Here is a 72,089-nt window from a genome sequence, read left to right on the forward strand (position 1 = left end):
AAGTTACACAACTGTGAAACACCAGCAGACAAACCTGACTTCCATATTGCGACCCCAAACCGGGATTCAACACCACCTACACATGAGGAGTTACGAAACATCGTATCACATCTGATAAACAACAAAGCACCAGGGGAAGACGGTGCAATTGCCGAAATGTCCAAGATTGAACTCTTGGTTGACAGACTAAAAAATATCATTGCAAATATATGGGACAGTGGAGTCATACCAGCAGATTGGAAAACTGCTTTGATTTGACCCTCTACACAAAAAGGGCGACAAGACCGATCCCAACAACTATCGAGGCATTTCATTCCTACCAGTCGCTTTCAAAGTGCTCTCGCGTGCTCTTCTCACCAGATTAGAACAACAGACAGAACATATGATCGGTGAATATCAGGCAGGCTTCCGCCCACATCGATCCTGCGCAGAATAGGTCTGGAACCTGAAGATGATACTGCAACACCATCAGTCGAAGGGCACAGTAGTCAGCTTCGTAGATTTCAAGAAAGCATACGACTCAATTCATCGCACCAGTCTGTTCAATACACTTCGTGAATATGGTGTCGATAACAAAACCACCGGGTGATCAAAAAGTCAGTATAAATTTGAAAACTGAATAAATCACGGAATAATGTAGATAGAGAGGTACAAATTGACACACATGTTTGGAATGGCATGTGGTTTTATTAGAACGAAAAAAAAAACAAAGTTCACAAAATGTCCGACAGATGGAAATGCGTGATTCTGGTTTTGCAACTGCTACCATGACGGGTGAGAGGTATGCCGATATGTTACAGAATCTCATCATCCCCAGCCTGGCTGATAAACACCTGCTGGAGCGTACGATGTTTATGTAGGATGGCGCTCCACCTCATATTGCTAGACGCGTGAAAGATCTCTTGCGCGCGTCGTTTGGTGATGATCGTGTGTTCAGCCGCCACTTTCGTCATGCTTGGCCTTCCAGGTCCCCAGACCTCAGTCCGTGCGATTATTGGCTTTGGGGTTACCTGAAGTCACAAGTGTATCGTGATCGACCGACATCTCTAGGGATGCTGAAAGACAACACCCGACGCCAATGCCTCACCATAACTCCAGACAAGCTTTACAGTGCTGTTCACAACATTATTCCTCGACTACAGCTATTGTTGAGGAATGATGTTGGACATATTGAGCATCTCCTGTAAAGAACATCATCTTTGCTTTGTTTTACTTTGTTATGCTAATTATTGTTATTCTGATCAGATGAAGCACCATCTGTCGGACATTTTTAGAACTTTTGTATTTTTTTTGGTTCTAATAAAACCCCATGTCATTCCAAGCATGTATGTCAATTTGTACCTCTCTATTTACATTATTCCGTGATTTATTCAGTTTCCAAATTTATACTGAGTAGACTTTAATAGCACAACCTCAAAAGTAAAATTCATGGAAGAAGTTTCCGAACCTTTTCAAATTAGGACAGTAGTGAGACATGGTGATGGGTTGTCCCCACTCCTCTTTATCCTGGTACTGGACAAGATTATAAAGACGTCGGAGAAAGAAATACCTGGAATAAATATAGGAAAAAAGGACAAACGAATCAACATAAAATGCCCTGCTTTTGCTGATGACCTAGCAATAATTACGAGGACTCCCGAGGAAGCCAAACATGCCATCGAGAAACTTCATGAGGTTGCCATCAAAACCGGGCTCCAAATTTCTTACGAGAAAACACAATTCATGGACTCCGAAAGTTCAAATCTGAAACCACTTGCAACAAAATATGGTGACATCAAACAAGTTAAGTACGTCAAGTGCTTGGGTGAACTGATCAGCAACACTGGTAACGAAAAAGTAGCTCACAAAACGAGCAGAAAAATTACGTAAAGCGTGAGATCGGCGCACCGCTCTCCCGGCCGTTTTGCAGCGTTTCCAGACGGCGGAGCCGCTGCTACTCGGTGAAGTAACTCTTCAATTGGCATCACGGGGCTGAGTGAACTCTGTACCAGTCGTCCCACAAAGGAATCGAACCAAGGTCCTCACCGTCGCAGCCACCTACACCGACCACTGGAGCTGTTGTTGTTGTTGTTGTCTTCAGTCCTGAGACTGGTTTGATACAGCTCTCCATGCTACCCTATCCTGTGCAAGCTTCTTCATCTCCCAGTACTTACTGCAACCCACATCCTTCTGAATCTGCTTAGTGTATTCATCTCTTGGTCTCCCTCTACGATTTTTACCCTCCACGCTGCCCTCCAATGCTAAATTTGTGATCCCTTGATGCCTCAGAACATGTCCTACTAACCGGTCCCTTCTTTTTGTCTTCTCCCCAATTCTATTCAATACTTCATCACTAGTTATGTGATCTACCCATCTAATCTTCAGCATTCTTCTATAGCACCACATTTCGAAATCTTCTATTCTCTTCTTGTCCAAATTATTTATCGTCCATGTTTCACTTCCATACATGGCTACACTCCATACAAATACTTTCAGAAAGACTTCCTGACACTTAAATCTATACTCGATGTTAACAAATTTCTCTTCTTCAGAAACGCTTTCCTTGCCATTGCCAGTCTACATTTTATATCTTCTCTACTTCGACCATCATCAGTTATTTTGCTCCCCAAATAGCAAAACTCCTTTACTACTTTAAGTGTCTCATTTCCTAGTCTAATTCCCTCAGCATCACCCGACTTAAGTCGACCACATTCCATTATCCTCGTTTTGCTTTTGTTGATGTTCATCTTATATCCTCCTTTCAAGACACTGTCCGTTCCGCTCAACTGCTCTTCCAAGTCCTTTGCTGTCTCTGATAGAATTACAATGTTATCGGCGAACCTCAAAGTTTTTATTTCTTCTCCATGGATTTTAATACCAACTCCGAATTTTTCTTTTGTTTCCTTTACTGCTTGCTCAATATACCGATTGAATAACATCGGGGAGAGGCTACAACCCTGTCTCACTCCCTTCCCAACCACTGCTTCCCTTTCATGTCCTTCGACTCTTATAACTGCCATCTGGTTTCTGTACAAATCGTAAATAGCCTTTCGCTCCCTGTATTTTACCCCTGCCACCTTTAGAATTTGAAAGAGAGTATTCCAGTCAACATTGTCAAAAGTTTTCTCTAAGTCTACAAATGCTAGAAACGTAGGTTTGCCTTTCCTTAATCTTTCTTCTAAGATAGTCGTAGAGTCAGTATTGCCTCACGTGTTCCAACATTTCTACGGAATCCAAACTGATCTTCCCCGAGGTCGGCTTCTACCAGTTTTTCCATTCGTCTGTAAAGAATTCGCGTTAGTATTTTGCAGCTGTGAGTTATTAAACTGATAGTTCGGTAATTTTCACAACTGTCAACACCTGATTTCTTTGGGATTGGAATTATTATATTCTTCTTGAAGTCTGAGGGTATTTCGCCTGTCTCATACATCTTGCTCACCAGATGGTAGAGTTTTGTCAGGACTGGCTCTCCCAAGGCTGTCAGTAGTTCTAATGGAATGTTGTCTACTCCCGGGGCCTTGTTTCGACTCAGGTCTATCTGTGCTCTGTCAAACTCTTCACGCAATACCGTATCTCCCACTTCATCTTCATATACATCCTCTTCCATTTCCATAATATTGTCCTCAAGTATATTGCCCTTGTATAGACCCTCTATATACTCCTTCCACCTTTCTGCTTTCCCTTCTTTGCTTAGAAGTGGGTTTCCATCTGAGCTCTTGATATTCATACAAGTGGTTCTCTTTTCTCCAAAGGTCTCTTTAATTTTCCTGTAGGCAGTATCTATCTTACCCCTAGTGAGATAAACCTCTACATCCTTACACTTGTCCTCTAGCCATCCCTGCTTAGCCATTTTGCACTTCATGTCTATCTCATTTTTGAGACGTCTGTATCCCTTTCTTGCCTGCTTCATTTACTGGATTTTTATATTTTCTCCTTTCATCAATTAAATTGGAGCTACGAAGGCCAAATATGCTGAAAACGAAATTTTTGTGATCCCTTGAAGACATTAAGACAGTCAGCCTGCAACTGAGATCAGATGACCAGTTCAGCTGTTCAGTAGTATAAACGTCGTGACGTACGGCAGGATGATGTGTACTTTTATTCTGAAATCATTCGCAACTGAGAGCGAGAAGTGATGACATGCGTGGTGGCAACGCCAGGAGAGGCAGGAAAACTAGGTAATAGATCTTGAGGTAGACCGGAGTGAATGACTTCATTGTTCCAGGAATGAAAATGAATTGCAGATGGTCGGGACAAGTAGCGTGACAAATAGATTGAAGATTGGGCTCTTAAGTTCTTTACAGGATTCCTAGAGGTGAGAAAGACGAAGAAGGCGATCTGGTCTTTGGATTATAGAACTCATTAAAAAACATTTAGAAACTACGTGTATAGGAATGGTGAAAACCATAATGAATGGGAAAGAGCAGTGAATATCAAATGGCAGCTGTTGCTGATGATGATAGGGATAATGATAATGAACAGGAGTGAAACAATAAAGGGACTGTCACAGAGGCAGATTAAAGAATACCATTTATTAACATTAACGTAATTTTATCAATGACTGATAAGACTGTGCAACAATGAAAATGTAAATCGAAGGAAAATGGCCATTTCCTAAAAGTTGTAATGTGCTGATCACCAATATCACAAAGACAATTCAAAATTAGTTCTAGTTTTCATTTTGCACTGTTTTAAAAATGGTTCAAATGGCTCTGAGCACTATGGGACTTAACATCTGAGGTCATCAGTCCCATAGAACGTAGAACTACTTAAACCTAACTAACCTAAGGACATCACACACATCCATGCCCGAGGCGGGATTCGAACCTGCGACCGTAGCGGTCGCGCTGTTCCAGACTGTAGCGCCCAGAACCACTCGGCCACTCCGGCCGGCTACACTGTTTTATTACGGTGAGATAATTATATACGGATTTTTATGTTAAGTTTAAAATCAAATGTTATAATGGTTTATCAAAATCATAATCTAGTAACAATGAATTATATTATTGTCCCTGGTCTTACTTGTGTGCAATATTTTGGATATAAACATTTTGATAGCAATGTTAGTGATCTTTTTGTCTCCCTCCTCTTCAACATCAGTGACTTTATTAATAGATGTAATAATTTTTGCGCATTTGTTTCCAGATTAACCACCATTTCTTCAAGTTGACTGCTATTGAAGTGAACAAGTATGCCACGAGTTTGTGTTAACAGTGCTGACACATTTTGCTGTGTGTGGAGAAGTGACACAAAACAGCAAATAACTCCATTGATTAAAAAAGCTTACAGTTGTTATTTTGGGTGCAAAATAGGTATTCAGGATAAATCCTAGGCTCCACATGCGATCTGCAACACTTGTGCCAGCAGCCTCAGGAACTGGGGGGGAAAGGACGTTCAATGCCCTTTGCAGTGCTCATGATCTGGCGTGAACCAACTAACCATGTCGGTGACTTCTAATTTTTTATTGTTCCTCCTATCAAGCAGGGAATATCTAAGAAGAAGCGGACAGTGATCTATCCTAACATTCCATCTGCCGTACATCCAGTTCTGCAGGGGGAAGGATTGCCAATACCTCAACCACCGACAGAGTACGAGATTACTCCCGATGGGGATTCTGAATGTCCTGAAGCATGTACATCTCAAGAACCAGCGTTTCTTCGAAATATATCATCAACTGATGATACACAAAAATCGTCTCAAAATGAGTTAAGTGATCTCATTAGAGATCTGGAGCTCTCTAAAGCTAAGGCTGGGATTTTAGCATCAAGATTGCAGGAGCGCGATTTTCTGGAAAGCAATGTAAATGTTTCGTTCTACCGCAGAAGAGGGCAACAATTCACTCCTTTATTTAACATGAAAGATAGTCTTGTGGCATGTGTAGACATAAATGGTCTAATGAAGGCTCTCAGAATTAATTACAATCCTGATGAGTGGAGACTCTTTATTGATTCGTCAAAGTTGAGTTTAAAAGCAGTGGTTTTATATATTGGCAGTGAGTTTCCTTCTATTCCAGTTGGGCATAGTGTGCATATGAAAGACTCATACCAAGACATGAAAATTTTACTAGAAGCCATCGAGTATAATGACTCTCAATGGCAGATTTGTGGTGACTTGAAAGTGGTTGCACTGCTATTAGGTATGCAGTTAGGGTATACTAAACATTGCTGCTTTCTCTATGAATGGGATAGCCGAGCTCGTGCATCTCATTTCAGTAAACATGAATGGCCCACCAGAAAATCTCTTCAACCAGGTATAAAGAACATTAAGAGTGAACCTCTAGTAGACCCTAAAAAGATTCTGCTCCCGCCTTTGCACATCAAGAGAAACTTTATTAAGGGAATGAACAAAGATGGTGACGCGTTTAAGCACTTAGGGCAAAAATTCCCTTACTTAAGTGATGCCAAAGTAAAATAGGGCTTCTCTGTAGGCTCACAGATTCTAGAGCTTTTTGGAGACCATACTTTTGATGGAATCATAGGAATCATACAAGGTGATGAGAGGCATGCTCGGGAATGTTTTAAGACAATCTGTATACAGTTCTTAGGGAACAAACGAGCAATTAATTAAAAGGAGATAGTAGATAACATGTTGTCATCTTATGATAAACTTGGTTGCAACATGTCATTGAAAAAGCATTTCTTACACAGTCATCTTGACTTCTTCCCCAAAGATAGTTGTGCAGTACAAAATATGTAATTGTATACACTGTAATATGGATATTTAACATTTGCAATCCTTTATATACGTTTGCGACCAGTTAGTTTATTTATTTTCTTTTGTGTTTTGCATAGTTCTGGTACAAAGTAGACTTACAAAGCATTTTCATTCATGTAATATTATCTTCATTTTTTTTAAATATATTACTTTTGTACTTCCAGAATGACACTGAAATTTATCAGTGCATAACACACAACGTAATTCAAGTAATTATTCACTTAAAATTTTTGTGCTGAATCTTGGAACATGAATGAATATTTAACTAGTGAGTTATTTATACATAAATGTAAATTACTTTTTTTTAAAAACTGGAGCTAAATATTTATGAAGACGATGATTTTGTACCATTTTATACTGAAATAAACAAACTAACCCAAAATCAAGCAATTTACACACTTTCACTTCAAATTTGTTTTTCAGTGATAATTCGTAAATGAGTAACTGTGACGGATGTTGTCGATGGCAGTAACCGCAGTACACTGCTTCGCTCTTCTTGCTTGTGTGGCTGTTGTGATGGTCCGGTCGAGATACGTTCTCCTGAGACATTCTCGCGCTCCCAGCCGATTTGCGGCGTTGATTTACTGCACAGCGTCGAGTGCCAAACCCATCCTCTTTGGGCGAGGGTAACACGTATGACACTCTTTAACACGTGTGATATTTCAGCACCGCCATCCGACAGGAAACGCAAGAGATATTTCGATAGCAACATATCCTGGTAACGTCTGCATTTACGGAAAATGCATCTTGCCATAAATTACATGTCAAAGCAGACAGCTGTGAGAACACTTAGAGTGTAATTGGTCCCATTTATAATTTGCATCGCACCATCAATGAAATGTGGAGCTTCTGAAGACAAATGCGAAAATATGCGATACTGGTGAATGAAAATTCTACAACACTCAACGTTATCACGAAAGTTAATCTCTGTTTTCTTAACACGAGTCTGCTCATCCTGTACATTTTTCTTGTCATTGTTTTCCGCATTTTTCTTCCCTCGGCGACTCTGCGGAGGTCGTCCTGATTCCTTTCCTGGTCAGTGCATTTAATTGCCAGCCTTTTTTCTATAACACAACATCTCAGACCCTTCGAGTCTCTTCCTATACGAGTTTTCCACAATTCGGTAAATGACTCCCATACAATGCTGTGATGCGGACGTCATTCTCAGAAACTTAATCCTCAAATGAATCATCTGTTTGATACCAACAGGCCTGTTGTAGCGAGGAACGTCATCTTTTCCTGTGTTAATCTGCATCTTACACCTTCATTGCGTCGTTCGTCATGCGTCATTTTGCTTCAACGGTAGCAGAATGCCTTCAGTTCTTTTACTACGTGCTCTCCAATCTGGTGTTATGTTTATCTCTATAATCTCATTTCCGCTACTCATCGTCCAGTCCATATTTAGACTGTCTATCCAATTCAATAGGCTCTGTAATTCCTCCTGACTTTCACTGAGTGCAGCAATATCAGCGAATTTTACCATTAATATCCTTGAAATCTGAATTTTAAACCCATTCATAACCTTCATTTTAGTTTCATTATTGCTTCTTCGATAGCACGGGAGACAGACTGCAGCCTTGCTTTTCACCTTTTTTAACTAGAGGATTTCTATCTTGATCATCTAGCGTTATTGTTCACTATTGATTACTGTCGAATTTGTATGTTATCCGCCGTTTTCGTCAGCCTGTACGTATTTTTTGAAACTACTTCGCTTCATGCGCCATCCTACGTCAATGCAATAAAATTGTGAAATGCATTGGTTATAATAGTGTTAATTTATTTCACTGTTTTGTTACAGTAACTCCATCTTACAAATCTAGGACCGGTGAAAGTTGCAACGGTTACAGTAAAAGAAACAAAATATATAAAAAAATTAACGTACCATTTTGATGGTATGCGTTACTTCCTGACATGCTAAGGAGCGAAACTGTGTTTTCAGGGAGCAACTTAACGTTTCAGCAAACAACCGCTTTTTCTAGGTCGAATAAACCTATGAAGATATCCTGTTTTTTTCTCAAATCTTGCCTCCATTATCAAAAAGAACGTTAGAAATGCCACGCTGTTGCCATCACCGTTCCTGAAGTCAGCACCGAAAAATGTTTTGCACACTTCTACATATATCGTAACATGACTGGTATCCATTGCGTCAAGATCCTGTATGATATAATTACATTTATTTCACAATTTTAGAGGGCAGCACCATCTCTGGTGGCTGAAAGGTTCTCTCACAAGGAAGCTAATCCCAGAACCGCCAGTCGTTTCTGCTGAGCAGCGGCAGAAAAGTTTGTCTCGAGTTGGGTAGCAGGCCTGGATAGGCTCCCAGGGCTGCTCGCTGTGTTCTGAAGTTGCGGTTCCGGCGGCCGTTAATCCTTTACGCGTGGCCCAAGAGTGCCTCAGCCATCAAGTGCCCACTTGAAATGCGACAAATATCTATTCAGCACGGATGTCAACAAGAATGCTGCGTATCTGTTTCCATGAAGAGTTGAGAAATTTAACACTATACGAAGAGTATTTCTGTTACACTGTACACTGTGTGTGCTACGTCAACCAACAGCAAAAGAGCATTTAAATTCGGTACCAACCTTTGAAATAGTACATGCGCATTTGTACTTCATATCAGGGAAAGGATTTATCGACCTGAAAAAAGCGTTCGACAATGTAAAATGGTGTAAGGTGTTCAAAATTCTGAGAAAAACAGGGGTAAGCTAAAGGGAGAGGCGGGTAATATAAAATACGTACAAGAGCCAAGAGGGAATAATAAGAGTGGACGATCAAGAACGAAGTGTAAAACAGGGATGTAGTCTTTGGACACTACTGTTGAATCAGCACATCTAAGAATCAATGATGGACGTAAAAGAAAGGTTCATGAGTGGGATTAAAATTCAGTGAGAAAGAATATCAATGATATCATTCGATGATGACTTTGCTATCCTAAGTGAAAGAGAAGAAGAGTTACATGATCTGCTGAATGGATTGAACAGTCTAATGAGTACGGAACAAGGATTGAGAATAAATCGAAAAAAGGCGAAAGTAATGAGAAGTAGCAGAAATAAGAACAGCGAGAAACTTAACATCAGGATTGATGGTCTCGAAGTAGATGAAGTTGAGGTAGTCGACCGCGGTGGCCGAGCGGTTCTCGGCGCTGCTGTCCGGAACCGCGTGACTGCTACGGTCGCAGGTTCGAATCCTGCCTCGGGCATGGATGTGTGTCATGTCCTTAGGTTAGTTAGGTTTAAGTAGTTCTAAGTTCTAAGAGACTGATGACCTCAGATGTTAAGTCCCATATTGCTCAGACCCATTTGAACCATTTTATTTGGAGTTAAGGTATTATACTACCTAGGCAGCAAAGTAACCAATGACGGACGGAGCAAGAGGACATCAAAAGCAGACTAGCACTGGCAAAAAGGGCTTTCCTGGCCAAGAGAAGTCTACGAGCATCAAACATACGCCTTAATTTGAGGAAGAAATTTCTGAGAATGTACGTTTGGAGCATGGTAGTCAAACAGGGAGTGTGGTAAGACAATCGAAGCATTTGAGATGTGGTGCTACAGACGAATGTTGAAAATTATGTGGACTGATAACGTAAGAAATGAGGAGGTTCTTTGCAGAATGGGAGAGGAAAGGAACATGTGGAAAACACTGATTAGGAGAAGGGACAGGATAATACATCATCAGTTAAGACATCAAAGAATGAATTCCATGGTACTAGACTCAGTTGTAGAGGGAAAAAAATGTGGAAGGAGACAGAGATTGGAATACATCCAGCAAACAACTGAGGACGTAGGCTGCAAGTACTACTCTGAGATGAAGAGATTGGCACAGGAGAGGAATTCGTTGCGCGCCCCATAAAGAAAAATCTCTTTTGCGGTATTCCCCCTCTATTTTCATGCTTCGGTACAATTTAGTTCACAATGGTTAAAAGCATGTTGCCGCCCCTCCAAGAGTGTGTGGGCTGAAAAAGAGAGAATTTGGTATTCTTTTCATTCGTTTCCTGGCTGTGGCCTTGTGCTGACTGTGCAGTAAGTGTGGATGTATTAGATGTAAGTATCGCTTTTTGCTGTAGCATGCCGGCCGGACTGGCCGAGCGGTTAAAGGCGCTGCAGTCTGGAACCGCACGACCGCTACGGTCGCAGGTTCGAATCCTGCCTCGGGCATGGATGGGTGTGATGTCCTTAGGTTAGTTAGGTTTAAGTAGTTCTAAGTTCTAGGGGACTTATGACCACAGCAGTTGAGTCCCATAGTGCTCAGAGGCATTTGAACCATTTTTGCTGTAGCACGAGGTGTTACCTCAGTGTCTGTACCTTGAGCAGCTCGCTTTTATCTGCTTGTTTGTGCATCTTGGATGCGGTTTTCATTGGGTTATTTCTCTTGTTTATCTCAAAATATGAGTTGCGCAAATGAGAAACTATGATTTGTTCTTCTTTCAGTCTCCCTAAATATGCGAATCAGAGTCCCACATTATTCGCTTCAGTTTTCCATGTTAATTTTATGTATTTTTGTTTCCTGATAATGAAATTGGAGTGAGATTCCACGTGGTTTTTAAATTTGAATAAGACTTTAATAATCTCTGAAATCGACTTTCCCTTATGAACCCTACTTCCTACAATTTTTCTCATGATTAGACTATTGTTATTTTCCAAACGTAATGAAGAGTGAATTAAGATGTTGTTTCAGTGTGACTGTATATTCCTCGTGCACAGTGGAAAAATTTTTGAAGCATAGCTGCTTATTGTGTTGACGTGTTGGTAAGACTCGTAGGTTTTCATTTCGGAGCTCAAACCGATATTAATGCGGATTAGTTTCAGTATGTAGAAGCTGTATTTAGTGCAGCTTATGTGAAACCACTCTCAGGGCTCTACATAATGGTAATGATCTTTTACTAATATTGTGTAAACATTCGCATCCCGTTGCCGAAAAAAAGGAAAAAATTCCATTACGGTTTAAAGATTTGTTTACCCAAAATAGATTATCCCAGATCAAACTTGGGAAAGAAGAAGAAGAAAGAGAAGAGCTTAAATTGTTAGTCGATTTTTTACGTCATAATATGGAAGTTGACGTGTTCCGGACACGTGTATGATATACACAGTAATTACAACAGTACTAAAAGCAGCTACAATATTGATCTCTGTGGTGCACCAGTAGTGATAACTCTCCAGTTGGCAAACGCCTCTTCATTATAGATTTTATGTTGCATAAACAAAGTTCTCAACCACAAAAAATCTTTCCTGGTCATGCTGACAAAGTTGTATGAATTTATTTGTAAAAGTATAGACACTGGAAATTGAAATGTCCTGTGGTGCTTCTCCTGCTCCAAGTCGGCCCGTTTGACGTCCTACCCCCCTTAAGGCAATTAGACTATTCGATACTATACTTCAATAGTTGAAGAGGAGGAGGTGGTTAGTGTTTAACGTCCCGTCGACAACGAGGTCATAAGAGACGGAGCGCAAGCTCGGGTTATGGAAGGATTGGGAAGGAAATCGCCCGTGCCCTTTCAAAGGAACCATCCCGGCATTTGCCTGAAACGATGTAGGGAAATCACGGAAAACCTAAATCAGGATGAATAGTTGAAGATTATATCCACTTATTTCCTTGGACTTCTGTCTGTTGCTACTCAGTTTAAAAACTAGGAATACTTTGATGTGGCCACTTTACCTGGCTCTCCCCTACACCACACACATACAGCCTTACGGTCTTATCCTTGCCTATATTAAGGGTTTATTTACAACTGTATGCCTCAGCAGGACCGTTCGAGAGTCATGCAGTAGCGGGATATGTACGCGTGAGATTTATCTCCGCGCCGGCCGAAGTGGCCGTGCGGTTAAAGGCGCTGCAGTCTGGAACCGCAAGACCGCTACGGTCGCAGGTTCGAATCCTGCCTCGGGCATGGATGTTTGTGCTGTCCTTAGGTTAGTTAGGTTTAACTAGTTCTAAGTTCTAGGGGACTAATGACCTCAGCAGTTGAGTCCCATAGTGCTCAGAGCCATTTGAACCATTTATCTCCGCAACTGTGTTCTTATTTTACAGTTTACTCACGGCGTTTCGCATGAAAAGGGAAAAAGTGTCCAGCAGTCGGCGTAGGAGATGAGTGAGAGTCAATTAGCGAGGCCCGGCGAGCCCGTCTCGTCCTTGATACGGTCCGTAACACAGCCGCTGCAGCTGTTGTCTGTAAATAAACGCAGTCGGCGCGCCTATTTTTACACGGGATACGGGGAAAGAGGAGACTGTGCGGCCGCTAACACTAAGTCGCAGTATTATTCAGCGGCGAAGCCGGCCGGAGGAGAAGTCGGATAAAGTCTGCGCCACATTCGCCGGCTCATCTATTAGGCACACGTTAATTGCCAGCCGAATGGAGTCGCCGGGCCCTAATTGTCGCGCTTGAATGTGCGCATTGAGAGCTTCCGCGCGAGCAGCGGACAGTAATTCAGCTACGCCACACGTGCAACTTTCTCCGCCGTTCCAATTTAGCCGACTTAAAATATATATATTTTTTTGTTGCCACCATAAAAGGAAGTGAAGCGTTGCGCTTCTGTAAATAGGGGAAAGCGCGAGGGAGATGCCGGGATGGAGGGAGAAAGCGCTCTCAGAAATATCTAGAGTGACGGGGACCGGCTCTTGCGTAGGCGCGCCGTGCGTGTGGAATGGAAATACTCATCGCTTTCGCCAGAGTCTACAGGGAGCTGCAGGCAAATATCGAGTCGGGAGATTCGGTCCGGAGCGCGGCGGCTCTCTAGCAGATTGACGCCGCTTCTACAAACACGCGCGTGGCGCGTTCTCCCCCCACGTCTTCCGCCCGCGCCACGTCACCGGTTTATTTGCACACCTCCGCGCGCTATGCACGCCGCCGTAATTCGATTGTGCACCCCCTTTTCTGCCGAACCACTCCGGCCGCATTCTGTCGCTGCCACTACCGCAAGCGGGACCCGTTTCTCCCCCCCCCCCCCTCCCCCTCTCCCCACCAACCCTTCGCCGACACATTCTCCACATGAGCTTCCGGCGAGTCTATTTCACACGGTGGACGTACTCGCAGCCAGGTGTTCAGTACAGTGCAGAGCCCCTAGCAGGCAGTGCTGTAACTACAGATGGCGGTACTCGAGAGTACAGCGGCAGCCTTCCGTTTGCACGCTATTGCTGCACTAATATACAGTGCTTCGCGAATAGTCGGCGCAACATAAATACACTGCCGGAAAAAATTAGTACAGCCTTTTAAAGGTTTCCAGTTAACTCAAGATTTAATGATGCAACAGTGCACATGGAGTACATGAAATGATTGTAGTTACAGATCAATGGCACAAGCGGCTCTCAGCTACTACACTACTGGCCATTAAATCTGCTACACCAAGAACAAATGCAGATGATAAACGGGTATTCATTGGACAAATATATTATACTAGAACTGACATGTGTTTACATTTTCACACAATTTGGGTGCATAGATCCTAAGAAATCAGTACCCAGAACAACCACCTCCGGCCGTAATAACGGCCTTGATACGCTTGGGCATTGAGTCAGACAGAGCTTGGATGGCGTGTACGGGTACAGCTGCCCATGCAGCTTCAACACGATACCACAGTTCATCAAGAGTAGTGACTGGCGTATTGTGACGAGCCAGATGCTCGGCCACCATTGACCAGACGTTTTCAATTGGTGAGAGATCTGGAGAATGTGCTGGCCAGGGCAGCAGTCGAACATTTTCTGTATCCAGAAAGGCCCGTGCAGGACCTGCAACATGCGGTCGTGCATTATCCTGCAGAAATGTAGGGTTTCGCAGGGATCGAATGAAGGCTAGAGCCACGGGTCGTAACACATCCGAAATGTAACGTCCACTGTTCAATGTGCCGTTAATGCGAATAAGAGGTGACCGAGACGTGTAACCAATGGCACCCCCTACCATCACGCCGGGTGATACACCAGTATGGCGATGACGAATACACGCTTCAAACGTGCGTCCGCCGCGATGTCGCCAAACACGGATGCGACCATCATGATGCTGTAAACAGAACCTGGATTCATCCGAAAAAATGACGTTTTGCCATTCGTGTACCCAGGTTCGTCGTTGAGTACACCATCGCACGCGCTCCTGTCTGTGGTGCAGCGTCAAGGGAAACCGCAGCCGTGGTCTCCGAGCTGATAGTCCATGCTGCTGCAAACGTCGTCGAACTGTTCGTGCACATGGTTGTTGTCTTTCAAACGTCCCCATCTGTTGACTCAGGGAGAAGATCCCGTCGCACGAAAAGCGCCTTTCTTTTAATGATGTCCAGCCCATATTCTGTATAATTTCTGTGACACTCTCTCTGATATTTCGCGATTATACAAAACGTACTGCCTTTCTCTCAACTTTTTCGATGTATTCTGTCAGTCCTACCTGGTAAGGATCCCACACAGTGCAGCAGTATTCTAAAAGAGGACGGACAAGCGTAGTGTAGGCAGTCTCCTTAGTAGGTCTGTTTCATTTTTTAAGTGTCCTGCAAATCAAACGCAGTCTTTGGTTAGCCTTCCCCACAACATTTTCTGTGTGTTCCTTCCAATTTAAGTTGTTCGTAACTGTAATACCTAGGTATTTAGTTGAATTTAGGGCTTTTAAATTAGACTTATTTATCGTGTTACCAAAGTTTAACGAGTTCATTTTAGCACTCATGTGGATGACCTCACACTTTTCTTTATTTAGGGTCAACTGCCACTTTTCGCACCATTCAGATATCTTTTCTAATTCGTTTTGCAGTTTGTTTTGAACCTCCGAATGACTTTATTAGTCGATAAACGACAGCGTCATCTGCAAACAACCGAAGCCGGTCTCATATTCTCTCCCAAATCGTTTATATAGATAAGGAACAGCAAAGGGCTTATAACACTACCTTGGGGAACGCCAGAAATCTTTTCTGTTTTACTCGATGACTTTCCGTCAGTTACTACGAACTGTGACGTCTCTGACAGGAAATCACAAATCCAGTCACATAACTGAGCACGCAATTTCACTACGAGCCGCTTGTGTGCTACAGCGTCAAAAGCCTTCCGGAAATCCAGGAATACGGAACCGATCTGAAATCCGTTGTCAATAACACCCAGTACTTCATGTGAATAAAGAGCTAGTTGTGTTTCGCAGGAACGATGTTTTCTAAACCCATGTTGACTGTGTGTCAATAGACCGTTTTCTTCGAGGTAATTCATAATGTTTGAACACAATACATGTTCCAAAATCCTGCTGCATATCGACGTTAACGGTATGGGCCTGTAATTTGCTGGGTTACTCCTACTACCTTTCTTGAATATTGGTGTGACCTGTGCAACTTTCCAGTGTTTGGGTACGGATCTTTTGTCGAGCTGAGCACGTCGATTCTCTGGCTTGAGTGGCAGACAGGCTAAAGATGTGCATGCCCGTAATCCCACTGACAATAGCTGGTTCACAACAGTTCGGTTGACTCGTCTGGATTCATAAGCCCCCTCATCTGTGCTGTGGCAGCTGTACGATCTACCACTGCTTCCCTTACAATACGACGATCCTGATGGGCGACTGCGCTGCCTAGCGTCCAGAAACTCGTCTATATGTGTGAAAAAGTTCAAGCGACTACTTAGACTAGCATCGGTTCACAACTGAGGCAGCACGTCCAACTCATGTGCCATTTCTCCACCACTCGGAAGGCCACAATCTGGCCTGCTTAAAACTCTCTCAGTTGGCTGTAGGAAGCACGAATGCACCTCTGTGGCATGGTTCCCTGCTTATGCACCCCACTGTGCCTGATGAGCATTCCCTATTAAAGGGTAGCTAAGATGACGCTCTGGTAGCTACGCCACTACGCTGTCTGTTGGCGGGTGGTGATGAAACCGTTATCAGTAATCTACTATCTCGTAGGTGGCATATGCTGTTCAAAATGGTTCAAATGGCTCTGAGCACTACGTGACTTAACATCTGAGGTCATCAGTCCCTTAGAACTTAGAACTAATTAAACCTAACTAACCTAAGAACATCACTCAAATCCATTCCCGAGGCAGGATTCGAACCTGCGACCGTAGCAGTCGCGAGGTTCCTGACTAAAGCGCCTAGAACCGCTCGGCTACAGCGGCCGGCGCATATGCTGTCATCGGATTAAAATCGATGTTGTCTTTCGAGGTGTACTAATCGTTTTGCCGGCAGTGTACCTCGAAAATCTTGATTTGAACAGTCACGCTAGTTACAGTATGCTGGCTTTCCTACAATATCAATGAGCCACGATTGGAATCAGGTGATTCACACAATTATTTGCGTATAGCAATTTATAGGGATGATTATTTCATGGAAAGCCTCTCCAACCGCTAATTAGTATACGACCTGTTTCGGCCTTTACGTCAGGCACTTTTCATGTGAGTCTGAAACTGCCGTTGTTAATACATAATACGACGCATATTGTACTCAATATGAGACGAAAATACGAGGGAATGCCTCCGAATTTTTCATGCCTACACATTTGCAGCCTTCTAGAAGACTCCGAATTGTAGCGTGTAACATGGCGGTATGTAACGTAACTATTTCGAGGCATGAGAAACAGCGTGCCGTAATAGAGTTTCGAATCCGAAGAGTTCGTCCAGACATGGAGCAGCTTCTCCTTCATCATTATGATGCCGGACCGCACACGAGCTCTGCAACAGTCCGACTCCTTTGATTAACTCTCATCGATTATTCTCCATACAGTTCCGAATGTTGCCCATTCGATTTTTAGCTGTATGCAGAACTTAAAGAACACCGTCGAGGAATTCACTTTCATAGTGATGAAGTGGCGCAAGCATTTCTGAAGTGCGCGGCCCTTCCCGCCGGAGGTTCGAGTCCTCCCTCCGGCATGGGTGTGTGTGCTGTCTTTAGCGTAAGTTAGTTTAAATAGTGTGTCAGTCTATGGACCGACGAACTTAGCAGATTGGTCCCTTAGAAATTCACAAACATTTGAACATGGCTGAGATTGTGGTTGCGTGAACAAAGTCTCTCGTTGGGAGACGTGTATCCGTCACCAGTGTGTTTATGTTCAGAAGTAAATATGTATACCTGGAGAATAAAGATGTAGAATTTTAATAACATTAGTTTTATTTAAAAAGCCTTAAGCCTATTTTCTAGCGTCCACAGCTTCACTCGTCTCCAAAAGACACAATGACAGTATGTAAACTCAAGTAGCAACAGTGAACTAGAAATAAAAAATGACAATCAATAGCTAAACACACAGCAACCGGAACATCAAGACGCATAACAAAAACACTACAGACGTATGCAACAGTCTAATACACTAGTGGCCGTTAAAATTGCTGCACCAACAAGAAATGCAGATGATAAACGGGTATTCGTTGGACAAATATATTATACTAGAACTGACATGTGATTACATTGTCACGCAATTTGGGTGCATAGATCCTGAGAAATCAGTACGCAGAACTACCACCTCCGGCCGTAATAACGGCCTTGATACGCCTGGGCATTGAGTCAAACAGAGCTTGGATGGCGTGTACAGGTACAGCTGCCCAGGCAGCTTCAACACTATACCATAGTTTATCAACAATAGTGACTGGCGTATTGTGACGAGCCAGTTGTTCGGCCGCCATTGACCAGACGTTTTCAATTGGTGACAGATCTGGAGAATGTGTTGGCCAGGGCAGCAGTCGAACATTTTCTGTATCCAGAAAGGCCCGTACAGGACCTGCAACATGCGGTCGTGCATTATCCTGGTGAAATGTAGTGTTTCGCAGGGATCGAATGAAGGGTAGAGCCACGGGTTGTAACACATCTGAAATGTAACGTCCACTGTTCAAAGTGCCGCCAATGCGAATAAGAGGTGACCGAGACGTGTAACCAATGGCACCCCCTACCATCACGCCGGGTGATGCGCCAGTATGGCGATGACGAATACACGCTTCCAATGTGCGTTCACCGCGATGTCGCCAAACACGTACGCGACCATCATGATGCTGTAAACAGAACCTGGATTCATCCGACAAAATTGACGTTTTGCCATTCGTGCACCCAGGTTCGTCGTTGAGTACACCATCGCAGGCGCTCCTGTCTGTGATGCAGCGTCAAGGATAACAGCAGCCATGGTCTCCGAGTTGACAGTCCATGCTCCTGCAAACGTCGTCGAACTGTTCGTGCAGATGGTTGTTGTCTTTGAAACGTCCACATCTGTTGACTCAGGGATCGATACGTGGCTGCACGATCCGTTACAGCCGTGCGGATAAGGGGCCTGTCATCTCGACTGCTAGTGATACGAGGCCGTTGGGATCCAGCACGGCGTTCCGTATTACTCTCCAGAACCTGCCGATTCCATATGCTGCCAACAGTCATTGGATTTCGACCAACGCGAGCAGCAATGTCGTGATACGATAAACCGCAATCGCGATAGGCTACAATCCGACCTTTATCAAAGTGGGAAACGTGATGGTACGCATTTCTCCTCCTTACACGAGGCATCACAACAATTCACCAGGCAACGCTGGTCAGCTGCTGTTTGTGTCTGAGAAATCGGTTGGAAACTTTCCTCATGTCAGCTCGTTGTAGCAGGTGTCGCCACCGGCGCCAACCTTGTGTGAATGCTCTGAACAGCTAATCATTTGCATATCACAGCATCTTCTTCCTGTCGGATAAATCTCGCGTCTGTAACACGTCTTCGTGGTATAGCAATTTTAATGGCCAGTAGTTTGCTATATGGCCTCTTGCTTCTTCTGCTTGTGACGTATTAAGGCGTTCTTCCTTCTTATTGGGTGTACTTCACGTGGCACATAGCGGAAATACCGCAGAAGTTATTTTCTGTATAACGTGTGGAACAGGCTGCTCAGTGTGAAACAGCAGGAAATGACCTCACAAAATTCGAAAAGCGCACGTCAACATCAGCTGTCTCTCTCCCGTTACCGCGGGAGCTGGCTGACAGTTCCGCTCTGTTGTGATCTTTCTGGTGCTGCGGAGGGGTGGGAGGACTAGCCAGGTCGCGCGCGGTGGCGCGCCAGCGGCTGGGAAGGCCGCCAGCGGTAATGCAGTGCGGCGCGCTTGTTTTGTCCATAAATTAGTGCGGCGGGCCGAGCAGCGAGCGGCGGCCCACGTGCTGGCTGCGCCGGCTGCGGTTATCGACAGCGGGGCCGCGTCGCCTCCAGCTGTCGCCGCACTGCAAGAAACTCGGCGCAAGTCGCGGCAGATGCTGTTGCCAGCCCGGCCGTCACGGCGTGCGGTCGCCGCCGCCACTGCCGCCGCACCAGCTGCCGGCGTACCAGCTCTCGCTACTCCGCGACTCGTGACGCCACAGACCGCAGCCGCCCGTCGCCTCACCAACCGACGTCCACTTCACCGGCAGCAGCGCTGTTCGTAATTTGGAAAGCCTGCTGCCGCATCACGCGACTGCGGGCACAGGCCGCTAGAATGCTCCACCAATCGCGGCAACCCTTAAAGCCGTCGGCACACGGGCCGTGCATCCGAGCGTAGAGCGTGCCGAGTTTCTGACGTCATAGCGTGGAATAGCACGTTCGGGAGTCTTTCCGATATCTGGAATGTCAGATATTCTGAGCGTGCGTCTGAGCGTTGACCAATGAGATGGCACAACGCCACTACGTCACACTCACGCCGTCTCCCTTCAGTAGAATGTTGTGAGGAGCCATATTGGCATTCATTTCAAGCTTATATGTATATATACCGTTTCTGAGAACCAGCAAGCCGGCCGGTGTGGCCGTGCGGTTCTAGGCGCTACAGTCTGGAACCGCGCGACCGCTACGGTCGCAGGTTCGAGTCCTGCCTCGGGCATTGATGTGTGTGATTTCCTTAATGTCCTTAGGTTAGTTAGGTTAAGTAGTTCTAACTTCTAGGGGACTGGTGACCTCAGAAATTAATCCCAAAGTGCTCAGAGCCATTTGAACCATTTTTTGAAAATGTGGTGTCACTGCCAGACACCACACTTGCTAGGTGGTAGCCTTTAAATCGGCCGCGGTCCGTTAGTACACGTCGGACCCGCGTGTCGCCACTATCAGTGAATTGCAGACCGAGTGCCGCCACACGGCAGGTCCAGCCTAGAGAGACTCCCTAGCTCTCGCCCCATTTGTACAGCCGACTTTGCTAGCGATGGTTCACTGTCTACATACGCTCTCATTTGCAGAGACGACAGTTTAGCATAGCCTTCATCTACGTCATTTGCTACGACCTAGCAAGGCGCCATATTCGGTTACTATAAGTACTATCTTCAAGAATGTCTTCTGAACGTCAAGAGCGACGTTCATCATTAATGGATTAAAGTTAAGTATGAAACTAATTACGTCCGCTTTCTGAATTCTCATTCCTTGTCATGTTCCAGACCTCACGTCAATATGGATCTTCTTTCCTCACGCCAGCCTGCGTGAGCTAAAATGCGTGCATTTCGGCCTCCACTCGTAACACGGTGTTGGCTCTTCTGCTAACACAAAAGAAAACCCGTTGTTAATTATGTGATTCGTTCCAAAAAAATAATGTGAAACATCATATTCGTGGCAAAATAATTTATTGTAACGTGTGTATTATGAGAGTAGACTATTCGAAGGCAGCGACACACTGAAGATCCACCCAAAACGCATTGTTCTTGGTACAATTTGTACCAATTAAATTTCAATTAATAAGATATCTACGATTAAGGTTTTCAGCACATGGTAAGATAATATGATTAGACAGAAGGCGTATGTTCTTGGTTTAGCGTAATGAGTAGCGTCACTGTCCTATGTAGAGTTGGGGCGGTGGTTCGCGACTGGACACTTCTGAACTTTTTTTCCTAACATTCGCGTTTTTATTAGGTTCTGATACTTTATTATTATCTTGATATAAGTACATAATATTTGATGTTATGTAAATATAAGTTCACCTTTTTTTGAGGGGTGACTTCGTTCGATTGGCTTAATCTACAGGACAGCTTGCACTACTTGTATAAAGATATTTTGCTCCTTTTTCTTTTACGGTTCATAATTCACATTTTTCAAAGATTCTGCTACTGGGTAGGAACAGTGATCAAGTAAGACTGACCTTGGGGTTTTACTAAAATGTGGGAATGATGAAATAATGTTTATCTTATGCGGATAAGGATTCCCAATTTGTAACGCACTGTTTGTAACGGAATTTTTATAGGGCTGTGTCCTTCTTGATTGGACATGGCACTTTCCTTTTCGTGGACGATGGAGGAAATGTTCGTTTTAGCAGAGCTAACGTGGGAACTCTACCCGCGCCCGTTGAGTAAACAGTGTGATTTACGAGCTAGAAACATCCCTCAACTGCCGCTGGAGTGCGTTGTTATCGCCTATACCACGTTGGGGCCCACGTACCGTATGCACGAGTCGCATCGTTCCTGGCGCGTTCAGCACCACGTTGACCTTGGAACGCTCAACGTTAACGTACGACAGCACGGTCCGTGTGCCGACGGCTTAAGCTGTCAGCACACGGGACGAGGTAGCTAACGTTGACGTGCACGAATATGGGATAACCGACATCACGAGACACAGCGCCGTCGGCACGTGGAACGATCTGGTTAACGTGATTTTGCGCTATCAGCGCTCTCCAACAGCAGTTGTCGGCTTTATTAGGCTCGCAAACAGCACAGTTTGTCACCACAAAGGACGCGCATAAAATTGCTGCGTTAGCTCTACAGGAACGCACATTTCCTCCCTTGTCCACATGCTAATCGTGTTGTTCTGTCTGTGGTATACATCAAAACTTCAATACCCGTGAACATGTAACACAGCGTGACAATTATTGAACTATATGAAATAAAATCATCATAACCTCTGAATGGTTTGCGTTAGGACGCCCAAGCTCCACGGTTGGCCGCGGGGCATGATGGAAATTAGTATGTGCTGTATGGTTTCGTTTAGCGACAAAGCCCACTTCCACTTGGATGGGTTCGTCAATAAGCAGAATTGGCGCATTTGGGGGACTGACAATCCGCATTTCGCAATCGAGAAGTCTCTTCACACCCAACCAATGACTGTGTGGTGCGCAATATCCAGTCACGGAATAATCGGTGCGATATTACTTGATGGCACGGTGACTACCGAACGGTACGTGAGGGTTTTGGAAGATGATTTCATTCCCGTTATCCAAAGTGACCCTGATTTCAACGAGATGTGGTTTATGCAAGATGGAACTCGACCCCTTCCATGCAGGAGAGTGTTTAATGCCCTAGAGAAGCACTTTCAAAATGGTTCAAATAGCTCTGCTCAGGTCATCAGTCCCCTAGAACTTAGAACTACTTAAACCTAACTAACCTAAGGACATCACACAAAGCCATGCCCGAGGCACTATTCGAGCCTGCGGCCGTAGCGGTCGTGCAGTTCCAGACTGTTGCGCTTAGAACCGCTCGGCCACCCCGGCCGGCCGGAGCACTTTGGGGACCGCACTCTGACTCTGGGTTACCCAGAGGCCACTGGCTCTATTGGTCTCCAAGACAAACAAGATTTTCCGGAATACATATTATTATTAGAATAATTTCTATATACTGTATTACTATATATGTTCCTGGCTGTGAAGGGGGGGGGGGGGGGTAGGAGGAGGGACACCAATAAAGTGTTGTGCCCCGGACGCCTATGGGGAGGGGTGGGGGCAATCGGCAATACGGCAATAAAGCGTCGTGCCCTGGGCGCCAGTTATGTGCGCTACGCCACTGGTCCACGTATCCACATAGTCGTGGTTTGCGTTCATACCGGTGGAGGGCAGTCTCCTCTAACATGCAGTGATTGGGGCTCTTGCGCTGACTGGCCCGGCCGCATGTTATGTATTACCAAATACTATAATTTCATACACCTGAAGACAGGATATTAAAAAGCCGAAACTGGTCGTGGTTTCGAAGAAATAATTAGTGCCATTGATGCGGATTTCTCTACATTATCAACCCATATAGAAGCATCCTCTTCTTATTGAATGCCTCCTTGGCAATTGCTATACGCGTTTTCCCCTCCTTGCTGCATCTCATTGCATCCGTAATTATGCATCCCAGATATTTGAAAGCACCAACTTCTGTCTCTTTCTGTCCTAAATTTTTATTTGATCTTACTTTTTTTGCGCTTATCATCATACATTTTGTCTTTTTATTGTTAATTCTCATTCTGAAATCCTCAGAGGTCTTATTTAAATCCTTCAACGTTCGAATCATACTTCTCTCGCTCTCTGCCAACCACACCATACCATCCGCAAATCGAATACATTCTGTCCTCCTACCACCAACCCTCACTCTTCTTTTTCGTTTCGAATGCTTCTGAATAACTTGCTCAAATATATGTTAATTATTACTGGGGCGAGACGAAAGCCTTGTCTCAGTCCTGCCTTAATTGTTAACCTACATAAATTAGTATCTTACGAGCTCCCAGTAACTGAGCTACAAAAAGGGCGCGAAAAGCTGGCCGCCGGACACCAAGTGCTGATCATTGAAAGTGGGCACCATTTCCAACATTTCGTAGCGACTGTTCTGCGTTTCAGATTGCTGCTACAGTTAGCGATTCCAGAGCTGTGCCACAATAACTGCCTAACGAAGTTTTGTTCTGCTGTCGGTGTGAGCGGATGAGTAAGTGATTAGCAACTGTATTTGGACTTACATTTCCACGCATTATGCAATATGAGACTATATCACAAATCCTTTTACTAAATGTCTTGAGTGTCATTTTTCTGCTACTCGTTGAATTGTATTACAACAGCCTTAATTTAATTTCTTATTCCCTGCTACATATATGTACCGCATTTAAAGATGACCGTGTAATATTATGTGAGCCTCGCTGCTCCCTTATTTTAACAAATTTGTGCCTGGTTTTATTCTGGGAAGCTCAGTAATGTATGTAAATACCGTAAATGTAAATTTGATTAAAAAAGTACTTGAAGTAAAGTGAAGCGCAGATGGACAGCAACAAACTCTTTAGCGCATAATCCCCGCAACGATAGTAGTTGTGAATGTTTGAGTACGGACTAAAAAAAAAAAAAAAAAAAAAAAAAAAAAAAAGACAGTTGATTTATTAAAAAAAGGAGGACTGTTAATCTGTATCTTGTGGAAAGAGGACGTGTTGCTACGCCGTCGCTCAGAACCTTTTGTTACATTTAATGAAAATTGCTGTTTCAGTGATAAAACCGAGAATGTGTAATAGTTGCCAAACGTGAAGTGAAGAACAGAAATATCTTCTTTTTTTTGGAGGGGGGGGGGGAGGAGGTGAACTTCATTGTCGTCGCCGGCTATCAGTCGATAGAAATGTAAGTCTACGAAGTTCACAAAAATACAGGAAAGGAAATGCATTCTCTATAGTTTTCCTTCAATACGTAACAACCTCTCATAAAGTTTTAATTGTTGTAACTGGATTATGTTCTTGTATAATAATATGGTGCTGAATTCCACTGATCAATTTTGATGCAGCAGGGCGTGTAGTTTGAAGGAAGTTTTTGTGCCAAGCAATCTCCTTTTCTTACGAAAAGATTGCTGGTTGATCTTATTTACTTATAACAGTGATCCCTTAGGTATGAAAAGCTACGAAAACTTGGGCTCAAAGCTATCTGCAATACGGCCAAGTAACTAACAGAGTCGTATTTTAAACCTTAAAGAGCAACAACTTCCTCCAAATTATAATGCGTCACTAACTGGTGCAGAAGCTGATCATTCAAGGAGGCTGCAACCAAAATTCAGGTACCAGTTACGACTTAAAGTAAAAATCCATGCTACTTCCACCTCAAAATTTGTGCCACAGCATCTGATTGGATCAAGTCTCTCACGCCCTTCAGCTGTCAGTACTGGAAGACATACAATGAAATATCCACCCCTCTGACATCCTCAAACCCCGGAATGCCTGGGCTACTTCTCCCACTGATCACGAGGTACCAATCTTACTTAGCTCACCGCTGAATGCGCCAGCGTCAATTTAAATTAAGCACATCTTAACATATTACTGTCTATCTGTGTACTTTTGTTTGTTACTGAACTGGAAAATTACACGTTTAAGAAGTTCCTGACCTTATATGTCGTTTTTGAATTCGGTTGTTAGTTACCAGACTCTTTTTGTTACAAAATACGGCTGAGAACCGCTGGCAGTTTGATGACCACTGGCCTACGGCGTTTAACATGCAGCACGTTTCTATTCAGCTGTTTGGAGTTCAGAAACTACGGTTTTCGTAAGCTTATGTAGCAAAGGAGGCTATCTGCTTCAGCAAAACTGTTAATAAATGTTTACACACAAGAACACTAAGAAGTATTGGGCGTTTCCCCATTTGTTAGAACAAAAACACGCTGCTTTTTCTAGGTGGGGTACTACATACATATCCAACTGTTTTCTTGCAGGTACGGGAGAGCGTTGCCACAAAATCTAACACTGCATTAAATGTAACGGGAATATATAGGAGCCATTAAAGGAGATTTATGCGAATTGGTTGAAATCTGGTATTTGCAGGCTGAACTAGATATTTACTTTTTGATTTCATTACGACAAATCCACCGACACAGGCAAACGATAAAAAAACTTCACAGTATTAAGAGAATCTCTCTCTGGGAACCTGATTTCTAATCTATCTCGGTAAAATGTCGACGGCAAACTGCTGATGAATTTGACAGCGTACATGACGTGAAGTTTTCTCGAAGAATCATCCTAGGTCATTATCAACTGAAAATTCGTGGTAACTAGTTCCACTACTTTTTCCTTTTCCGTTGTTACAGAACGGCACACAGCAACTAGGTTTCTGTGACGATTAATTAGTTTATTACAGACTATTATAATCCGCCCCCGGTAGCTGAGTGGTCAGCGCGACATGTCAATCCTTGGGGACGGGATCGATTCCCAGCAAGGACTGGGTGTTGTGTTGTCCTAATCATCATCATTTCATCCCCATCGACGCGCAAGTCGCCGAAGTGGCGTCAAATCGAAAGACTTGCACCCGGAGAAAGGTCTACCCGACGGGACGCCCTAGTCACACATTTTTATTTCGACTATTATACATCGCAGAGACGTTGTATCAATGTACTTTTCGCGAAAATATTCAATACTGTCAGCAACACACACACACACACACACACACACACACACCTGTAGCACGAACGCTAATAGTACAACAATACCTTCAACATTATATGCTTCCTGTACTGCCTTCCTTCGTTAAAAGATGTCTGCAGTTAGACTACAATCTTCAAACACAATAAAATCACCAAATCATCCATCACGTATTCAAAATTGACAGCCGATACAAGCACATTGACAATTCCACGGTCCATAAATGCTTGGGGAACCATCGGTGTGTAGCGGCACGTGCGGCAGAAGTTGCAAACTCCACCGACACGCTCACCCCACGGGATCACAGAAAGTGCCGCGGCTGCTACATCGTACAAGAGAGCTGTGCTGTAAGCCAACCGCGAGGCATGAAGAGCGCTGAGCATCCGACGCTCAAAGGCTTCCGCCACCATGGAGCGCAGCACATTACCGTTCTTGACCTCTCAGTTTACTTTGCGTGATTTTTACTGTATTTCCTTCTGTCATCGTAATTTTTCGAGAACGGTAGGCCCAATTGGAAAGACCTTCGCTGTAGCGGCGTTGTACACTACTGGCCATTAAAATTGCTACACCAAGAAGAAATGCAGATGATAAACGGGTATTCATTGGACAAATATATTGTAGTAGAACTGACATGTGATCAGATTTTCACGCAGTTTGGGTGCCCAGATCCTGAGAAGTCAGTACCCGGAACAACCACCTCTGGTCGTAATAACGGCCTTGATACGCGTGGGCATTGAGTCAAACAGAGCTTGGATGGCGTGTACAGGTACAGCTACCCATGCAGCTTCAACATGATACCACAGTTGATCAAGAGTAGTGACTGGCGTATTGTGACGAGCCAGTTGCTCGGCCACCATTGACCAGACGTTTTCAATTGGTGAGTGATCTGGAGAATGTCCTGGCCAGGGTAGCAGTCGAACATTTTCTGTATCCAGAAAGGTCCGTACGGGATCTGCAACATGCGGTCGTGCATTATCCTGTTGAAATGTAGGGTTTCGCAGGGGTCGAATGAAGGCTAGAGCCACGGGTGGTAACACAGCTGAAATGTAACGTCCACTGTTCAAAGTACCGTCAATGTGAACAAGAGGTGACCGAGACGTGTAACCAATGGCACCCCATACCAACACGCCGGATGATACGCCAGTATGGCGATGACGAATACACGCTTCCAATGTGCGTTCACCGAGATGTCGCCAAACACGGATGCGACCATCATGATGCTGTAAACAGAACCTGGATTCATCCGAAAAAATGACGTTTTGCCATTCGTGCACCCAGGTTCGTCGTTGAGTATACCATCGCAGGCGTGCCTCTCTGTGATGCAGCGTCAAGGGAAACCGCAGCCATGGTCTCCGAACTGATAGTCCATGCTGCTGCAAACGTCGTCGAACTGTTCGTGCAGATGGTTGTTGTCTTGCAAACGTCCCCATCTGTTGACTCAGGGAGCGAGACGTGACTGCACGATCCGTTACAGCCATGCGGATAAGATGCCTGTCATCTCGATTGCTAGTGATACGAGGCCGTTGGGATCCAGCACGGCGTTCCGTATTACACTCATGAACCCACTGATTCCATATTCTGTTAACAGTCATTGGATCTCGACCAACGCGAGAAGCAATGTCTTGATACGATAAACCGCAATCGCAATAGGCTACAATGCGACCTTTATCAAAGTCGGAAACGTGATGGTACGCATTTCTCCTCCTTAGCCGGCCGAAGTGGCCGTGCGGTTAAAGGCGCTGCAGTCTGGAACCGCAAGACCGCTACGGTCGCAGGTTCGAATCCTGCCTCGGGCATGGATGTTTGTGATGTCCTTAGGTTAGTTAGGTTTAACTAGTTCTAAGTTCTAGGGGACTAATGACCTCAGCAGTTGAGTCCCATAGTGCTCAGAGCCATTCTTCTTCTTTCTCCTCCTTACACGAGGCATCACAACAACGTTTCACCAGGCAACGCCGGTCAACTGCTGTTTGTGTATGAGATATCGGTTGGAAACTTTCCTCATGTCAGCACGTTGTAGGTGTCGCCACCGGCGCCAACCTTGTGTGAATGCTCTGAAAAGCTAATCATTTGCATATCACAGCATCTTCTTCCTGTCGATTAAATTTCGCGTCTGTAGCACGTCATCTTCGTGGTGTAGTAATTTTAATGGCCAGTAGTGCATGTAATCCTAGTGGGCGAGTTAGTTTGCCGAGAGACGGCGCAGTGGTATTCCCAGTTGCACAAGTGGACTTAACGGGTTTGTAACAGCTCCCTCGTTTCTGGAGAGTTGTTGCTGCAGTTCGTTGCACGTTGGATACCTCCCTATCAGCACGAAGAGCGGTTATCCAGTTTCTTCGCCCAGAAGGGGAGTATGGTTCACAAATTTATCTCAGTTTAAAAGCGGTGCACTAAGAGTGGTGTATCGCACGGTGCACAATATTCAGGTGGTTTCAATGTTACGAGGTGGGACGTGTAAACATCGAGGACATGCCCGCCCTAGACTGGCACACATTATCACCACCGGTGCCACGATTCTGGCCGTGGAGGAAATCATACGGATCAACCGTCAGACCACCACTCGTGACATAGTTGTTCAATTTTCGACAAGCAAAGGAGCTGTGTAATACATAATCCACGAAAAGCTTCGCTATGGCAAAGTTTGTGCAGAGTGGGCGTACAAGCATCTTTCAGAGTATCAGAAGACGCTGAGGATGGGACTTTGCCGGACCCATACTTTGAGATACTGGGAGCAGGGGACGGATTTCATTGCTCTGACTGTAGCATGTGATGAAACGTGGTGTCACCACTTCGACCTTGCCTGCAAACGGAAGAGTGTGGATTGGTGACAGCCCAGCACACCTTGTCCAAAGAAGCCCACTCTGCTCGGAAGGCCGGAAAAGTGATGCTCAGTTTCTGTTTCGATGACGAGCTACCTCTACTCATCAACAGGCAACCACGTGGTGCAACAATTAACGCTGAGTGGTATTACAACTGTTCGCTGAGGCTCAAACAGGCCATCAAGAACAAGTACAGGGGCAAGCTTTCGAATGGAACACTGTAGGACAACGGCAAGCATCATGTGACCGACAAGGCCGTCGAGCACCTTAAAAAATTTCGATGGGACGTCCTGGACCGTCCTCCCTGCAGCCCAAATATCTTCCTTTGTGAAAATTTTTGGAAGTTTGTGGTAAGGTCTTATGGGACCAAACTGCTGAAGTCATCGGTCCCTAAGCTTACACACTACTTAATCTAACTTAAACTAACATACTCTAAGGACGACACACACGCCCATCCCCGAGGGGGCAGTCGAACCTCCGAAGGGGAGACCCGCGCGGACCGTGACAAGACGCCTGAGGCAACGCGGCTACCCCTCGCGGCTCTCCCTTTGGTCCCTTAGAACAATCCTTGAAAGGAAGTATAGGATACTGTGGGAAACTGCAACTTTCAGCATACCATGAGTTTCTATATTGAAACCGCCCACTCTTTTCTTGGCCACTGGGATCGGTCTATCAATGTCAATTATATATATTTGTACTGTTCCAAATGAACTATTAATATAATATTTTTATCCAAATTTTTATACATATAACTGTAGTCTCCTTTTCATTTGCGTACATCTTATACAGGGTGTCCTAGCTATCTTGTCCACCTAAAATATCTCTGGAACAATAACAGCTATTGGAAAACGACTTTCACCGGTATCAATGTAGGGCTGGGGCCCATGAATGTACATATTTGGAAACATTCTAAAACGAAAGCATATGTGTTTTTTAACACAAACTTATGTTTTTTTTTAAATGGACCTCCTATATTTTTTCTTCAGTAATCCATAGCATGACAAAGCACATACACAATGGCGTTGATTGCATCGCAATATTCCCATTACATCACGAGATATTGAGACGCGAAGTTGACGCTTGAAACACCCGACATGCGCTGCTAGCGCACGTCCTGAGGCTCAGGCGTGAACCTCTTCATAAGTATGGAAGTGTGATTACGCATGTCAATCACATCGCGATTACGGGCAGCATGGGGTTCACGCCTGAGCCTCAGGACGTGCGCTAGCAGCGGATGTCGGGTGTTTCAAGCGTCAACTTCGCGTCTTAATATCTCGGGATGTAATGGGAATATTGCGATGCAATCAACGCCATTGTGTATGTGCTTTGTCATGCTATGGACTACTGAAGAAAAAATATAGGAGGTCCATTTAAAAAAACATAAGTTTGTGTTAAAAGACACATATGCTTTCGTTTTAGAATGTTTCTAAATATGTACATTCATGGGCCCCAGCCCTACATTGATACCGGTGAAAGTCGTTTTCCAATAGCTGTTATTGTTCCAGAGATATTTTAGGTGGACAAGATAGCTGGGACACCCTGTATACGACTAAACTCGCAGAAAGCACTTACAAAAAAATGGCTCTGAGCACTATGGGACTTAACATCTGTGGTCATCAGTCCCCTAGAACTTAGAATTACTTAAACTTAACTAACCTAAGGACATCACACACATCCATGCCCGAGGCAGGACTCGAACCTGCGTCCGTAGCAGTCACGCGGTTCCGGACTGAGCGCCGAGAACCGCACGGCCACAGCGGTCGGCTAAAGCAATTACACTTCATTCTAAAAACAGAAGCCTGTAGGAATGCCCGCTTTGATTTAGTCTCCTAACTCAGGCTTTTGTGCTTTCTAAGTTTCTCATCTAATAATCGCTAAAGAATGTTACAAACAGCTGTACCTCAGAAAGTGGTGCCCTCATACACGATGTTTCCATCCGTTGCTGCTCTCGCCTCAGTAAACGGTGATGTGGTTCAACAGCTTCGCAGCAGAACGCTGCGCCGCCATTCTCGACGTGTGAAACGGATTGAGCTGACTCGTTACGCTACGTAAAAGCGAATTTATTTCTCGGTGGGAAAGCCGGCGGCACGAGTAAATTACGTTAGAGTGCTCTTCAGGAAGATTTTACGTGTGGCCGGTTCACTACTTCTGGCGTTACACACTCCCTTGCAGTTAAAAGGGCTCTGACAACGGAATTTCAGTGGAAATCGTCTGGATCTCTAACTAAACTTGACAATGGAGCAGTACAGTGTGATTATCTAAAATTTTCGCGGGGTAGCTGATTGTAATGAAATAAAACAACTTATGAATCAGGGGGTAACGGAGTAGTGATGGTGTATGGGAAGAACTTTTCAAGAGAAAAATATATTTATCATGGTTAAGAGCTGAAGTAAAGTTGACGACAATACTGGTATTTCGGACCATTGATGTAGAGGAACTGATCTTAGACTAGCACAGTAAATTAACTCAGATCAAGATGGACTCGGAAATATGCGTCCTTTAAACGTTAACAATGGGTTGTATCACCGTGACCTGGGATCAACTTTAACTAGCAAAATTTCGTGGATCGCAAGAAGTTCAATTGCAGCCTACGGTTCGCAATCTAGTAATACTAGAAACTTACGGATTTTGTTTCACGAAAACAGAAGACGAAAAGACGTAAATAATAAAATTGTTGAAGGCCAAAAATTTTTTTGATCTGTAAGATTATATTAAGGAAATTATTGATGTTGTAAGAGTAATGAATTCAGGTAATAACTAACTCCATGAGGACGACTAGTAATTAATATTAAAAATGTTTAAAGGCGTTACACAGGCATTTAACGAAGAAGTAAAATACGGAAAAATCCAACCATTTGCAGCAAACGCTAATGATGTGGAGTTCGATATTTAGTCAATGATGTTTGACCGTCTCTTACAAAAATGCTCCTGAGCCGCAGTATTAAACTCTACGTAAGGAAGAGTTCACAGGAGGGCGAAATTTCACTATTGCACGCATTGAAAGTATGTAAACTATTGTGACAAATGCGCGCTTGTTGATGAGTCGAAGTAGTAACTACATGTTAGCAGCTGAAAGCCTGATGCGATGCCGGCCGAAGTGGCCGTGCGGTTAAAGGCGCTGCAGTCTGGAACCGCAAGACCGCTACCGTCGCAGGTTCGAATCCTGCCTCGGGCATGGATGTTTGTGATGTCCTTAGGTTAGTTAGGTTTAACTAGTTCTAAGTTCTAGGGGACTAATGACCTCAGCAGTTGAGTCCCATAGAGCTCAGAGCCATTTGAACCTGATGCGATACCACCGCCGGCAACAATGTGTGGTTGGTTGAAGTTTGCTCACATTGATTCCTATCTTTAATTTGTTTCTCTTGCCCGTGAACATCATCCGTCGATCCTACAGAGTGTCAAAGTTGTAAGGGCCGACGACTGCTGTATATTCCGAGACATCGTAAGACAGGACGCTAAATTATCGAGGCAATATTCATCCACTATTTGACAATGGAAGCTGTTGACAATTTCCAAGCAACTTTACACATAATTTCCTACGTTTTGAAAATTTCCAACTAATGTACGAAATAAATTGTACCCCTTACTACATTACCACTGTTCAATCCGTGAAACCTCGGCATCAGGCATGAAGTTTTTAATTCTATACTACTAACTGTATCCGCAACACGCTTTCCGCTCATTCCTCACGTATACTGCTGAATGTACCTGCAGAATTGTACCATTGTAATATAAATTGAGCCAAAACATTATGACCACCTCCTTAATAGCTTGTTTGTTCGTCTTTGGAACGAAACACATCACTCATTCTGTTTATCAGGTATTCGAAAGTTTGTATACGTAAATAAGGGCCGCATCACTGACTGGCCATGTTCACTTCCTTGCCAGACGCCGTAAGCTCCCGATCTTTTTTTTTATTTTTTTATTTATTGTAATTTTAATCACCTCATACAAGGCGGGCTGGCAGCAGCATATTACGCTGCTCTTCAGCCTTGAGTGGTACAATAACATGACAATACAATAAAAACGGCGGGCAAAAAATGTAGATACGAAAAACAATAAACATGAAGCCGTTCACGCTGGACGAGAAAAAACACTAACACTTGTTGACACGGCGCACAGAACACGGATGACGGCGACGGCACACGTGAACAGTGGTGGCGTGACGGCGAAAGAACACTAAACACAAAACGAAGGCACACACACAAGACAATGATGGCGATGATCTCAGGCGCGCGCAAGTCCACTGAGCGTGTACGAGTCCCTAAGCTCCCGATTCCGCATCTGTATTATATACTCCTTGACGGTAAGTGGAGTCAAGGAAACCAGAGATAGCGTTTAGATAGCGCGCTCTGGCGGATGTGATAAATTGAGCAGTCGATGGTCACGGCTGACTCTGTAATAATACCTGGGAGAACACGGATCCACTATACCAAACTCCTCAGGAAATATTCCTGAGCAACAAGACTTTGTTTCTGATAAGTCTTCCCGGCTGTACGGCCGTGGTCGAAGAAAAATTTCGGTTCCTGACATTTCGCATCTAGAGCTGCGCTGGACATCTTCGAAGGTGTTCCTGGCGCCGCTGAGTCTTGCTGACTTGGTTGGTGGTTGATTTGGAGGGGGAGGGGAGGGGAGCAAAGAGCGAGGTCATTGGTCCCATCGGATTAGAGAAAGATGGGGAAGGAAGAGGCCGTGCCCTTTCAATTAAACCGTCCCGGCATTTGCCTGAAGCAATTTAGGGAAATGACGGAAAACCTAAATCAGGATAGCCGGACGCGAGTTTGAACCGTCGTCCTCCCGAATGCAGCACGGAAGACTCATCAGGAAATGTGATATCCAGTCGTTAAAGCCTATTACATACAGGCTAACGTCCTTTCGTAAATACGTACTGGACAGAAGCTTTGGATAACAAGCTGGTTGTTGGGATACACCTACAGAATTCTGCTGGCGAAATATCGGTTGTGAACATAGTTGATATTGACTTCTAGTCCAACAACAGCACCTCTGCAAAACGCGCTAAGTTTGAGACTGTTTCTAATTTGTTTGTATAAGGATTTTGCAGGGAGCAGCCGATCGAGTGAACAAACAAAACCAGTGGAATTCCAGTAACTATTTTTTTTCAATGAATCTATCAAGAAATAATTTGGATACTCTCAAAATATTCTATCGTAGTACGTATCGACACGTTTAGGAAACGTGATGTTTCTTGGACCTTACTTGCTAAATCCTAAACGTTCGGAAACTCCTTTATCTGTCATCCATTCTTCTTGCTATTTATCGCATCACTTGTATACTTCCGCCATCGCAGATCGATGTAAAAATTAACGTCCTTCTGTATCGAATAGGAATGAATACGTTCTTAATAACTGGGAATGTACTTCTCGTGTGTTACGGCGTAAAGTCAGCGCCGGCACGCCAGTCGGGAACGACAAAGAAGAGGAGGCTGTGAGAAGAAGTCAGCCAATCGCACGCTGACCGATCTCCCTTCCAGGATGACAACGTGACAGCAGCTTCGCCTAGGTGAAGAAGACATAAGCGCCACATGCGACTGGAGGAGCCGACTTCGATAGCAGCTTCTACGTTAGCCACTTCGTTAGTGACGGATCGTAGCATCTATTATTAGTACTCTGTATATAGCACAGACTTGTGTTCTCTATTCTGAAGAAGACTGATTATTTGTATGTCGCCCTTTGCTTGCGAAACATCTGAGTACTCAAAGTTAAGTATTGTCATTGTCTTATTGCAATAAAACTCAATAATACAAGTTGTTTGATTGTTTGTCTAGCGAACCGAGTGTGCAGGATTCCGAAACACAACATCGTGGAACAGTCAGAGCCACTTAACAGCCGCATCTTGAGCTCACAATTCCAGTGAAACCGATTTCACACTTGCAGTCGCCCAGTTAATGTACTTGGCAGTTACTTGTTTCCTGCACATTGGCCCCTGTATGATGATAAACTCTGCTAACCAAAGATATGAAATAAAAGATGTAAGCCGGCGGGACTGGCCGAGTGGTTCTAGGCGCTACAGTCTGGAACCGCGAGACCACTAGGGTCGCAGGTTCGAATCCTGCCTCAGGCATGGATGTGTGTGATGTCCTTAGGTTAGTTAGGTTTAAGTAGTTCTAAGTTCTAGGGGAGTGATGACCACAGATATTAAGTCCCATTGTGCTCAGAGCCATTTGAACCATTTTTTTAAAAGATGTAAATATTTGAGTACTTCAATGTATTCCCACATTATATGCACTTATTCCTGTAATCTCTCAGTTGCTTTTGATCTTTTAAGCAGCTGTCCGCATCTCGTCGTCTAGTGGTTAGCGTTGTTGCCTCTAGATCACTGGGTCACCGGTTCGATTCCTGGCCAAATTTGGGATTTGCTCTGCCTGGAGAATGGGTGTTTGTGTTGTTCTCATCCTTTCATCATCATCATTCGTGAAAGTGGCTAGATTGGACTGTCTAAAAATGGGGGCTATGTATGGGCGCTGATAACAGCGCAGTCGAGCGCCCCACAAAGTTCAAGCTGGTCTTTAAAAAAATATGACGCCACTTTTACAATATGCCGTAGCTGTCACACAGTAACTTGTTAACGCAACTTCATTGATCTTCTAAGTACAACTGGTTCAACTGGCTCTGAGCACTATGGGACTTAACATCTAAGGTCATCAGTCCCCTAGTGCGCCCCCGGTAGCTGAGTGATCCCAGCACGGTAGCTCAGCGTGCTCGGTCAGAGGGTTAGCTACCCTACGAAATAAAATAAACTGAGTGAACGGATCAACAAAGAACCTGAACGGCTGTCATCGGACGGCCGCCACGAACAAATCCAACGAACAATATACACTCCTGGAAATGGAAAAAAGAACACATTGACACCTGTGTGTCAGACCCACCATACTTGCTCCGGACACTGCGAGAGGGCTGTACAAGCAATGATCACACGCACGGCACAGCGGACACACCAGGAACCGCGGTGTTGGCCGTCGAATGGCGCTAGCTGCGCAGCATTTGTGCACCGCCGCCGTCAGTGTCAGCCAGTTTGCCGTGGCATACGGAGCTCCATCGCAGTCTTTAACACTGGTAGCAGGCCGCGACAGCGTGGACGTGAACCGTATGTGCAGTTGACGGACTTTGAGCGAGGGCGTATAGTGGGCATGCGGGAGGCCGGGTGGACGTACCGCCGAATTGCTCAACACGTGGGGCGTGAGGTCTCCACAGTACATCGATGTTGTCGCCAGTGGTCGGCGGAAGGTGCACGTGCCCGTCGACCAGGGACCGGACCGCAGCGACGCACGGATGCACGCCAAGACCGTAGGATCCTACGCAGTGCCGTAGGGGACCGCACCGCCACTTCCCAGCAAATTAGGGACACTGTTGCTCCTGGGGTATCGGCGAGGACCATTCGCAACCGTCTCCATGAAGCTGGGCTACGGTCCCGCACACCGTTAGGCCGTCTTCCGCTCACGCCCCAACATCGTGCAGCCCGCCTCCAGTGGTGTCGCGACAGGCGTGAATGGAGGGACGAATGGAGACGTGTCGTCTTCAGCGATGAGAGTCGCTTCTGCCTTGGTGCCAATGCTGGTCGTATGCGTGTTTGGCGCCGTGCAGGTGAGCGCCACAATCAGGACTGCATACGACCGAGGCACACAGGGCCAACACCCGGCATCATGGTGTGGGGAGCGATCTCCTACACTGGCCGTACACCACTGGTGATCGTCGAGTGGACACTGAATAGTGCACGGTACATCCAAACCGTCATCGAACCCATCGTTCTACCATTCCTAGACCGGCAAGGGAACTTGCTGTTCCAAAAGGACAATGCACGTCCGCATGTATCCCGTGCCACCCAACGTGCTCTAGAAGGTGTAAGGCAACTACCCTGGCCAGCAAGATCTCCGGATCTGTCCCCCATTGAGCATGTTTGGGACTGGATGAAGCGTCGTCTCACGCGGTCTGCACGTCCAGCACGAACGCTGGTCCAACTGAGGCGCCAGGTGGAAATGGCATGGCAAGCCGTTCCACAGGACTACATCCAGCATCTCTACGATCGTCTCCATGGGAGAATAGCAGCCAGCATTGCTGCGAAAGGTGGATATACACTGTACTAGTGCCGACATTGTGCATGCTCTGTTGCCTGTGTCTATGTGCCTGTGGTTCTGTCAGTGTGATCATGTGATGTATCTGACCCCAGGAATGTGTCAATAAAGTTTCCCCTTCCTGGGACAATGAATTCACGGTGTTCTTATTTCAATTTCCAAGAGTGTAGAACAAAATGAGATTAATAAAAATAAAAAAAAACCGCCGGCACGGTAGCTCAGCGTGTTCGGTCAGAGGGTTAGCTGCCCTCTGTAATAAAAAAAAACTTGAGTTAATCGATCAACAACGAACTTTAACGGGTGTCTTATGACGTCCGCCCCGAGCAGATTCAACGAAGAAAAGTGAACAAAATGAGATGTAAAGAAAAGAAGAAAAAAAAAAAGTAGTGAGCGCGACAGAATGTCATTCTTAAGGGCCCGGGTTCGATTCCCGGCTGGGTCGGAGATTTTCTCCGCTCAGGGACTGGGTGTTGTGTTGTTCTAGTCATCATCATTTCATCCCCATCGCCGCGAAAGTCGCTTAAGTGGCGTCAAATCGAAACACTTGCACCCGGCAACCGGTCTACTCGACGGGAGGCCCTAGCCACACGACATTTTTTTTTATCAGTCCCCTAAAGCTTAGAACTACTTAAACCTAACTAACCTAAGGACATCACACACATTCATGCCCGAGGCAGGATTCGAACCTGCGACCGTAGCGGTCGCGCGGTTCCGGACTGGAGCGGCTAGAGCCGCTCGATCACCGCGGCCGGCTTCTAAGTACAGAACTTGTACGAAGAGTGATATTTTGCTGGTGGTGGCCAGTTCACCACGGACAGCGGCAAGCTGCCTCGGCACTTGTTCATCGTTCCCCGTTTTCTGCTCGAAGTTCGAGAGCTGATCAGTGGGAATCGGCCAGGCGCAGCGTCAAACGGCCTTCGCGACGGCAGTCCGGTTTTTGCGAGGAGACGGATCTGACGGTCGCGGGGTCAGCCAGCACGCGGCGCTTACCCGCTAACACACGTGCGTGCGCGATCGATGGCAGAGTCCGACCTCGGCGGGCCAGCTCGCTCTCTAAATAATGCACCCGGCCCGCATTACCATTCCATGCAATATTTACCTCCTTCCGAATGGGGCTGCCAGCCGGGTGGGGGGGACCGGGGGCAGACAGCCGTGTAGTCCGGCCCTCATACAACCGTCTCACCTATCAATTTGATTGCGTGTCCTCAGGATTTCGCCCTTTTTTCCCCGTCTCCTCCCTCACCCGCGACAGCGTGCTTATTGCTCGCCGCACAAAAACCGCAGTACACTCGCAGCAAGCGCGCTGTGCAGGGTCGGGAGTGCCGGCGCGGTGGCCGGGAGCAGGTCGATGTGGTTGTCATTAGGGGGGACGCATTAGGTGATTACACGACGAATGCCGCGCCGCCGCCACGCGCTGCGGGGAGATTCCTGAATAAATTAACAGCCGTGGCAGCGAGTTATTTACGTTCGCCGAGAGCGCGCCGGCGGCGGAGCCGTGATCCCGCGCGGCACAACGCGTTTCACGGGCCGCGGCTTAATTAAATGTACAATTCTCATTACGGTTCGGAAGCGCTACTTTGCCACTCACGCATCCGCTGACAAAACATTCCGTTGTTCGCGAACGCAGAGACGCTACGAAGGATACGGCTGTTACCAAAGGTCAACACGTCGGCGAGGAGACATGTTGCTCTGTAAAGTGAATGGACGTTAGAATGTGTTGTTGCGGCTCAGCTGCATCCAGAATGAGAAGACACTGATCTGCAGTCCCACCTAAGGAACATTTTCCTTAGCACTCCTTAAACCACTTGCATAAGAAACGCAGAACGTCAAAAGTTACAAACATGCTCTGCAAATCACCGTGAAGTACTTGGCACAAGTTGCAAACTCTCCTCGCGTATTCGAACCTCCATAGAAGTTTCACAGTTCAGTCAGTAGAAAATGGTATACGCGACACACAGTATATGGTCAAGCGGACCCACCGAAGACTGCATTAGGCCAACGAACGACAGCCAACCGCTTCGTTGGCCGAGATTTGCTTAGTTGTTGGCCTTAGTTGCGGTTCGGTTCAAAATTGTTCAAATGGTTCTGAGCACTATAGGATTTAACTTCTGTGGTTCAAATGGCTGTGAGCACTATGGGACTTAACTTCTGAGGTCATCAGTCCCCTAGAACTTAGAACTACGTAAACCTAACTAACCTAAGGACATCATACACATCCATGCCCGAGGCAGGATTCGAACCTGCGATCGTAGTTCCAGACTGTAGCGCCTAGAACCGCTCGGCTAACTTCTGTGATCATTAGTCCCCTAGACCTTAGTACTACTTAAACTTAACTAACCTAACGATATCACACACATCCATGCCCGAGGCAGGATTCGAAAATGCGTTGGGACCCCTCTCCTAGGGTGGACGTCGGGGCGAATGTTCGTTGGTGTAGGATCAGTTTCTTACATTTCAAGAACGGGTGTGTATTAAGTTTTTCAGGACAGCCCCCAAGTAACATATAATATGTTTTATTGACCGGTTCAGCCCTTCGGTTTAGCGGTAGCATCATCAGAAACCCTGGAATATTAAGTTTAAAGAACAGTAGTTGGCAGTTAAATTGAAGAGCGAAACCAGTCAATAAAACGTACTGAGTGCGAGTTGTGGCTGACCTGAAAAATTTAATTTCGACAGTAGCTGTTTCCCCCGCAGGCAATGGCTGCTCTCACGAAGGATGTGTATTTATAGTGTTTAAAAATCCTGGAGTACAGAGTGGAATTTGGCGACAGCATTAAAGCTGATGAACGGAGGTGTTCATAGGTATCTACAAACCACTATTATAAAAACAGACTGAGAAATAACTCAGCTATCAGATAGTACACTACTGGCCATTAAAATTGCTACACCAAGAAGAAATGCAGATGATAAACGGGTATTCATTGGAGAAATATATTATACTAGAACTGACGTGTGATTACATTTTCACGAAGTTTGGGTGCATAGGTCGTGAGAAATCAGTACCCAGAACAACCACCTCTGGCCGTAATAACGGCCTTGATACAACCTGGGCATTGAGTCACACAGAGCTTGGATGGCGTGTAAGGGTACAGCTGCCCATGCAGCTTCAACACGATACAACAGTTCATCAAGAGTAGTAACTGGCGTATTGTGACGAGCCAGTTGCTCGGCCACCATTGACCAGACGTTTTTAATTGGTGAGAGATCTGGGGAATGTGCTGGCCAGGCCAGCAGTCGAACATTTTCTGCATCCAGAGAGGCCCGTACAGGACCTGTAACATGCGGTCGTGCATTATGCTGCTGAAATGTAGGGTTTCGCAGGGATCGAATGAAGAGTAGAGCCACGGGTCGTAACACATCTGAAATGTAACGTCGACTGTTCAAAGTGCCGTCAATGCGAACAAGAGGTGAACGAGACGTGTAACCAATGGCACCCCATACCATCACGCCGGATGATACGCCATTGTGGCCATGACGAATACACGCTTCCAATGTGCGTTCACCGCGATGTCGCCAAACACGAATGCGACCATCGTGATGCTGAAAACAGAACCTGTATTCATCCGAAAAAATGACGTTTTGCCATTCGTGCACCTAGGTTCGTCGTTGAGTACACCATCGCAAGCGCTTCTGTCTGTGATGCAGCGTCAAGGGTAACCGCAGCCATGGTCTCCGAGCTGATAGTACATGCTGCTCCAAACGTCGTCCAACTGTTCGTGGAGATGGTTGTTGTCTTGCAAGCGTCCACATCTGTTGACTCAGGGATCGAGACGTGGCTGTACGATCCGTTACAGCCATGCGGATAAGATGCCTGTCATCTCGACTGCTAGTGATACGAGGCCGTTGGGTTCCAGTGCGGCGGTCCGTATTACCCTCCTGAAGCCACCGATTCCATATTCTGCTAACAGTCATTGGATCTCGACCAACGTGAGCAGCAATGTCGCGATATGATAAACCGCAATCGCGATAGGCTACAATCCGACCTTCATCAAAGTCGGAAACGTGATGGTACGTATTCCTCCTCCTTACACGAGGCATCACAACAACGTTTCACCAGGCAACGCCGGTCAACTGCTGTTTGTGTATGAGAAATCGGTTGGAAACTTTCGTCATGTCAGGGCGTTGTAGGTGTCGCCGCAGGCGCCAACCTTGTGTGAATACTCTGAAAAGCTAATCATTTGCATATCACAGCATCTTCTTCCTGTCGGTTAAATTTCGAGTCTGTAGCACGCCACCTTCTTGGTGTAGCAATTTTAAAGGCCAGTAGTGTAGTTAAAAGCGAGTACACAAGAGGCCAACGAACGACAGCCAATCGCTTCGTTGGCCGAGATTTCCTTAGTTTGTAGGGGCGGCAAAGCGTACAAGCGAAGCGGTTGGCCTTAGTTGCGGTTCGGTTTGCAGGTGGTTACACTAAAGCATTGGCGGTCAGTTGGCGTTGGGACGTCGAGGCGAATGTTCGTTGGTGTAGGATCAGTTTCTTATATTTCTATAACGGGTGTGTATTTCAGTATTTCAGGACTGCCCGCAAGTAACATTTAGTATGTTTTATTGACCAGTTTAGCCCTTCTGTTTAACAATAGCATTATCAGAAACCCTGGAATATTAAGTTTAAAGTACAGTAGTTGGCAGTTAAATTTAAGAGCGAAACCAGCAATAAAACGTAATGAGTGCGAGTTGTGGCTGTCCTGAAAAATTTAATTTCGACAGTAGCTGTTTCCCCTGCAGACAATGCCTGCTCTCGCTAAAGGTGTGTATTTATAGTGTTTAAAAATCCTGGAATATAGAGTGGAATTTGGCGAGAGCATTAAAGCTGCTATGTTTTTAACGAATAAATAACATAATGAGAATTATTATGTTATTTATTCATTAAAAACAGTCACAATGTGAAATCAAAGCAATCTGTATATTATTGTGATATCTCTGTGAGTGAACATCTCTTACGCTGTTGTATTCGTAAATCTGCAGTCTTTGTGATAACTTCACATGTGGCAAATTTTCTTTGGTGTGTGTGCGTGTGTGTGTGTGTGTGTGTGTGTGTGTGTGTGTGTGTGTGTGTGTGTGGTGCTTTGCACAATATGGTGATGTACAAATTACATAAGTGCTGGATATATTTTGGAATATTCGAAAAATACAATCCTGCAACTTCGCAACTAAATCGCGCGGTATTTTCGACCTAAGTACCATAACCACTTAACCTCACATATTTATTTACTCTCTATTTCATCGTTAGGAGGTTAGTTATTTTCACATATGGCGCTTCTAACACTGTTTTCTACCGTAGGGCCGGCCGAAGTGGCCGTGCGGTTAAAGGCGCTGCAGTCTGGAACCGCAAGACCGCTACGGTCGCAGGTTCGAATCCTGCCTCGGGCATGGATGTTTGTAATGTCCTTAGGTTAGTTAGGTTTAACTAGTTCTAAGTTCTAGGGGACTAATGACCTCAGCAGTTGAGTCCCATAGTGCTCAGAGCCATTTGAACCATTTTTCTACCGTAGGGCAACAACACACCAAACATACTTCGCCAGAATAAAAATCGAAAACGGACGATAATGTTAAGTTTATCTTGAAAATAATTTGAACGGCCATCTGATGATGAACTTGGCAGTTCGAAACCGATAACGGCGCTAGTTACCTAAATAAATAGCAGTATTAATAGTGGCTGGCTGCTGTTTTCTTCTTTGTAAGAATTAACCTACATTAATTGTACACAGCCACGGTCTCACCATGTCAGTTTTAGACAAAATAGCATATATCATTGATGACTAAAGTCTCTGTTAAGTGTATCTGTTCTGTTCACTAATCTTAAGGAAAAACGCTACGGACTTATGCACCAATCTAATATTTGGCCGAAAATGCTGTGTGTGTATGTGGGTGCTTGCATGTGCGTGAGTGTGTGTGTGTATGTGTGTGTGTGTGTGTGTGTGTTAGAGAGAGAGAGAGAGAGAGAGAGAGAGAATGGTGGACGTGTGTGTGTGTGTGTGTGTGTGTGTGTGTGTGTGTGTGTGTTTGCGTGCGTGCGGGTATGTGTGTGTCGGCGGCTGGGTGATCAAGGGATGAGGGTGACCGTTGAGGTCGGTGGGTTGGTAGGTGTGGGCGGCGCGTGGGTGAGGGTGTATTCGGCACATGTGGCGAGCGTAGTTGTGGACAGTAGTGGCCAATTGTGGAAAGTCGATTTCGGCGCCATTAGGAGAACTCGCCGTTGGCGCATTAGGACGATTGCGTGTAATTTTCGCCATGGCAACCATTCGGTACTGCGGTAACAAATGCTTGTGCCACCCGAGTCTGGTGAAATACGTCCGCTCGGTGAAAAGCGCTGTACCGACGAGGCGAAACGGGATTGTGGAATTTAGCAGCCGTAAGAGCAATATCTTTCGCAGTGAGAAACAAGCATCTAGCTCAATTTTGTTTCATAACTTAACGATGTGCATCGCAACGCTACGGAAAGGGACAGAAGATTTTTCTGCATATCTGACTAAAAACTAGTTCCGAAAGTAATGCAAGTAGGTTTTTGAACAAAGGAAGCATACTATCTGACCGTCACTGACGTCGAGATATAAAGATGCGTATTATTAGCTCATCTGGATATGGATGATGAATAAAACCAGCCATGGGCTTGTTGAAGGAACCATGCAGAGTTCAGCTGAACTGGAGTGGATAATGGATGATGAATAAAACCAGCCATAGGCTTGTTGAAGGAACCGTGCAGAGTTCAGCTGAACTGGAGTGGAGGTAACTACACAAAAGTGGTCGGTCATCGACATGAAACCCACTCACACGATTTTAGAGTCAAAACCATTGCGTCACATTTCCTGCAGACGTTGAATTTACTGTATATAGAGTTTACCTAATGTGGTTTATGATATTCTGTGACATTCTCTCGAAGTTTTCTGTACACTCCTTACTAGTCCTGTTGATATGAACCATAGTTTTGAAAAATACTGCTTTTGGTGTTAAGTAAGAGGAATTGTTTTTTCCAGTATAGTGCTAAACCCACAACTTGCTTTATCTCCTACTGAATAAGTTATGTTATGTTATACATCTTCTGTCATACCTTATCCTTTAGTTTAATTATTATTGTGTTCTTAATGTATATGATTCATCTCGGCAAAAAATAAAAGGCACCTGGTTTGTCTTCCACACGCTTTCCCTAATTTTACTTTTGAAGCTTTATCAGTGGACCGTAATACACATTTTACTTCTTACAAGGGAACCTCCCCATCGCACCCCCCTCAGATTTAGTTATAAGTTCGCACAGTGGATAGGCCTTGAAAAACTGAACACTGATCGATCGAGAAAACAGGAAGAAGTTGTGTGGAACTATGAAAAAAATAAGCAAAATATACAAACTGAGTAGTCCATGCCTAAGATAGGCAACATCAAGGATAATTTGCGCTCGGAAGCGCTGTGGTTCCGTGGTTAGCGTGAGCAGCTGCGGGACGAGAGGTCCTTGGTTCAGATCTTCCCTCGAGTGAGAAGTTTAATATTTTATTTTCGGACAATTATTATCTGTCCGTCCGTCCGTCTGATGCGAGAACTGCGCCGTAGTATGGGGACGCTACACCTAAACAAACATCGAAACACACGACGTCAGTCGATTACAGCGCACGGAAGAGAGAGTATTCCTGCTAACGAGGCTCCCTGGCTGGCAGTTGACTGTTCGCTACTTTGGACGAGAGTGCATTAAATACGCGACATGTATTCCGTGGGCAATATGAATACAGCAAATATAGCTCGCGACTTCAATAACAATCGCACGGTTTTGCGATGCGGTCGCAAAACACAGACACTAAACTTATTACAGTGAACAGAGACGTCAATGAACGAACGGATAAATCATAACTTTGCGAAAATAACGAACGTAAACTTTATACTCGAGGGAAGACTTGAACCAAGGACCTCTCGTTCCGCAGCTGCTCACGCTGACCACGGGACCACGGCGCTCCTTAGTTCACATTCTCCTTGATGTTGCCTATCTTGCGCATGGACTACTCAGTTTGTATATTTTGCTTATTTTTTTCATAGTTCCACACAACTTCTTCCTGTTTTCCCGATTGATCTGTGTTCAGTTTTTCAAGGCCTATCCACTGTGCAAACTTATAACTAAATCTGAGGGGGGTGCGATGGGGAGGTTCCCTTGTTAGTGTATGTATACAAGTAGATACGTAATAAAATAGTTTTAAATATGTTTAAATAATACAGACGGAGGCTGACGTCAAAAATCTGCTATGTTAAAAACAACTATTTTTGTACATAAGTTAATCAGGGTTTTAACACGTTTTTGGCCAAACTAACAATTTTGTTTGTTCCATTCTTCATATTCGTGCCGCAGCGGACCAATGTTTACTTATCCTGTACAGACCTGAAGTTCTGCGTGGACATTTACGTGCATTCACGAGGTCCACGTTCATAAATGTGCATTTCAAAAAACATGTTTACTGAGTGTGTTTACTGCAGTATTGCCAACTGCGGCGGTGCCTTCTGTCGTCAGTTGTTTGTGTTGTGTTGGCTGCAGTGAGCCAACTCGAGCGAGTTCTCCGTGAGGCCAAGCCGTGACATACGACGTCACAGCCGCTGTGATAAGCTGGAGCACACTATCAAACTGTTCTTCTAAGAACGAGATATAAAACTGCTGTTTACTGATACTACGTGACGCTGTCTAAGTAGTCGCAAGCACACGCACTACTAACAAATCCGAATGTCCGTCGTCAATATAGCGTACCCTAGGTAGATCGTCACTGTTTTCTACGCAGATATGGCTTTGTGTAGTTTTTCCATATAGCTCACAGGTTGGCTTTAACAATTTAGTTTTCACTGGTTTATATAACATATGTGTATCTGTGTGTGGTGGTGATCGGGGGGAGGGAAAGAAGTTAATGGGAGAGCAGTGAAAATTCAGGTAGAGGTTTTTTCGTAATTTATATTTGTACGTATTCATTTATTACCTATGGAAGTAGTCATGGTGGTGATGGAGAAATTAGGTAAGTTGTTGTTTTGAAGGACACTGTTCTGTATCTCAGTTTCATTTTCTAACATGATCGATGAATTGTTGTTCCTATTGGTGATTCATTAATTTCAAAGTCCTTTTGTGTGAGTAATTTCTTTCTGTACGATCAGTAGATATCGTTCACGATGATTCATTTAATATCTTTCATATCTTGTTCCAAGTTTGATACTCCCTTCCCTTCGAGAGTGGGTTAATAAAAAATAGAGAAAATGAAGATGATGCTTTTAATGTCACATAGTCTCCCCCCACTTGAGTACGAAGCACAGACCGTTCATACAACCGTGAATGACGGTTATGTCGTCAACCTGAACTTCTGCAGTTTACATTTTGTGGTTTCGTATTGATAACACTAAGTCTCCTCGCTTGTGATTTTTTTTTTCCAGAAAAGAACTGTGCGCGTACTGCATTTCAATCAAGTCACTGCAGCCGCCAACAAGTCGTTGTTTTGATTTGGAAATAAAGGCTTGCGGAACAAACTTTGCAGACTTTTTTTTTCTTCCAAATATTCGGAGAATGTCTCGAAGACTTCATTTAGAGATATTGCGACTTGCGACTCGACAACGTTACCACTCCACGGCCTCACTTCCACTAAGCCGCGAGGAGTGGCCGCGGGGTTAGAGGCGCCATGTCACGGATTGCGCGGCCTCTCCTGCCGGGGGTTCGAGTCCTCCCTCGGGCATGGGTGTAGCAAAAGTTAGTTTAAGTAGTGTGTAAGTCTAGGGACCGTTGACCTCAGCAGTTTGGTGTTTTAGGAATTCAAACACATTTGAACACTTCCACTACTAAACATTACCTACTCACAACTGATTGGTCGAGTGCACATATGTTGTTTAAAAATGTTAGTTGATGCTACCACCTAGTAACAGCGTTGATGTCGCTTGTGTGTCGGGAACAAAACCAGTTCCGGAACTTTTTGGGCGGACGGTTTATCTCCATACATCGAGCTTCTTGTATGTTTCTTCTAATGTACCGTTGAATTTCTGGCCATCATCACCAGGTATAGTAATTTTCAGCCTTCAAATGGTTCAAATGGCTCTGAGCACTATGGGACTTAACTTCTGAGGTCATCAGTCTCCTAGAACTGAGAACTACTTAAGCCTAACTAACCTAAGGACATCACACACATCCATGCCCGAGGCAGGATTCGAACCTGCGACCGTGGCGGTGGCGCGGTTCCAGACTGAAGCGCCTAGAACCGCTCGGCCACTTCGGCCGGCTTTTCAGCCTTCACTCCAACTGGTATACAACTGCTCCTTGGTATTTGATTTTGTTGTGGACCGAGTAATTGAGGCGCAAGTGTGTTTCTCTTTCTCTATGCTATGTTTCGATGTACACTTTCACTCACATTACTGTGACCACCTGTCAGTAGCCTGAATAACCATGCTCTGCATCATGAGCCTGTAGCAAGAGGGACAGTGAGGTTTCTCGTTTGAGGGTCTTGCCGCGAACAGCCCGATCGAGGTGGTCACACAGGTTCTCGACCGGGTTTAAATCCGGGGAGTCTGGTGGCCAGGTGTGTACGGTAAGCTCATATTGGTGCTCTTCTAACCACGCACGTACACTGCAAGCTGTGTGACATGTTACATTGCCCTGCTTGTATATTCCATCGTGCCAAGGAAAAAAACTGCATGTACGGATGGATATGGTTCCCTAGGATGGATGCATACTTGTGCAGATCCATTGTCCCTTCCAGAAGACTGGTATTGTAAAATTACTGAAAGATAGTGTTGATAACCTGTAGACTGCTCCTAATGTCTGAGTGGCAAAATGCAACTTTTGTTAGCAAATATTGATTAATAAAAATTACTTGATTAGTGCCAGAATAAAAGTACTTTCACTACGTATCTTTTTGCTGAGGTCACGAGCGATTTCTGCATCTGTACCTCGTTCCACCGACACTGGAAGCTCCAGATGGCCAACCGCCCCTGCAAGCCAGCGTGGGGACCCACCGCTCGCTCCTTACTCGACACGTACTGTAGCGTACGTTCACTTCACGTATGTGAAATAGCAGAACTGGAAATAAAGTGAAATGCGCTCTTATCTGCAAATAAAGGCTACCTTATAAGGTTCCATTCTTTCACTATTTGGAGAGGCACAACGTTTTACTTCATAGCGTAGAGAGACTTCAGGTATGACTTAAGATCACGGACGGTACTGACTGACGGAAATCTGACGACACAACGGTACGTCACGTACTACTTCTTATTCTACGGTATTGTGATACTATTTCTCAAAGGAACATTACTCGTCAGCACACTTCTTGTGCCTGCGTGTTGGTGAGTATTTCGTGTCCAGCAGGATCTGTCCCTGCTAGGACATGTATTAGACTACCTAGGACGCCAACGCTGTCCCAGTGCCAGTATATCAAGGTCCAATTATCAAGAGTTGTGAGTCAGTTTGCTTCAGGAGAGAAGACAATGGCTTTGTGACACTCTCTCCTACCAAATCAGCGCATGCATCCAGGACATAGGAGATGCAACATCATGTCGATAAATGAGCTCATATTTCGAAGTTCTCTGTAAATTGGTTCAATTTTGTAATCACTGAAATAACATCACCTGCCTCTCAGCTCATGAAGCTGCGTTTAGTTCCCTCCTTCCCTTCTGGGCACTACACCTTTTTTTGTCAGGCAGTATTTGTGATATAAAACCATTGAAAAGGAATTGTCACATTCTCTTTAGTAACAGCCGGATAGAAAAAGAAAAAAGGATTTGAACTTGGATGATAACACTTCTTGAACAGTTCCTTATAAAATGAGCAGAAGGCCGCTGTAGCCGAGCGGGTTTAGGCGCTTCAGTCTGGAACCGCGCTGCTGCTGCCGTCGCAGGTTCGAATCCTGCCTCGTACATGGACGTGTGTGATGTCCTTAGGTTGGGTTTCAGTAGTTCTAAGTCCTGGGGACTGATGACCTCAGATATTAAGTCCCATAGTGCTCAGACCCATTTTTGAAAAATGTGCACTAATCTGCAGGTTTCGTTTGGAATAGGTTTCCAGCATACCTGAGAAGTGAGAGCAATACTGCCCATATTTTCAAGCTGAAGGTCTTCATTAAACATACTTGCAATGCTGTATTTTGTTCACCGCAGTCAATTTTATTGTGCTTCTATCTCGTTTTTAAATATTCTTATCGAATTTCTGTGAATTTGGTGCTGGCTTTTCCACAAACAAGTAGCTACGGTTCACACACTCACGAACTGATGACCGAAACTTAAATTTAACAAACAAGTAAATAATTATTCATCTAGCTTTATGACACTGAGGCTGGTTTGTAGCGTTCATCATCTGTGTTAGTGATGTTACAAGGTAGTTTCACGATGGATGAGGGTTGCAATGGATGTAACACAGCGAAGACAAAGACATGCTGGCCGCGGTGGTCTAGCGGTTCTAGGCGCTCAGTCCGGAACCGCGCGACTGCTACGGTAGCAGGTTCGAATCCTGCCTCGGGCATGGATGTGTGTAATGTCCTTAGGTTAGTTGGGTTTAAGTAGTTCTAAGTTCTAGGGGACTGATGACCACAGTAGTTAAGTCCCATAGTACTCAGAGCCATTTGAACCATTTGAAAAAGATATGGAAACACCGTAAATACGGTGTAGGAAAGGCGTTGCCATTTAAAACAGCTTTCATTTGTCTCGAAATGATTACATTCAGGTTCTGAATGATTTTTAGTAGTGATGATGATGCTTAGTTTGTGGGACGCTCAACTGCATGGTCATCAGCGCCCGTACAAATTCCCAACCTTTTAACTGCCAAGTCTCGCCACTTTCCCGAATAATGACGAAAGGATGAGGACAACATAAACATACAGTTCCCGGCAGAGAAAATCCCTGAGCCGGCCAGAAATCGAACCCGGGACCTCATGATCCAGAGACAACAACGCTAGCCAACAGATCACGAGCTGCAGACCATTTTCAACGGTATCTTGTACCATTCTCCCAGCGAAACAGCGGCAAATTCAGTAACGAAGACAGAGGTGGATGTGATAATGCATCCTTCTCTCTGAAGCAGAGCCACAAAGGCACTGTAACATTCAGATGTGCTAACTGTGGTGGTCAGGAGGAATACAGCAATTCATCCTCATGCTGACAAATCAAATCCTGGGCGATGCGAACTGAGTGAACAGCGCCCTACCATCTCAGCTCCACATCACCGCTGGGCAACAAACACTGTACCATGGAAAGGACCTGATCAGCCAAAATAGTGACATAAACACTGGCAGTAATGTGACCTTGCAGAGTAACATTGAGGGCCATGGAATATCTCGATATAGTTGCTGCCCAAATCATCAACGAATCTCCGCCATGTTTCATTCAACTCGGTCAGATATTGGAAACAATGTGAAAAAAGTCTCATCCTACCAAATGACATTCTAACATTACTCGCGAGTGCGACTTTCAGTTCTGTAGTAGATTAGATTAGATTAGATTAGTACTTGTTCCATAGATCATGAATACCACACTTCGTAATGATGTGGAACGTGTCAGGTTAATAAAAGGTGTCTATACAAGATATTACACTACACAAAATATTACACGACGCTTAATATTTAATTTGTTTTTTGGTTGGGGTTGGGGAAGTTACCCACTTACTATATTAAAAAATTCATCTAACGAGTAGAAGAAGTTGCCATTAAGAAATTCTTTTAATTTCCTTTTAAATGCTATATGGCTATCTGTCAGACTTCTGATGCTATTAGGTAAGTGACCAAAGACTTTTGTGGCAGCATAATTTACCTCCTTCCGAGCCAAAGTTAGATTTAACCTTGAGTAGTGAAGATCATCCTTTCTTCTAGTGCCGTAGTCATGTACACTGCTATTACTTTTGAATTCGCTTGCATTGTTAATAACAAATTTCATAAGTGAATACATATATTTTGTGAGGCTACAGTGAAGATCTCTAGCTCTTTAAATAAGTGTCTGCAGGATGATTTTGGATTAGCTCCAGCAATTATTCTGATTACACGCTTTTGTGCAATGAACACTCTTCTACTCAATGATGAGTTACCCCAGAATATGATGCCATATGAAAGCAGAGAATGAAAATAGGCGTGGTAAGCTAATTTACTGAGATGTATATGGCCAAAATTTGCAATGACCTTAATAGCATAAATAGCTGAACTCAAACGTTTCAGCAGATCTTCAGTGCTTTTTTTCTAGTTCAACCCCTCATCAATGCATACACCTAGAAATTTTGAATATTCTACCTTAGCCACCGATTTCTGATCAAAGTCTATATTTATTAATGGTGTCATTCCATTTACTGTGTGGAACTGTATAAACTGTGTTCTGTCAAAGTTTAATTAGAGCCCATTTGCAGAGAACAACGTAATGATTTTCTGAAAAACATCGTTTACAATTTCACCAGTTAATTCCTGTCTGTTGGGTGTGATAGCTATACGTGTATCATCGGCAAAAAGTACCAGCTTTGGATCTGTAATATATAATGGCAAGTCATTAATATATATTAGGAACAGCAGAGGACCCAAGACTGAACCTTGCGGCACCCCATTCTTGATTATTCCCCAGTTTGAGAAATCACCAGTTTTTTTGCATATTATGTGAACTGCTTATTTCAACTTTCTACACTTTTCCAGTTAGGTATGATTTAAATCATTTGAGGGCTGACTTTTCCAGCGTGACTTTTCCATCTCTCGTCCTCGTTATTTTTCGTCATAATCCTTTTCAGTGACCGTCATGGTCACTCAAGGATCACTTCCGCCGGCGTTGTGACTCAGTGAATAATGTATTTTGCATTACCTGTTTTCGGTACACATCTTCGATACGATGCCACTTGAAACACCAAAGGTTTCGGCTATCTCGTTCACGGAACCACACATCATACGAGCACAAAAATTTGCCCACATTAGAAATGACTTAATTCCGACATAACGCAGTCACGACTACACAGAGCATTGTTTTCACCATTCCTGGCACGTGCAACGTATTGAGGACATTGTAGAGGTGCCGGCAACGGTCAGATACAACAGTACAACCTGCAGTATTGGATAGTATCTGTATTTGTGTTCCGGTATGCATTCCTGTATTTTTCTCGAACCCCTGTACTTCAATTAGTATTGTTAGTCAGAATTCACATTCTGCGAAAATTACTTTGAGTACTGCAGTACACGTGTACCGCTCCTGTATCGGATGACTGCATAAGCTGACGCATAATTCCTGTAGTGGCTGGCGACAGAACCATGAGCCCCATTGTCTTACGCAGAGCAGCACGAAACTACAACTCTTAATTACAGCACGTCCGCAAAATATGAAGGGGCGGCTTTGAACGAGGTATAACCCTGCGAGCTTTGTGTTCGTTCCTGTTATAGCTACCATGCAGCATCTTCAATTATCCGTTCTACGGGCGCGCGAACAAGAGTCTGCATTCACGATTTCATTCATTAAATCCGCTACAGCCGTACTAATGAATGAGGACGGAAAGTATAAACAGCGTCAACCCTTTACTGACATGCGTGCTGTTTAAAGAGGCTCTAAAGGCATAGGATGAAACCTCAAATAGATTCAAATCACAGAAAGAAATGTATATCGTAAAAATAGCTTAAGCTATAGATACAGATATATATTATACACATCGAGAAACAGTGAAATATTTTGGTGGCAGTTTACAGTTACTGGGACCTATTGTTAATGAATATTTTTCGGAGTAGGATGTAGCTGAGCTAAGAATGGGATCGAATGAAATTCGTGTTTCTCCTTGTAAAGCGGATACCAAATTTACGCATCGCTCAACTCTTTTTAAGGTCAGTGCACAAGCTGCAACTATATTACGTGTGTGAAATCCTGTGCTTTTTCGCGCGTAACGTTTGCCACCTGGAAACGAACCTGGAATGGCTACATCTCACGTCCAGTTGCTCCGATCGTATCACCGTACACAATTTCCAGTACATTTCCGGTTGCACGCTTTCTGTTCCGGACGCGTGAGCAGTAATTCGCTTCAGTGGAAACACTTTATTTCCGTCAACATATTATTTCACAACCGTAAAGAAAAAAAAGTGTACCTGCCTGTGCACATACGAAATTGTATATAGGTGGCGCAGGTATGTAGTGGAGCGTAATAAACGTGTTTGGTGTTAAAAACAATTCCTAGTATTATTCCTGAAGCAGGATAAGTTGATTTATCAGAGGAGAAACCACTCGTGATGTGTGTTAGCATGCCATGTGATTTAACTTATATGTGGTTTTATTTTACGTGATTCCAAAGACTTCTGTGTTTCTCTTGAACCTTCTCTTATCCAGTAAGTGCCGGCCGGAGTGGCCGAGCGGTTCTAGGCGCTACAGTCTGGAACCGCGCGACTGATACGGTCGCAGGTTCGAAACCAGCCTCGGGCATGGATGTGTGTGCTGTCCATAGGTTAGTTAAGTTTAAGTAGTTCTAATTTCTAGGGGACTGATGACCTCAGAAGTTAAGTCCCATAGTGCTCAGAGTCATTTGAACCATTTCTTATCCAGGAAGTGAATATTTTTAGATAAAATTTATTAAGGTCAAGACTGTCTTTTCTGCGCTACAAGCTCGCTAGAACTACGTTTTTGCGACACTGACTAATTCTAACGAGATGTGTGTTTAAGTAGTACAGAATATCATAGCAATAAGTATTTACCCTACAGAGACTTTTGTGTTCAAAATAAGAAATGGCTCTGGGCACTATGGGACTTAACTTCTGAGGTCATCAGTCCGCTAGAACTTAGAACTACTTAAACCTAATTAACCTAAGGACATCACACACACCCACGCCCGAGGCAGGATTCGAACCTGCGACCGTAGCGGTCGCGCGGTTCCAGACTGTAGCACCTAGAACCGCTCGGCCACCCCGGCCGGCTTCAAAGTAAGACTAGACGACAGTAAGAATACCACAGCAATAAGTATTTACCCTACAGGTGCTTTTGTGTTCAAAGTAAGACTAGACGACAGTAAGAATACCACAACACTAAGTATTTAATCTACAGGGACTTTTGTGTTCAAAGCAACATTAGACGACGGTTTTGTCTGTAAATAATAAATGCCATGTTCAGGAATAAATGAATAAAAAGTTGAGGTAAAATTGTGTTGGTGACACTAGCTTCATAAAAACTTTTAGAACTGTCGATTGTAAAATTATGGTTCAAAAATGGTTCAAATGGCTCTGAGCACTATGGGACTTAACGTCTATGGTCATCAGTCTCCTAGAACTTAGAACTACTTACACCTAACTAACCTAAGGACATCACACAACACCAAATCATCACGAGGCAGAGAAAATCCCTGACTCCGCCGGGAATCGAACCCGGCAACCCGGACGCGGGAAGCGAGAACGCTACCGCACGACCACGAGCTGCGGACGTAAAATTATGTGCCTGTATAACAAACACGAGCAGGAAACTTTCAATACTGCGAAGTTAAAAAAACACGTCTACTGCTAAGTTAACTGAGGGTTATACAAGCGTTCAATAAACATACGAATTTCGACAAAAAGTGTAGAGAGTGAGAGAATGTTCTAGAAGTTTGTTTTAGCGTAAGAGTGTAGTAGGAACTATAGAAGTTTTCATTTATGTCATCAAGTTATTATTGCCCCACAAAATCTATAATAAAGTGGGAAAATCTGTAATAAAGTGGTAAAACCCCATTTTAATAAAAACAATGCTTGTACGAAAGAATTTCTGAACTTCAATCATTTTCGTGCCTTTCGAGTAGAAAATTCTTTTGCACGAGCTGCTTAAATAATATATTGTTTGTCTCAATCCCCACCCCTCTTGCCTCTCTGGAATCGATCAATAGTCACAACACTGCAGTGTAACCTTACAAGTTAGGATCGAACGGATGCGCATTTCTGTGAATACCATTTGGATTGATTTGAGCGGTTGCTCTTTGGAGGTATCGTCGAACGGCATTTATCTGTCAAGCGTCAGGGGGGGGGGGGGGGAGTGGGGTACAGGTTCCGTCACAGTTTTGTGTCGCAAAACCACAACGATCTCCTGCAGATGCTACTCCAGGTGAGATAGCGCCCCGTGTTCGAAGACTTGAATATTTATCTTTCAGTCCCTAACGTCTTCTACTAAAGGCGAACCATACGCGACTGAACAGGAAAGGGAGGTAGTGACAGTGGCTCGTAAAGTGCCCTCCCCCACACACTGTTGGGTGGCTGGCGGAGTATAAATGTAGATGTAGATGTACCCTTAATTCGAAGTCTCTAGAGGAACGGAAGTTTCCAAATGATTGGAAAAGAGCACAGGTAGTCTCAGTTTTCAAGAAGGGTCGTCGAGCAGATGCGCAAAACTATAGGCCTATATCTCTGACATCGACCTGTTGTAGAATTTTAGAACATGTTTTTTGCTCGCGTATCATGTCATTTCTGGAAACCCAGATTCTACTCTGTAGGAATCAACATGGATTCAGGAAACAGCGATCGTGTGAGAGCCAACTCGCTTTATTTGTTCATGAGACCCAAAAAATATTACATACAGGCTCCCAGGTAGAAGCCATTTTCCTTGACTTCCGGAAGGCGTCCGATACAGTTCCGCACCGTCGCCTGATAAACAAAGTAAGAGTCTACGGAATATCAGACCAGCTGTGTGGCTGGATTGAAGAGTTTTTAGCAAACAAAACACAGCATGTTGTTCTCAATGGAGAGACGTCTACAGCCATTAAAGTAATCTCAGGCGTGCAACAGGGGAGCGTTATGGGACCATTGCTTTTCACAATATATATAAATGACCTAGTAGATAGTGTCGGAGGTTCCATGCGGCTTTTCGCCGATGATGCTGTAGTATACAGAGAAGTTGCAGCATTAGAAAATTGCAGCGAAATGCAGGAAGATCTGCAGCGGATAGGCACTTGGTGCAGGGAGTGACAACGGACCCTTAACATAGACAAATGTACTGTATTGCGAATACGTAGAAAGAAGGATCCTTTATTGCAAGATTATATGATAGAGGAACAAACACTGGTAGCAGTTAATTCGGTAAAATATGTGGGAGTATGCGTGCGGAACGATTTGAAGTGGAATGATCATATAAAATTAATTGTTGGTAAGCCGGGTGCCAGGTTGAGATTCATTGGGAGAGTCCTTAGAAAATGTAGTCCATCAACAAAGGAGGTGGTTTACAAAACACTCGTTCGACCTATACTTGAGTATTGTTCATCATTGTAGGATCCGTACCAGGTCGGGTTGACAGTGGAGATAGTGAAGATCCAAAGAAGAGCGGCGCGTTTCGTCACTGGGTTATTTGGTAAGCGTGGTATCGTTACGGAGATGTTTAGCAAACTCAAGCGGCAGACTCTGCAAGAGAGGCGCTTTGCATCGCGGTGTAGCTTGCTGTCCAGGTTTCGAGAGGGTGCGTTTCTGGATGAGGTATCGAATATATTGCTTCCCCCTACTTATACCTCCCGAGGAGATCACGAATGTAAAATTAGAGAGATTCGAGCGCGCACGGAGGCTTTCCGGCAGTCGTTCTTTCCGCGAACCATACGCGACTGGAACAGGAAAGGGAGGTAATGACAGTGGCACGTAAAGTGCCCTCGGCCACAAACCGTTGGGTAGCTTGCGGAGTATAAATGTAGATGTAGATGTACTCTTAATTCGAACATCATATAGTGGAAAATGACACGGAATTTCTGAAACTGGCAGACAGATCGACCTGATAATTACGAGGGTGTAAATAATCCTGGTAAATTACCATGAAAGAATGGAATACTTTTGTTGCGCCTTTATGGCTGGTAAAAGGACTGTATAAGGAATTTCAAAAACGTCGTGTGCAGTTACGCAGACTTTGCATCATCATTGAAGACCATTTACTTTTGGACTAGTGAATTTAAACTCGGTCCGAAAAACACCGAAGACAAAGCGATCTCCGGTCGTCCTGTTGAGGTCACCACAAAGGAAACCGTTGACAAAATCAATCATAGGGTAATGCAAGACCGCCGAACAAAACATCGTGAGATTACTGAGACTCTAGGCATCTCAACTGGGCGAGTGCCTAATATCCTGCAAGGAGGATTGGCCATGAAGAAGCTGTGTGCAAGATGGGTGTCGCGATTGCTCACAGTCGATCAAAAGCGCATGAGCCACAGCGTTTCAGCACGGTGTCTGGCTATCTTTAACCGCAGCCCTCAAGACCTAATGCATCGATTAGTGACTGTTGATGGAACCTGGATCCATCATTACACATCAGAGTCAAAACAGCAGTCAAAACAATCGATAAGGGATGGTGAAAGTGCATCGAAGGAGGCAAAGACCATTTTGTGAGCTGGTAAGGCGATGGCCATTGTTTTTTGCGATTTCTACGGAATAATCCTCATAGATACTTGCAAAACGGCAGATACACGACTGGACCCTATTACGCTTCATTAAAAATTGTGTTGGCTGAAAAAAAAGGCCAACTTTTGCACGAAAAAAGGGCTCTTTCACCAGAATAATACACCATCCTTCACATCAGCGATAACAATACCGAAATTACATTAACGTGGCTTTGAATTGGTTCCTGATTCGCCCTATCCATCAGACGTAGCCCCAAGTGATTTCTTCCTGTCCCTTGACTCACAAACTTTGGCTTGCTGGGAAAAATTTTGATGAGGAATTGATAGCTGCAATCAACTTGTATTTTGCGGAATTTGGCAGGACCTTTTTTTCCAATGGGATGAAAAAGCTGGAGGATCGCTGGACCAACTGTACATCCCTCAAAGGAGACTGTGTCGAGAAGTAAAGATGAGCTGTTTACGAAACGAATATCTTTTCTTGCTTTTTGACCAGACTTATCAAACAAACCTCATACAGGCAGGATTAAAGGGTTGCAGAATTCGAAGCTGAATTAAGTTCTGTGTTTTTATTCGGCTAGCGGCAACGTACCATGTATATGCTTTTGGCTGGTACTAGAATTGCTTTTGGTGATTAGCACTGCGTGTTTTCGACAGAACCAATGTTTGTGGTGAAACTCGTAGCAATGAACAGAAATAACGCTTGGCAGCGTGGAAAGCACTACGAATGTGCACGGAAATTCTTCACAAGGCACGATGAAAGTTGAACCCTCGTACAAACAGCGGCAGGCGCGGTTGCAAATTTCAGCAAAGTGAGATTCCATTAGCATTCTGTGACGCAGAGTAAAAGGTACAGGGCAGCCAGAGGTCAGAGTGTTCGCTCGCTGCCGTATTGTAATTACAGCCGGAATGAAACCTGACGGCAGAACGCAATCCTGTTCGCTGCCACGCCAGAATGATAATGCTAAATCAGTGACCTCAGCGGTCAAATAAGTAAATGTTGTACCGCCAGCGTGACGTTGTTTGTTGTAGCTATTTATTAGTTATACATTTTAAGTTCAATACAGCGCGAGTCAGAAGGAAGGGTACATGATTTGTGGGGTGAGAGTATTTGTGATTCTGAACAAAAAACATCATATCAACATATGGCCCGCTATTAACGTTTTCCGAGGAAACTAGTAAAGACGATGGGGTATAGTAGGAATCCGGATGATAGTAAATGAAGCATTACGATCTGATGTTAAGTTTAACTGTGAACATTTCCTCACGTAAGATGTTCAGAATTTTCTCCGTCAACTGCAATGCCTTTTGCAGCTCTTGTAGACTACTGCTGTGTTACTGATCTAGGCTCATTCGTACGGTACTTTACTTGAGCACACGTATGCAAAATGTGTCCACTCTGCGCTTGCAGACTTCGCAGCGATCGTGTGAGACCCAACTCGCTTTATTTGTTCATGAGACCCAGAAAATATTAGATACAGGCACCCAGGTACATACCATTTTCCTTGACTTCCGGAAGGCGTTTGATACAGTTCCGCACTGTCGCCTGATAAACAAAGTAAGAGCCTACGGAATATCAGACCAGCTGTGTGGCAAACAGAACACAGCATGTTGTTCTCAATGGAGAGACGTCTACAGACATCAAAGTAATCTCAGGCGTGCAACAGGGGAGCGTTATGGGACCATTGCTTTTCACAATATATATAAATGACCTAGTAGATAGTGTCGGAGGTTCCATGCGGCTTTTCGCCGATGATGCTGTAGTATACAGAGAAGTTGCAGCATTAGAAAATTGCAGCGAATTGCAGGAAGATCTGCAGCGGATAGACACTTGGTGCAGGGAGTGACAACGGACCCTTAACATAGACAAATGTAATGTACTGCGAATACATAGAAAGAAGGATCCTTTATTGTGTGATTACATGATAGCGGAACAAACACTGGTAGCAGTTACTTCTGTAAAATATCTGAGAGTATGCGTACGGAATGATTTGAAGTGGAATGATCATATAAAATTAATTGTTGGTAAGGCGGGTTCCAGGTTGAGATTCATAGGGAGAGCCCTTAGAAACTGTGGTCCATCAACAAAGGAGGTGGTTTACAAAACACTCGTTCGACCTATACTTGAGTATTGCTCATCAGTGGGATCCGTGCCAGGTCGGGTTGACAGAGGAGATAGAGAAGATCCAAAGAAGAGCGGCGCGTTTCGTCACAGGGTTATCTGGTAAGCGTGATAGCGTTACGGATATGTTTAGCAAACTCAAGTGGCAGACTCGGCAAGAGAGGCGCTCTGCATCGCGGTGTAGCTTGCTGTCCAGGTTTCGAGAGGGTGCGTTTCTGGATGAGGTATCGAATATATTGCTTCCCCCTACTTATACCTCCCGAGGAGATCACGAATGTAATCCAACTCCACAAACAGTAATCCAATGGAGCAAGATCGTATGATCTCGGTGGCTAAGAAATGACTCCACGGCGACCGATCCAACGCCCATGATATGTCTCAGTGAGGTACTATGTCCCTGGCCGTACGGAATGTGCATGAGTTCCATCGTACTGTAAGTACAAAGGAATACTAAGTAATCTGGTTACACATTTCGAAGGAAATCACCATACTTACTCCATTAAGGCGGTTATCTAAAACAACTAAACCCATGAATTGGTCAACAATAATACCGCACCGCACATTCACAAAGGAACGCGTTGAAATTGTCAGTAAAGAGAAGACTCTGTAACCTAATGCCGCTCTGGTTGCGTTCGCATGTCACTGCTGATTAAGAACGACATGCGACAGACGCCCATGATTTTCAGACAGCTGTACGTCGGACATGGGTAAGGAAACGGTGTATATTTACGTGAAGTTTTTTGTTCAGAATCACCAGTATGGTCCTCGAAGCATGTACCTTTTCTCTTGACTCAACTAGTATGTTGATCATCGGCAACTACATACAAACACATTTTTTCTTGAATATAAGTAAATTAACCAGTTGGTTTGAGTGGTCATACTCCGCAGCAAGCACAAAAATATTTTTTTTGTAAATAAAAACCGCGGTTTCTTGCTGCACTGTATTTTATTTCTCCACAGACGCATTTCATCTTTTTTTTTTCAACATATACTTCGTTCGGATGGCAACATGTACATAAGCAAATCAAACGGGATGAGACACATAATGTTTTCACAATGTTACGTCTTTAAATCATAGTTTTCGATCAAATATCTGTAACAAGTGACAGAAGACTGATAGTGCATCACAACAATAAGGGCAAAGAAGATGACAGATGGGAATAAAAAAGTTCGGAACATAAAAACATGCTTATGTTTCGTAAACAGAGCTGTTGTGCGACCTCCAGCATGTGATCAGATGAAAGGAAAGGCAATTGCCAACCAAAAACGCGAAGAGCTGCACGTAATCACTTATATACTTAAAAAACGAGACTTGAACTGTTTTATAATCTACAAATAAGACATATGAAAACAAAACTGTATCATCCTAGATCCCACAGATGATGCATTAAAGTGAAAAAGGCGAAACGCGAATGGGAGAAATAAAAAACAGTGCAGCAACCAAAGGCGGATTTTATTTACAAAATAAACGTACGTAGATTAGTTTTATCCCCAGCTTTGTCTCTCATCCACGTCACATTTGTAGTCGGCATTTTACCATTATTGTCTTTGTGGATCAGTTTCTTTTACAATTTAGCATGTAGTAGCGATGATCCTTCTCTACTTAGAACTGGACACTGAAGAAGCTCTAAATGGAGAATTTGTTATAATCGAAAAATTTGTTTCTTATTATGACTGAAAATAAATTTGTTTTACGAACATTTTCTGGCACGGAACTATTTGTCGCAAATAAACATTTCTGTTATTTTCAAGAAAAAGCAAAAAACAAGAAGAAAAACAATGATTTTAAAAATAAATAGAAATGTGGCCGGGGTGGTGGTGGGGGGGGGGGGGGGTAGTTACGTGGAGGTTCCGTGTTCGATTCCCGGTAACCAACTCAAGATTTTTCTCTAGTCGAAGTGCCTGAAACAGGATCCATCCAACCTCGTGAGGTCAAAGTAAAAGCTGTTTGAATAAAAGAAAGCAGCTAAATTGAACGCTAGCCGGCGAAGTGGCGTAAAATCAAAACGCTTGCATCAAGGTAGGAGCGATATCGCATTTACTCTTCTGGTCACAAATTAAAAGTTAATGACAGATATCACCACTGCTTTTGGCTTTATCTCTATTAAATGTGTTACATATCGCTTATTATTTCAACTGTGTTTTGAGAAAACACGAATTTTCGGCGCCTGGATTCTCCTTCTCCGTGCATTAAAAGCATTGTCTCGCTCATTATTCGAGCTCTTGTAGCTGCGTGCATAGTACAGATTATGTGTCGGACGCAGTCGCGATTGATTGATACCTGTCGTTACTCGAGCGCCACGTCACTTTTGTATGTGAGCTATTCAGGAACAAACAATGGCTTGTGTATGAACACAAACAGTAAGGCCACACATCACATTCATTCAGTATACAAAACAGTTTTTGTGCCATTAACGTTGCACATGAGTACTTCCGAAAAAAGCAAAAGTGATGCTCTACTAGTTATTGTGCTTACAAGTTCATTTAATGACGTGGACACGTCTGAGTTCTAGAACAGAGGTTAGCAAACGATGCTGTCATATTTTAAATGATAATTTTTAAGAGTGGGAGATTTTTTATCAAAACTGACAAGCAAATAATTTTGTTAGAAAATATCCGAGCTCGCTGATTCATAATCACTGATCATACGTCCTGCTTGCGGAACTCTGGTCATGGAGCATAGAACTTAAGCTTGCATCATCAGCCATATTGTAGTTAAGCACAGAGTTTCGAACGGTCCGTACGTGGAAAAATGGTATTCAATTATTTAACGTTAAAACCCGCATGACTTTGAATGTAACAGGGTCTGAACTAAGGAACTATCAAGTCAGCACAGGAACATGATACTTCATTAGAAGATACAAATGTAATCATAATAATTCATTTCTTCATTTAAGAAACAAATTTCAAAGTCTCATTTGTGCTTTTGATCCTGCAGATGGCAACAGAAAATTTTAGATCCATAATACTGCGTGCGTTTTCCCTCTTTATGCAGAGGTCTAAAAAAAAGTGTCCAATATTTTGAAAGGTGGTAGACTCACCAAAAGAGGATAGAAAGTCCAGTAAACATGGGCTCTAAAATGTGTATCTTAAGCGATGGGCACTTGTACATCATCGATACTATGAAAGAGATCTCTTCTACTGCAAGCTCTTCGCTTTCAGTCTTTTGAGAGGAGACAGTGTAGACCAAAACAAGTAAAAAATGTCCAGTAAACATGGCTCCAGAGTGCATACCTTAAGAGTTATGGACAATTTGTTCAGTAGAATAGATGTGCTGCAGTGTCAAGTGTTCATAGCTCTTAAAGTATGCATTATAGAGCTCATGTTTACGACATCTCTCAAAATATCGGACACTTTTTTTTTTTTACACCCTATATATCTGGCAGGAAATAAACTTGCATTTCCGAAATCCATTATTGTTAGGCTACCTTGTACACGAATCTTTGTTGTCATACTAGGCAACACGCCGTATCCAGAAGTACATATAATCTTGCTGAAAATTCGACTTCTTACACCCTGTCGCGACAAATACGAGGGCTGGAACTTAAATAGTGGCAACTATTGATTCACAACCGATACAAAAAGAGTTACATGTTTGCACCTGTTACTGTCCTTCAAAGTAGTCACCAGCGTTTTGTACAACACGCTGCCAGCGATGTAGAAGGCGTGGTATACCGTTAGCAGAGCCTGTTCTGGTGATTATGCGAATGGAGCAGTCTAAAGTTATGGTGATTCTCGTGTACGACGCAAGCTGTGGCTGCTCTGTTCGGCCGATGTGACTGAGAAGTAGTGTACCATCCACCATACTCACCGGACTCAAATTCTTGTGACTTTGATTTGATTCCGAAGATGAAGGAACCACACCGTGGCATTCGCTTCAGAACTGTTCCAGAGACTCGACAGGCAGTAGACCGCTCCATTCGCACCATCAACAGGACAGGCTCTGCTAACGGTATACTACGCCTTCCACATCGCTGGCAACGGGTTATACACAACGCTGGTGACTACTCTGAAGGACAGTAGCAGGTGCAAACATGTAACTCTTTTGTATCAGTTGTGAATAAATAGTTGCCACTATTTAAGTTCCAACCCTCGTACATTAATCTGATGTACGTGCACGCCTCTCTATGACGCCGAGTAGCAACACAAATAGTAACAGGCAATGAAGCACTTCAGACACCAAGTAAGTAAAAATGTGATTCGACTTGGGCTCAGAGTAGGTGCTACTGTATACGTATACAGAGCGATTGAGCTACACCTACCGATGTCGTTTTACGCAACTATATCTGACCAAAATCTACGAGCGAGATTTTCATAACTTCTTGCTCGCTACGCGCAAACTATTAGTCCCACAGAAAAAAATAAACGGGATTTTTTTGCTGGCAATTTAATGTAGATAAATTTTATACTAAGTCAAGTTTTCCTTGGATGCTAAGATTTTTGAGATATTAAAAATAGAAAAAAATGTTCAAAAGAAAAGTGACCTTCAAATGCACCTCCACCACCACACTCATCCCTCGCCAGTCAAGATTTTCAGTACTCGCTGTTACCACTGTACAAAAATTTCCCCATATTCGACCTTCTTTGGTCTTTATTAACTGAGCTTTTACGCCACCAGCACAGTCGGCTATGTCGTTAACGTCATTAGTTTAAACGTACACTAGATGGTAAAGAAAGAAAAACGACTTTTTAAGCTTTTTTGTACTTATAACATTGCAGCCCAGTCAGCAATCGTGATAATCTAATTTATAAGAAACTATCAGCCTCGATTGCGGTAATGAAACCAACCTTTACCTAGGTTTCAGCCCAAATAATTGAGCCTTCTTCAGAAGATATACCTGAATCTATAATTTGTCTACGAGGGCATAGTCTAGAAATAAAACTAAAACAGCCTGAATAGGCTGAATTTTAAGCGTTACACTATAAATAACTGCGTTGACAATTCGATACATACTTAAACTTTTACAATCACAGTAGTTTCGTACTCAGAAGAACTGACGAATACAACGATGTAATGATTTTATGTTAGTAAAATTCAACAGATGGATAAGTAAAATTAACACAGATGCCAGTTTTACAATCTGTAAGTGCTCGACCACGCCGGTGGCGTAATAAGGCCAGTCAACAAAAAACAAAAAGAAGGTCGAATGTGGGAAATAATCCTTGCAGTCGCTAATTTTTGTACAGCGGTAGCAAGGAGTGCCACGAACAACAAACTAGAAATCCTGTGCGGTGGTGGCTGTATGTGAGAGTGGGGGTGCTTTTGAAGGTCAATTTTGTAACTTCTTGAAAAACTCGAAAATAACGGACTCTAGCGGAAACGTATCCCAGTACAAAATTAACTACATTAAATGTACTACAGATAGGTTCTGTTCATTTTTTTCGTAGCACTAATAGCTAGCTCGTAGCGAGCGAAAGAATATGAAAATCTCGCACGTGGTTTTTGAAGACAGGTACAGAATTATGAGTTGCATAAAACGACGTCGGTAGGTGCAACTGAATCACACTGTATATATGTATGTATGTATAAATAATATTTGGTTAGTTTATACGAGACGTTCACATCCAGGTTGTTCGACAAAGGTGTTTACACTGTTTGGACTGTAATAACGCTATTAATGATAATCTCATCCAGTTGTGGTTATACACTAATAAGCCAAAACATTATGACCACTGCCGAACGGCGGCAGCCTGGTAGCGTTGTGGGCGCGTGACGGAATAACGAAAGTACACTACTAGCAATTAAAATTGTTACACTAAGAAGAAATGCAGATGATAAACGGGCATTCATTGGAGAAATATATTATACTAGAACTGACATGTGATTACATTTTCAAGCAATTTGGGTGCATAGATCCTGAGAAATCAGTACCCAAAACAACCACCTCTGGCCGTAATAACGGCCTTGATATGCCTGGGCATTGAGTCAAACAGAGCTTGGATGGCGTGTACAGGTACAGCTGCCCATGCAGCTTCAACACGATACCACAGTTCATCAAGAGTAGTGACTGGCGTATTGTGATGAGCCAGTTGCTCGGCCACCACTGACCAGACGTTTTCAGTTGGTGAGGGATCTGGAGAATGCGCTGGCCAGGCCAGCAGGCGAGCATTTTATATATCCAAAAAGGCCCGTACAGTACCTGCAACATGCGGTCGCGCATTATCCTGCTGAAATGTAGGGTTTCGCAGGGATCGAATGATGCGAACAAGAGGTGACCGAGATGTGTAACCAATGGCACCCCATACCATCACGCCGGGTGATACCAGTATGGCGATGACGAATACACGCTTCCAATGTGCGTTCCCCGCCATGTCGTCAAACACGGATGCGACCATCATGACGCTGTAAACAGAACCTGGTTTCATCCGAAAAAATGACGTTTTGCCATTCGTGCACCCAGGTTCGTCCTTGAGTACACCATCGCAGGCGCTCCTGTCTGTGATGCAGCGTTAAGGGTAACCGCAGCCACGGTCTCCTAGCTGATAGTCCATGCTGCTGCAAACTTCGTCGAAATGTTCGTGCAGATGGTTGTTGTCTTGCAAACGTCCCCATCTGTTGACTCAGGGATCGAGACGTGGCTGTACGATCCGTTACAGCCATGCGGATAAGATGCCTATCTCGACTGCTAGTGATACAAGGCCGTTGGGATCGAGCACGGCGTTCCGTATTACCCTCCTGAACCCACCGATTCCATATTCTGCTAACAGTCATTGGATCTCGACCAACGCGAGCAGCAATGTCGCGATACGATAAACCGCAATCGCGATAAGCTACAATCCGACCTTTATCAAAGTCGGAAAGGTGATGGTGCGCTTTTCTCCTCCTTACTCGAGGCATCACAACAACGTTCCACCCGGCAACGCCGGTCAACTGCTGCTTGTGTATGAGAAATTGGTTGTAAACTTTCCTTATGTCAGCACGTTGTAGGTGTTGCCACCGGCGCCAACCTTGTGTGAATGCTCTGTAAAGCTAATCATTTGTATATCACTGCATCTTCTCTCTGTCGGTTAAATTTCGCGTCTGTAACACGTCATCTTCGTGGTGTAGCAATTTTAATGTCCAGTAGTGTATGTAAACGGAGCAAACACGGACGGGGAATCACTCTAGCGAAGAAGTGGGCTACAAAGGTGGAAATCCATTGAGATAAGCGACTTTGACATTTCATTTGTGCAAGTATCTGCACCTGGCTTTTAAGTTGAATCCCTCATTTACGTTCGACGCCCCATGAACAGGGGGAGCCTCGGGAATTCTGTTCGTTTGTTTGCAGGAGACTGGGGTGGCAGTGAGAATTTGGATCGAGGAGAGAGGCGTGTCAGGGTAATTCGTGCGATTGTGTGACTTAGTGGCTGGCGCATCGGTCTCGTAAGCAGGAAACCTGGGTTCGATATCCCACCTTGCTACGAATTCTCAATCGCCACTGAAGTCTGTAGACATATAATCAAATCTGTATGAGACCAGTAAAGTCTCTGAAGTTGTGTCATTTCATTTGTCCAACTGTAACTGTCTATATAAGTATGCGACTAACCCATAACCCAGTAACAGTTGCGAGTTGTCTACTGCATTACCGAGGCAACAAAATTTTATTTTCAGTATTTCGTGTAATTATTGACCGAACTTCAAAACTTTAAAATGTTGTGATAATCTACTCAATAAAATTTATAGTCGTATGTTAAAAGTTTAACAGCAGAAGAAACTATTACAGTTAGAAACTGTGTCTTGAGGCAGCATAAATGACGGCGCGCAAATCCCGGACTTTACTCATCCAGAGTACATTGCGATTTCCAACAAACTTGACACATAGTTTCAAAACTTTAAGAAACTTTTCCTCGTGACAGTCCCTACGAAATGATGAAAGGAAAAAAAGTTCATCGCTTACTACATTTTATCTATTCATACAGAAAAAAAATCAGCATCAAGCATTGTTATTTATTATTTCTTTACTACCGATTTCATTCGCAACACATTTTGTAGGTCGTATTTACATATAGCACTGAATGTACCTGCAAAGTCACATCATTATACGACACACAGTTCAGGCGGTATGACGTGATAAACATTGAGATGCATGAAAAATTAGCTTTTGCTTAAAATTGAGCGCAAATTACGCGGCCTATGTCCATCTAGTGTTTCAAAATTTAGCGACTTTCAACTGCCTTCACGCATAATTTCAAATCTTTTCAAAAAATTTTCTCACGATTAGATTGGGGCTGGCTGAAGTCTGAAATATTCAAAAATAGGCAGTGGTTGATATTTTCCTATATTTTTATGTATCACTCTACTTACTACCCCAATTCTGTAGCCTGAAGTTCAACACGAATAAAATTGCACTAAATGTAAATGTGGTCATTAACCAGTCGTCACCTTGTTAATAGCTGGCGGTTGCTAAGGTACACAAACCAATATGAAAGAACTGATAAATAAAGCGACAAGTGGGAGCCGGAAGAAGCAGGAGCCCAAACAAAGCAAAAGGACAAAGAAATTTGAAGCAGAGAGCATAAAAGGTAAAAAAAAAGACTTCTAAATAGACTGGTAGAAACACTCAACAAATTTAGCTGACTGAACACTAACAGTTGAAAACCTTTACACTTAACAACTGATGTAGGCGTCTTCTTAACTTGGTAAAAGTGTCAAGGCCTTCAGGTGTATCCAAATGGCGTCCTATAGGAAAAGGATGACGCATGTGAAGATGTTGACCTATGCATTCTGCATTATGCAGGGTGGTCAGTCTGAAAAGTTTGTTTGGGTATTGCAAGGTAGGTTTGCTGAGGAATAATTGTTAAGACCAAAACGCGGCCGGCCGTGGAGGCCGAGCGGTTCTAGGCGCTGCAGTCTGGAACCGCGCTAACGCTACGGTCGCAGGTTCGAATCCTGCCTCGGGCATGGATGTGTGTGATGTCCTTAGGTTAGTTAGGTTTACGTAGTTCTAAGTTCTAGGGTACTGATGACATCAAAAGTTAAGTCCCATAGTGCTCAGAGCCATTTGAACCATTTGAACCAAAACGCGATTCGTTGCCTCGTTTCCGAGTTAATTAACATTGAAGTCCGTCAATCGGGGAATTGAGCCCATAAATTCAAGCGGCTCGCCAGGTAGAGTTTGTGTTAGAACACTTATAGCGACACTGTCTCTGGTGGGCCGCTTGAATTTGCGAGCGGAACGGCCTGACTGGCTGACTTGAATGCTAATTAACACGGAAAAAATACAAGTTATCAATTTTTTCTTAACCATTATTTCTCAGCACAAGCTACCCTGCAACGCCCTTACAAGCTTTACAGGCTGTTTGTAACCACTCTCTATTTGCATTTAAGAAAATGAAAACCAAAATACACTACTAGGGTCAAACTGGGAAGCATTTTTTATCTTGTTGTTTACAGTCTTTGGTAGTAAAAACATTGTCATTACAAAGTAATTGTTCGCCTAGCTACGTTTAATTTAGTTTATTATTTCCATTAGGAGCCTGAATTTAACAGTAACTTGACGAAATCAATAGCGTCAATTTTATACGCTAATAAAATTTGACTGCCACATAAATGCATCTCGATATCGATTCAGTGAAAAACTTAACTACTTTTCTATAATAATTAATGTGTGTACATCATTTTATTCTCTCAGATTTGATTATCTATCGGTTACATGGTTTGCACATACAGTAATTTACTAAGGGATTACACAGTTTAATTAGCGCATAACGTAAATATTTGTTTGTGCAGAGCACAGCACGCCCAGGTAACGACCCATTTTAAGCGTATTAAAATAAACTTAGCTTTAGCAATAATATTTGTGTGGCAACGCACTGAAGTAACTGAAAATTTTAAATGCGTAAATTCTGTGTATAAATTTTAGTATATAGCACAAAATAAAATTTGTATAATATACTAGAAATGTATCGAACAAAAAAATTAAATTACATCTTGACTGAAGTCAAGTGAACCAATGTTGAAGTTCCATTTAGGATACTGTGAAGAATAAACCCAAACATATACTCATCTGTGTTTTTTAACCAAAAACAAAAATTTATGTTCATGCAACATTTGCCTCTGCCGCAGTAACGAGTTGGTCATGAAACTCTACCATTAGACAGGATAGGGAAGAACTATTTTCAGAGAGTTCTCTGAAATAACCATCTGCGCTTAGTTCATTGCCTTATAACGCCACCAGACGGTAGAAATCGTCGGAATTTCACGTCAACACAATTTTCAGCGCTACGAAATTCAGACGACTTTCTGCGTCGTTTCGTCTTAACGAAAGGTCTTGTTCCGGAGAATACACTAGCTGCGAGTTGCCTAAACCTTTAGCCAGTTCAACACCACCCAGCAGCTTATAATTTTGGTGAGACAAGTGAAGTGGATTTCACGCACGCCTTTGAGCACTGGTGTCTACATTGCATATTTTTCCAGAATAAAATATTAATGGAAGCGGTTTGCTTTACTTTTTCCCAATCTTTTTACATTGAGCCAGGTGCAACATCACGTCGATACGGGGTAGGATTCACAATCCTGTGTTTGTTTTTCAACCAAATCTCCACAAAATCTTGATTGGAATCATCTTAATAAGTTGCTAGAACAATACACTTACATAAAATATTTAAGATTAGAATATTTAGGTCAAACACTTGAGTCAGTTATTTATTCGCCGTCCAATGCAAAGAATCTTAAGTTTAGGCGTGAAGAAGCACTTTTTGTCACATACCATCTTGCCCAAGTGGTCAGAACGAGGTGTTATACATCTGGGACCATTGCAGGCCTCTACCTATTAGGCTAGACACCAGAACATCAGCCACGACATTGGTTCTAACAATGCACCTGTGCTGGCCGAGGAAGCCAACATTTATAGAAGGAAAGTCCTAGAAGCGCTTGCGATTTACAAGAACGAATGTAACTTCAACAGAGGAGACGGCTACTGACTTCCAGCTACTTGGCTTGCCGCCATTAAGCAATTAAATACACCACCACAAACAACGACCAGTCAGCAACGTCTGCTGCGCTACAATAATAACCTTACTGTCCTGACTGTTTCCCTTTCTATCCGATGACAACGGCCCACCGATAGTAGACTGAAAAAGTTTTACTTAATAACCCAACTCCTGTAGCACAAGTGCGGGAAAACTCCTTTTTACAAGTAAGCGTGACATTGGCCTCTGGCAGTGTTCAACCAACCATGAACAGATGAAGAAGCTGAAGAGTATCCCAGAAGAGGGGTTGAAACGTCGTTCGCGTAGAAGGAACCGAAAATGAACGTGATGCGGCCTAACAACTAGATTTTACCTTCAATGACAACGGCGGCGAAAGTGTGCACACTTACGTTGAACATAATTATACTGGTCACATTAACCGACTGTGAATGTCCATAACCACAGTGAGGAAAGTACATTTAGAAATGTTTTTATGTGAAGTCAGTTATATTCACAAAATCAAATTCTGCGCATGGAACGAAGGCTGAAGCACAATATTACAAAGTTCATCGACAATAATGCTGATATTCTTTTTTTATCGAATGTAACGCCAGCGCTCCAGGAAGTTGTGCAGTTTGAGAAGTTGGAGAATTTTGTGAACAGTGCGATATCCGAGAAGTTTCGTCTTCATTCTAAGGGATCCTAATTTAGTATTGGAGGCTGCGCGGAAGGTAAAAATCGTAGAGGGAGACCAAGAGATGAGTACACTAAACGGATTCAGAAGAATATAGGTTGCAGTAGGTACTTGGAGATGAAGAAGCTTGCACAGGATAGAGTAGCATGGAGAGCTGCATCCAAATAGTCTCTGGACTGAAGGCCACGACAACAAAAACACATGAATTTTAATTAATTAAAGAGCTAGTATTGCATCTGGATGTCTGGTAATCATCAGTGCCCAGTGGACTCTGAAATGAACACAAATAGAGTGGAAGAAGTTGACATTTGCGTCTTCGTCTTCACTTTAGACTGCCCCAAATGTATTTTCCTTTGGCACTACATAGATTGATTATTACTTAGTAAACATAGTGCACCTAACGTAGGCAACAGTAGCAATATATCAAATAAAACAGAGCCAAGGGAATATATTCTGGAGGATATCACGTTGATTCTGTATCTTCGAACAGACAGAATCCAAAACATGAATGTAAAAAGCTGAGATTAAGTTTTGGAATTGTACAATGCTCCACACAACACGTATTTAACGTTATGTGAAGAAATAAATGT

This window comes from Schistocerca piceifrons, chromosome 1 (assembly GCF_021461385.2).
Source record: "Schistocerca piceifrons isolate TAMUIC-IGC-003096 chromosome 1, iqSchPice1.1, whole genome shotgun sequence".
NCBI classification, from domain to species: domain Eukaryota; kingdom Metazoa; phylum Arthropoda; class Insecta; order Orthoptera; family Acrididae; genus Schistocerca; species Schistocerca piceifrons.